The 53,193-nt window shown below is 45.9% G+C and overlaps 1 protein-coding gene and 1 long non-coding RNA gene across 4 annotated transcripts; both read right to left on the minus strand.

Moving 5' to 3' along the window:
- Positions 1-21,942: 21,942 nt before the first annotated feature.
- Positions 21,943-25,516, minus strand: LOC119317400. 3 transcript variants are annotated; one of them, XR_005153598.1, is made up of 5 exons: positions 25,046-25,516; positions 23,983-24,082; positions 23,838-23,897; positions 22,999-23,068; positions 21,943-22,216 (listed from the first exon to the last, which is right to left on the minus strand). It is a non-coding gene; the product is annotated as an uncharacterized LOC119317400 (long non-coding RNA). The 3 variants fall into 3 exon arrangements; XR_005153599.1 differs by lacking the exon at positions 23,983-24,082; XR_005153597.1 differs by lacking the exon at positions 25,046-25,516 and having other exon boundaries at positions 23,983-25,037.
- Positions 25,517-36,470: 10,954 nt separating this feature from the next.
- LOC119317401 lies at positions 36,471-39,388 on the minus strand. Its single transcript, XM_037591844.1, has 7 exons — positions 39,036-39,388; positions 38,322-38,910; positions 38,056-38,184; positions 37,901-37,972; positions 37,627-37,692; positions 37,055-37,093; positions 36,471-36,959 (listed from the first exon to the last, which is right to left on the minus strand). Exons 1-7 carry the CDS (start codon positions 39,341-39,343, stop codon positions 36,777-36,779), a joined length of 1,386 nt encoding a protein of 461 aa, XP_037447741.1. The 5' UTR covers positions 39,344-39,388; the 3' UTR covers positions 36,471-36,776.
- Positions 39,389-53,193: the final 13,805 nt, after the last annotated feature.

The following is a 53,193-nucleotide window of genomic DNA, read 5'->3' on the forward strand; positions in this document are numbered from 1 at the left end:
CACAACCATCATCCCCACCCGAGCCCCTTCCTTCACACCGGCGAACTCCGACGAGCTCTCAAAAATCGACTGACCCAACTTTGGAATTTAGTCTACTGTCATTTAACTAGTGTGGAATATAAAAGGGGAAAACCATAAGCATTGCGAGTATAGCGTTGAGCATGCCATGGCGGATCTGAAGGTGCAAACCGGACAAAGGAAACTTTGCAACAATGTTTTCTTTCAACTAACAAGTAAGTGATGGACAAGAAATCAGAGTAAAGCAATGGCGACCTATTTTATAACTGCGATAAATAAGTTGAGCAGATACGAAAGAGTACCGCCTCTGGTGCGGTGCCGTGTATGCATCTGCTGAGAATTTGATGGTTTTGTGGTAGCGATGGTTGTCAGCAGCGTGGAAGGAGATCTAGGAGGGTACACGGTGGCGGCGGGGCGCGGTGGACGAGACGGTCATAGGAGCGGCGCCGGCAAGGTGGACGACGGCGGGGATGAAGAGAGAGGACGGGATGCAAGGATCCCGGTCCGAAGCTCTGGATGAGAGAGATCAATCTCTTGTAATGGACGACGACATCGGGGTATCAGCTCTGGCATGGTGGAGGAGGATGATGGTGGATGGGGTGGCGGACGGAGGAGGCTGGCGTGGAGAGGGTGTGTTGGCGCTCACAGAGTACGAATGAGGAAATGGAGGGAGAGAGGATGCATCGGCGCTTGCCTGCTGTCGACACAGCGTCGCAGCTAGGTACACGTCCTGTCAGTACCCCCATTCCTCGCCAGGAGTGGGCAGAGGCCCTTAGCGTTGTACTTGCACCAGATGTCGGCCACGCCGTACTTGCACCAAACGTCTGCCGTGCCGTTCGCGTCGGTGCCGCCGTTTGCCTTGTCCGCGGCCCGCTGGATGCCAACGCCCTGGTCCGTAGGCTCGACCGCCTCCTTGGCCCAGGTGTCCACCTGGGCGCAGTAGAGGAACATGGCCGTCGCATCCTCGAGCTGGTGATCTATGATGAAATAGCCAACTCGGAGCTCGAGATCACACTCCAGATGTACCGCGAGCGTGTCGACTACTTGGACGAATGTCTGCACGAGTTCAGGCAGAGCCAAGAGCTACCCTAGGCAAGGGCTACTGGTCATGGTCTCATGGACGCGTTTTATTTTGAAAATTTGTTTCGACGTGGATAGCTTTGTATTCACTGCAATCATAGTATTTCTCTGTTTATTGCTCTGTTTCAATGTGTGTACTCTGTTTTCCATTCTTATAAGTTCTGTTTCATTGTGTGTATATACGCTTTCCGTTCTGTATATGTGGATGATAACAGCTAGATTCAAATTAGTATACAAAAACAGATAGAAAATGGAATTCATAATATATATATTAATTGTTCATTAGATCATCACAGAATATATATATATATATATATATAATATCATCACATATATGTGATGATACTTAACTACTAGGTACAGTGCATAAAATTGAAAACGAACAATACTAAAACTAATAATCCCTCATGGGGCCAGTATTCCGGCAGCCCCTCGCCAGCAGCTCCCCGGTGCGTGGCGTCTTCCTAGTGCGAAGGCAGTACTCCGACTCCTCAGCCTCGCAGTGCTTGACGTACCGATCTGCCTCTTGCTTGCAGACGCGCGCGGCCGATCTTGCCACTTTGTTGGGTGCCCACCGGAGCTCCTCGTCGGTGGCACGTTGGAGCTTATCGGCCCACCTCAACACAACGACGAGTAGCCCAACGCCTATGACCTTCCTCGCGAAGTACCCGTCTTCGTACACCTCCTCGGCACGACGACGCGCCCGCCCCCAAAGCTCCGCCGCCTTCTTTTTCGAGGCGGCATCACGGGCTTCACAGGCCGCCTGGTACCTGGCTTCCTCCTCCACCATCTCCTTCTTGAATGCCACTTGCCTGGCTTTCTCAGTCGGCGGCAGCGACTTCCACAGACAAAGATTGTACTGGCCCCAAAACCAATCCAAAGTTGGGGGGTCCGGCGCAACCTCGTCAGGCGACGCGTAGGGGTCCTTGTCGCTGCTAATCGAGTGAGCATCCTCGGGGGGCGGCGACTCCTCGTCGGCGCGTGGGTAGACCGGCAGCGCCATGGCAGAGATTTGATAGAGAGAGAGGGCGAGCGAGGGGAGGATGTAGATGAGAATGCAAGCGGGACGATGTGAGCAAGGTAGTATTTATTGGCGGCCGGAATCTAGATCGATGGGGACAATGCACACGTCGGTCGCCAGAATTTGCGAGCACTGTAGTTTGAATTATACACAATTCCCGCAGCAAATCCGTGTGTGAACATAATAGCTGACGGTTTCCAATACAGAACCGTGTATGATTAACGATCCCCGCCAATCACCAACCAAACCTCGAGCCGCGAGATACAGTGCCAATCGTGTGGCGGCCGGTAATCTTGCCAGAGCTTTACATTTTGTTTTTTCAACACCAGATATCTACATCGTCTGATGATTTTTTAACTCGCACACAAGTACGCAAAAATATGATTTTTCAAACCGTTTAGGTTAGGGGTTGCATGTAGATGTAGTTCAAATTTGAATTACAGTCATTAAATGGTTAGAAAATCACTTAAATGTCTTTAAAAGGTCAAATGACCCCTGAAAATTCCAAATTTTCACATGACAGTTGTATTAGTGCACGTTAAACATAGGAAAAAATTTGAAGGCCGTAAGAGGAAGCTAATTCCGATCCATCAGCAAACATGCATTGTTCCCTCTCGGAACCACGAACCTTCTAGTGAGTTGCTCCGGTTTGTGAGGGGTGTGTGTCCAAACTTTCGTCAAACAGGCCAATTTTTTATCACATCATACTGGTGGCATGACATTAAATCAAGCAAGGTTTCATGTTTTCTGATCATTTTTTAATTTTTTGGAATGAAAATGCCATGGCATGCACTCCATGCATGTGTCCATGCCTTGACACCAATATGTTTGAAAATTCATTTGAATTTACTACACATGGAATTAACTCGCACACAAGTACACAAAAATATGATTTTTCAAACCGCTTTGGTTAGGCGTTGCATGTAGATGTAGTTCAAATTTGAATTACGGTCATAAAATGGTTAGAAAATCACTTAAATGTCTTTCGAAGGTCAAATGACTCCTGAAATTGACCAAATTTTCACATGACAGTTGTATTAGTGCATGTTAAACGTAGGAAAAAATTTGAAGGCCGTAAGAGGAAGCTATCTCACTACTAGAAAAAGGGCTATAGATGGGATTGACACTAATGGCGCACCAGACAAGCGGTGCGCCATTAGTATATACTAATGGCGCACCACCTTCTGATACGCCATTAGAGTTGAAACTACTAATGGCGCACCTGGCCCAGGTTGCGCCATTAGTATCAAAAAAAAATTTAACTAGTGCGCCTGTCCAAACATACTAATGGCGCATCCAGACACAGTGCGCCATTACTAGTTGTAACTAGTAATGGCGCACCTGCCGGAAAGTGCGCCACTAATGTTGTTTTTTTTATTATATTTTTTATTCCCTTTTTTGCAAAACTACTAATGGCGCACTCTTCCACCGTGTGCCATTACTAGTTTAAACTAGTAATGGCGCACTGTGGGACAGTGCGCCATTAGTATGTTTTTTTTGCAAAACTACTAATGGCGCACCACCAGAAGTTTCGCCATTAGTAACCTGGATTACTAATGGCGCATTTAGAGTTGGTGCGCCATTAGTAAGTGGGCAGCAACAAGATATTTTGGACAGCCTCTCCTACCCACACTCACTTTCTCCCCACTTCATTCTCTCCACCTCCTCCTTGTCTTGGGTGCCTCCTCTTTTTCACCTCATTTCCACCATAGATTCATTCAATTTAAGTGGTTAAATTACCTTGTTTTGATAGGTAAGTAAGGGGGAAGCTATATTTATGTTGTTCTCCCTACAACAATGTGCACATGCACTTTTTATGGCCTAGCTAGATCTATGTATGTTCGTGGTGTTGCATATGTTTGTGGTGTTGCATATGTGTTTGTGTTTGGAGGTGTACCGGTATTTGAAATGCGATAGTTGCCAATATTTTGCCGGAATGTTGATTCATTTCCGTTTCGGCGAGAATTTTGGCATTAAGCATTCTTTTTGGTCCTATTTTTAGGGAAAGTCATGCCAAATTTTTTCTTGGTTCTAAAATATCGTTTTGCTCCACCCTGCAGGCGACCATGGTCCGCATGATGAACGAAGGCATCGTGAATAGGTTTTTGAGGTCCGCGAAGGCCGAGATGCTTCAAAAGAACGAGATGGAGATAAGATGTCTGTGTCGAAGATGCAAGCTGAAGAGCCTTATTGCGGACCCGGAATCTGGGCAGGTGCGGGACCACCTGCTCTTGCGTGGTTTCATGGATGGCTGTTGGTGGCAAGGTGATGAAGATGACTACGAAGTCGTCCATGGGGGCCGGGCACGAAATGAGGAAGGGCAGCAAGACAACCACCGCGGCTCGGGCGGGCGAGAAGACGAAGAATCCCCAGGAGATGATCACGACGGTGATGCTGTACACAGTCATCATGTAGAAGATGCAGGACATGATGATGAGGAAGATGCCGGAGCAGACGACGGGCATGATCATGAAGATGATGATGCCGGCGGAGCAGACGACGCTGGACCATCGATGGGCTGGGTGCAGGACCCTCATATTCAAGAGCTGCTTCTCAAGCAGACGGATAACGCAAGAGCTGCTACCCGAGAGAAAGCCAAGATGGATCAACTTGAGTTAGACGCGGTTACTCCATTGTATGAAGGATGCAGGCCCGAGGATACCCGCCTGAAAGTAACGCTCATGGCTCTGGAGATGAAGGTAAAACACAAAATGACCGACGCATGCTTCAACGAGAACATGTCATTCTGGCACGAACGTCTTCCCAAGGGGAACAAGTGCCCGACCAGTTTGGAGGAGGCGAAGAAAATCGTGTGTCCTCTGGATTTACCGCACGTGAAATACCATGTGTGCATGAACAATTGCATCATTTATCGGGACGAGCACGCGGAGTCTACCATATGTCCAGTGTGCGGCGTCACTCGATACAAGAAGAGGAAGAAAGCTCCTCGAAAAGTGGTGTGGTACTTTCCGATCACTCCTCGTCTGCAGCGGTATTTCACGGACCCTAATGTAGCAAAGCTCCTGCGTTGGCACGCGGATAGGGAGGAGAAGAAGCGAGAAGATGACGCAAATGATCCAGAGATAGATAAAAAAGACAAGATGTGAGTCACCCTAAGGATGCGAGCCAGTGGCAAGCGTTGAACTTCGAAGACCTAGAATTTGGGAACGATCCAAGGAACATCATGCTGGGCGCGAGCACCGATGGAGTCAATCCCTTTGGCAGCCATAGAAGCACACATAGCACCTGGCCTGTGTTTGTGTGGATCTACAACCTTCCCCCCTGGTTGTGCATGAAGAGGAAGTACATTCACATGAGTATGCTAATTGAAGGACCGAAACAACCAGGGAACGACATCAATCTGTATCTGGGGCTGCTGAAAGAGGAGCTTGACACGCTGTGGAAAACGCCAGCCAATACGTGGGACGCAGCAGAGAAAGAATATTTCCCTATGAGAGCCGCGCTGCTCATGACGGTGCACGACTATCTCGGTTACGGATATGTCGCGGGGCAGGTGGTCCACGAATTTTCTGGATGCGTCAGGTGCATGGATGACACAACGTATCGCCAGCTAGATAGAGATCTCGGGTCTTCGAAAACCGTGTTCATGGGACATCGAAGGTGGCTTCGTGACGATGACCTGTGGAGAAAACGCAAGGATCTATTCGATGGTGAAACCGAACCCCGAGGACGCCCGCGTACGAGGAGCGGCGAGGAAACAGACGAGCTATTGAAAAATTGGAAAGACTGCCCACTGCCGGGAAAGAAGCAAAAGGCGCCAGAGCCGGGAAAGAAGCAAAAGGCGCCAGAGCCGCTGCTGAAGGTATGGAAAACGAGGTCTGTTTTCTGGGACTTGTCGTACTGGAAGATCCACCGTGTGCCTCACAGCCTTGATGTCATGCATATCACGAAGAACGTGTGCGAGAGTCTGCTTGGTACCCTGCTCAACATGCCAGAGAGGACCAAAGATGTGCCGAAAGCAAGGGAAGACTTGAAATCAATGGGCATCAGGTAGGAGCTTCACGCTATATATGATGATGATGATGATGATGATGATGATGATGATGATGATGATGATGAGGCGAAGCAGGACACGGAAAGTCGTCGCAAAGGCAAAAAGGCCAAGAAGACCGGAAATGACTACCCTCCCGCGTGCTTCACTCTAAGTCAGGAGGAGATCGAGCAGTTTTTCACCTGCCTCGTAGGAGTAAAACTTCCTTACGGTTACGCAGGGAAGATAAGCAGATACCTAGACCCAGCGAAGCAGAAGTTCAGCGGGATACTTCCAGTTGCAATCTGTGGGATCATGGACGCGCACGTCCGTGAAACCCTATTTGGCCTATGCAACTTTTTTGACGTCATCTCTCGGAAGTCTATTGGCGTGAGGCAACTCAGAAGGCTACAGGAAGAGATCGTGGTGATACTATGAGAGCTTGAGATGTACTTCCTGCCCGCATTCTTCGATGTTATGGTGCATCTGCTGGTCCATATCATGGACGATATCATCCAACTCAGGCCGACGTTCCTGCATAGCATGATGCCGTTCGAAAGGATGAATGGTGTCATCAAAGGATACGTTCGCAACATGTCACGTCCAGAGGGAAGCATAGCCAGGGGCTTTCTGACCGAAGAGTGCATTTCCTACTGCATGAATTATCTAGGCATCGAGAACCCCGTTGGTCTGCCCGTCAACAGGCACCTCGGCAGGCTCGCTGGATGGGGTCACCGTGAGGGTCGCCCCGAAATGCATGTCGACTTCGAGGGTCGACTCGCCGACTTTGAAAGAGCAAACCTAGTCGCGCTACAACACATAGACGTGGTCAATCCTTGGGTGGTAGAGCACAAAACCTTTATTAAGAAGACATACAATGACCGAGGCCAACAGAGGACGGACGGAGATATACTCAAAGAGCACAACTCATGTTTCACGCGTTGGTTCAAGCAGAAGCTTCTGTCGTACCCTTTACATGAGGATTCTTCCACGGAAGAACAACTCATATTCGCCTTGTCACAAGGCGCCGAGCACAACCTGATGACCTATGAGGCGTATGATATCAACGGCTACACATCCTACACCGAGGCCAAGGACATGAAGAGCGATGGTTATCAGAACTCCGGGGTAACGATGGAATCCTACACCGGTAACGACAAGGACAAATACTACGGAAGGATCGAGGAGATCTGGGAGCTGAGCTACGCTGGAGAGAAGGTCTCGATGTTCCGTGTCAGATGGGCGAAGAGCGTCCTAAAAGAAGACCGGTATTTCACCACCATGGTTATACCCGAAGCCAAATCCAAGACCGCGGGCGCAAACGTCACCGCGAAAAATGAGCCATGGGTACTGGCTTCCCAAGTGGACCAATGCTTCTTCATTACCGACCCGTCAAAGCCCACCGTGTTGTCGGGAGGAGAGGCAAAAGGAAGATCATCGAAATGGATGGAGTATCCAATGAGCAACACTTCAACAACTATGGCGACCCGAGGATCGAACATGACGAAGATGATGAAGTAGCAGCATACACCACAAGAAGAAGTAGGACCACCCTACCTAAAGGACGTCCGTTCCACAGAAGAACTCCATTTGCGAAAAAGAAGGGCAAGAAGATTGTGAACAGATAGCTAGCTAAGATCGATTATATTTAAATCGTAGCCTTCATTTCTCGATTGTATTTCATGGGCACTTTTTGAACTATCATGAATATTTTTAAATTTCATGGACACTCGATCTCGATTCCCCTCCATCTCGATCGCTATCCCACCTCCCCAGATCCGGTCCCCCTCGCCGCCGAGCACCCCCCGGTCCACCGGCCGCCGCCGACCCCCCGCACCCTCGATTCCCCTACTCAACCGCCGCCGCCAACCCCCCGCACCCCGCGCACCCTCCCCCGCTCCACCGGCATTACTGTTTGATGATATTTTTTAAAAAATTATTACTGTCTTATAAAAAAATATTACTGTTACTGTCTTATAAAAAAATATTACTGTTATGATTTAAACAAGTTTAAAAAATTATTACTGTCTTATAAAAAAACTACTAATGGCGCACCACAGTGAGGTGCGCCATTAGTATGGATGTACTTATGGCGCACCGAGGGGTGGTGCGCCATTAGTATTGTGCCATTGCTATAAGAAGAAAAACTACTAATGGCGCACCACGGTGAGGTGCGCCATTAGTATGGATGTACTTATGGCGCACCGAGGGGTGGTGCGCCATTAGTATTGTGCCATTGCTATAAGAAGAAAAACTACTAATGGCGCACCACGGTGAGGTGCGCCATTAGTATGGATGTACTTATGGCGCACCGAGGGGTGGTGCGCCATTAGTATTGTGCCCGATCCCCCCTTCCCTCTCCCCCTTCGCCCGATCCCCCCTTCCCTCTCCCCTCGCCAGTTCCCTCTCCCTCTCTCCACCGCGCCGCCGCTGCCGCTGCCCCGACCCACTGCGCCGCAGCCGCCCACGCGCCCCCGCCGCCTCCCTCTCCGCTTCCTCCCCCTCGCCGCCGGCGGCCCGGACGCCGCCCCGTCCACACTGTCCTCGGGCTCCTCCCGCTCGAGCTCGCGCTCCCGCTCCCTCTCATCGTCCTCCTCATCACCGCTCCCCTCCCGCCGCCAAGCGCAGGTGAGCAACCGGCATCTCTCATCTGTTCAGGGACTTGTCAGTTTGCGGCTAATCACACCTGCAAACTTCAACAGCAAGAATGGCCTTTATCTGCAAGTATCGTTCAGCATTGCTTACATATGCACATATGAATCCTAACTCTAGAACAGTTGTGATCTATTTGTTGTTATTGTTACATCATCACTTATCTTCTGATGATGGCTTGTTTGCGTGTTCGGTGCTTATCTATAGTTAGATAGGGGAGGAGGATCACATCCTTGTCTGTTTGTGGGCCTAATCACCTGTAAACTTTTATAACAGAAGCATGAATGGCATTTAGCTGGGATCATTATTCAGCATTGCTTATATATATATATCTGCACATATGAATCCTAGCAGTACAACAGATGTGATCTATTTGTTGTTATTACTACAGCACCATGTATTTTTCTGATGACGGCAGTTTGGTGCTTGTCTATGGTCAATTAGGAGTAAAGGATCACAACTTTTTCTGTTGTAGAGCAATTGCCTGTAAACTTTAACAGTTGCTAAAAATTGTAGTAACCTGGCCACATGACCCAGGGGAGCTCCTGTGGTGTGATGCTTAAAATGAAATCTGGATAGACTGGTCATCTGTAGTGTAATGTTTTGTAACTTACTGTAGATGGCCTTACTTTCCTGCTGCTTTTGCTGGTTTGTTAAGTCTATTCACCTTTTTTGGTTTGTTTGCTCCTTGGATTGCTAATGTGCAGTCTGTAGACAAAATGATTTGATTTCCCCTTATATTTGCTAGTATCTAGTACTGTCTATGGTATTTTTTTCTGTTGTGTATGTGGCAAAGTGATTAAATACATGCTCTATGCTGCAGTTCAAAGGGGTAAAACATCATCATGCTATATGAATGAAGTAATGGTTGTTACACACAAATTTCTAAACTTGTTCAATGCTGATTAACACAATATTAATATACAACTAAAGTGAATGATACTTGGTATTGGACAATCTTTTGTTTCTTTTTAGAGTTTGCTGAAAGCAGTGTTTCATGTTTCCTTTCATCATGAATGCTACTTTAAGTTGAGTCAGGTTTAGCTACATATCTTAGCCAGCTGGCATACTGTGTTTGGGTAGCTCTTGATCTGTACTACCTACTTTGGTTGGTTGGACCAGGGCATGTGAAGCACCCTTTGCCCTTTTGGTTTGTAATCTTAGTCAGCAACTATTTCTGACACCCTCTGCTGGCATAGAAGGTTGCTTGACAAAGCCCTTGATTGTTTCAGCTCAGTCTTGCCTGCAATGAACCAATTCTCCTTTTATCCATTTGATTGGCTCCTATTATAATTGCAGAGGATAAGAAGAACTTGCTCTGTTCTTGCTTGTACACCAATATCTGCTTCAACTGCTGCATTTACTTTCATGTAACAGTCTTGTACCCAATGCTTCAGTGGCAGTGCATCCTAAGAAATGGAGGCCTTTTTTTCACATGCCAATGTATTTTCCATGTTGTGATGGAGGCCTTTTTTGCCTTGTCCACCCGAGAGGCCCTTGAGTTTGCTGGAATGTCGATTAACTTCCGTTCCGGCAAATTCGGGTACTCCATATGTCCTATTTTCAGCAAAGGTCATGCTGAAATTTTCCGTGAATTTTAGCATGACTTTGCTAAAAATAGGACATATGGGGTACTTGTGACTAATGCATGGGCCGGGGTATCTTAGTAGTTAATTAAGTAGGATCAAGTGCCCCGGTGTACTTGTGACTAATGCATGGCTTTTAGGGTGCCTCGGTGTCGATAAAAACCGAAATGATGAAAGCTTAGGCTTTTAGGGTGCCTCAGCGTCAAAAAACCCTCAATGATAAAACCTTAGCTTTTAGGATGCCTCGGTGTCGACAAACCCTAAATGATGAGACCATGATCTTGTTCCTTGACAATAACCAACTTTTTGACCAAACTTTGTTCCTATTTATAGAGAAACATGGCCAACAACGATGAGGCCGGGGGTTCGGGCGGCAAGAAATTCTGGGAGCTGTCCCAGGAGATGGAGGAACAACCTCACTTGTATGAGGACGCCGCCTTCCCCACCGATCCTGAGACCGCTGATGGTACCGCCGAGGATGACCCCACTGATGCCACCACTGATGGTGCCGCCGAGGCTGCCACCACTGATGATGGCGACGCACGCACAGATGGCAGCCAACCGAAGAGGCAACGGAAGGACCGGCGCCCGACCGTGCTCCGCACCCTCAAGGAGGAAGTTACTGAAGTGGACTCCGACGGGAATCCAACGGCGCCCGAACGAATAGTCAAGGGGTACTCGCTTCAGCTCAGGTGCATTCTCCGGAGCACCGTTTCGATCAACACCGAGAACCTAAGGCATCCTGACCGAGGGAATTTGCGCAACCTCCTCTTCACGAAGCTGCACGAACGATACAAGTTCCCCGCTGAATTTGAAAACACAAGCCTCAAACGGAATAAAGTGAACAATGCTGCCCTCACGAAGATGAGCAAGGCCCTGTCTACTTGGAAAAGCAATGTGAAGAGAATGATCGAGAAAGGTGAGAGTTATGAGAAGATCAAGGAGAAAAATCCTTCGATCACCGAAGATGACTACAATGACTTCAAGATCAATTGCTCGAGCACCGCAAACTCCGAATCAAGTAAGTGGGGGAAAGAAATGCGGGAGCTGAACTTAGGGGAACACACACTCGGTCCCGGCGGTTACAGAGTGGCGGAGCCTATATGGGACAAGGAGGAGGCGGACCGTGCCGAGCAAGGCCTACCGCCCCTCTTTGATAAATACGGTGACAAGCAGACCAGGAACTTTGTCAGGGCCCGATACAAGAAGGACCCAAAAACAAAGGAGCTTACCATGGATCCGAAGACCAGGGCGCTTGAGCTTGTTCTGGTAAGGAATACACCCCCGCGTAATTAGCTCCATATGGTTGCATTCTAATTAATGAAGCCAAATTTCTAAATGGTTCACATTCCTTCCGCAGGCAACTGAAAGCAGTAGCGCGGGGTCGACTAAGAGCAACCCTTGGGACACCACTCTAAATAGGGCGTTGAATGTAATGAAGAACAAGGATAAGCTCAGTAAGCCGACGTCAGCTGGTCGTGTGGCCGGCAAAGGCTTGTCGACAAAATGGTCGTCATACTATAACACTGGTGGGCGAAAGGAGAAAAAGACCAGCTCGGAAAGCCAGGCGCGCGAGGTTCAAGAACTCAGGGCACAGGTGGCAAGGATTCCGGAGATTGTCCAAGAGCAAGTGCAACAACAACTCGGAGCGACGATCACCGCCATTGTGCCTACCTTGATCCAGGGGATTAGTGCGTGGATTGCGGGCGGCCAACAGGGGCCGCCCCCGATTCCTAGCTTCACGGCCAGCAACTCGCAGAACGCGATGGTGGGGCCATTGGTGTCTCCGGCGGAGGCGGCATTGGTGTCTCTGATGCCGGCACGGGAGCTTAATGCACCCGGGTGTACGTCGGCCGGCACCTCTGCAGCAAGCAGCCCCTCCGTCAACTGCACGCCCGCCGTTGGCGGTGCCTCGACATTAGCCGAGCTCGACGCCATCATCACGGTAACTAATTAAGCCTCTCTCGGCCAAGGACTTCATCTCCTTGCCTTTGACTGGGCATCCCTGACGCCCTACATGTTTTCGCAGGGCGCCACCGACGTTCCGTGCACTCTCCCGCACTTCGTGAACAACGAGTTGGTCGATGTCGCCAAGGGCAAAATCGTTCAACCGGGCAACCCCTTGTTCCACGGTACCCAGATGCCACCCAACTTGTTTAGGGTTCAACTGGTTCGGGTGCTGCCAGGCTGCGATGAGTTGTTACCTCCGATTCGACCCGTCGGGGCCGACGATGATGACGTGATGACCCTCAGCGCCTGCCTGAGATGGCCCCTGCTTTGGCCGAAGAGCCAGATTCGTTTGGGGGCGGGGGACACCACCCCAAAGACAACATTGCCAGTCGTGCCGGCGCCAAGTCGGCCCCATTGCAAGACCGCCGCAACGGTGCCGGACATCCCTATGCCACTGGATCCAAACATGCATATGGCACAGGATCAGAACGACGACGACGATACATTTGCCAATGTCGATCAGTACTTTGCCGATCATGGGTACGGTGGCGACTTCATGGGGCCTCCTTCTCAAGAACCCAACCCAACAAAAGACGTGCGCGATCTAGCTGGTACCGCGGAGAAGCCAAGTTGCAACAGGCGTCGTCTGCAGCTCAGCTCTCAGGAGACGCCTCCAGCTGCCGACTTCACCGAGCCTCAGATAGGCGAGGTGCGAAATATGATCAGCCCCAACACACTTAAGAAGGCGGTCTGTGAGCAGAACTCGGTCCCATTACAGGAGAAGAAGAAGGCATGCAAAAGAAAGACTAACAAGGGTGCGGGCCAGCCGGCACCGAGTATGATCCGTGCTCAAGACAGGCCACCTTGACCTGAGGATATCTCGAGGAGGGTGCATGTGGCGGGTAGGCCGATGCTACCGAGAAATATGCTCGATGCTGCAACCGGTGCTATGCAGAGTCTGCATGACAGTGTTCTTTCTTTGGAGAAGTGGCGTCTCGGAGAGAAGGATGTGGCATACCCGGTTTTCGCGGCCAAGGTGCCAGAGGGCAAGGGCTTTATGGATAACTCCATCGGGGGTACGATCGTCCTGTGGTTTGATGACATCCACGCTATGTTGAACCTTCATCCGCTGCACTACACCTTCGTTCGGCTATTTTCGCTGAGTATGGAGATGCGGATCATTCGCGACAAGACCCCGGACATCGTGATAGTCGACCCCTTCTACATGCGTGCCAAGATCTTGGGCAGCGCTGGGGACTGGCAAGTCACGAGTTCTTACCTCGAAGGCGTCATTCTGGCAAACCAAGATAAGGATAACTTCCTCGTGCCTTACTTTCCCGAGTAAGTCCTCCCCTCAACCGCCCCGTAACATATGAATTCTTAGATTTCGATCGCTTTTCTTTTAACATTCCGTGTTTTCTGCAGTGACACACATTGCACGCTCATCCTCCTAAGCCCCAAATATTCCATGGCCACATATTTCGAACCGGACCGTCAGTCGAACGTAGACTACACAAATGTCAAGAAGGTTCTTGATGATGTTCTCCCCGGCTACGTCAAATCTGGAGGCACCTTCACCAGGCCTATTCGTAAGTACGACAAGCACGTGTTCTCCCACAATACGACGTTCTGCTGCGTCAAGCAGCCGCCTGGCGGTCAGAAGGGTGCCTACTACACCATCCATCTCATGCGGGCGATCGTACGGGACCATCATCAACTTCTGCTACCGAGTAGACTCAAAGATTGGGCCGCGAGCGTGTCGGCAATCCAGGACATGGACATCAGACAAGAATTCTTTCGCATCTAGTCGGAGTTTGCGGAAATCATCCATCAAGATGTCCTTCGTACCTCGGGGTAGTTCTACCTCAGAAATCAACCGTCCAACAGTGACATCGACACAATCCTACAAATTCAGGCTGACAACGCCCGTTGTTTCATGACTCCCACGATAGACGGCGGCTTCATCCATGCTCCGGTCCCTTGAGTCGAGTCGAAAGCAGTGATGCTGTGTCTAGTTCTGAAACATCGATTGGCTCATGTTGTAATTAAACTTTAATGAACTTGTAGTATGTCTCTTTGGTTTCGAGAGTCGTTCAACTTAGATGTAATCGATGCTATTAATGTCTTGCTTTTCTCTTCCGATCGTTCTGTTGCATACTTATATATTGCTTATGTATTGTCTGTGAATTGGTACTAACGTTTCGTTTGGCTACTACGTAGCGATGCCGTGGTATGTCGTGCACAAGGGTAAGGTTCCCGGAGTCTACGACGACTGGGAGGAGTGTCGGAGACAGGTTCAGCGATTCAGCGGTAACAGTTACAAAGGGTACGCCACTAGGGTCGAGGCCGAATCTAGATACGCCCGCTATCTAGCGGGAGAGGGGAGGGAGCGTTGGAGGAACCGGATGAAGACGAGTTTCATCGTGATGATGCTCATCGTGATGACCGCAGCTCTCTTCTATGTGATGGTAGTTTAGATGATCGATATCGACTTGTAATGTGAAGACAAACTCGCGGTCTCGAGACTTGTAATATAATGTTCTATCTTTGTTCGGTCTTTTCAATCCGGAGACTAATATGATGAATTGTATTCGGAGACTAAAATGATGAATTGTATTTAGAGACTAATCTTCTATTCTATTCGATGAATCTGTTGTTGATGTGTGCTGTCTATATTTTGTCCAATTATACATTTTGTAACCTGTGCAAAAAACAGAAAATAAAAAAATAAAAAAACTTAATATTCATACTAATGGCGCATCACATCATAGTGCGCCATTAGTATGCCAAAGGATACTATTGGCGCATCATTAAACAGTGCGCCATTAGTATGCCGAAGTTACTAATGGCGCATCCTGTTGTCGTGCACCATTAGTATGCCAAAGCATCTGGGTATACATGGCCCCCTGGGAGGCATACTAATGGCGCACTATTGTATATACTAATGGCGCATCTGAGGTGCGCCATTAGTATACCAGATACTAATGGCGCACCAGTGGTGCGCCATTAGTAAAATATACTAATGGCGTGCTACTAATGGCGCACCACTAATGCGCCATTAATGGCCAAATTAGGTGCACCATTAGTAGGCCTTTTCCTAGTAGTGTCTCCCGTTCGTCATCAAACATGCATTGTTCCCTCTCGAAACCACGAACCTTCTAGCGAGTTGCTCCGGTTTGTGAGGGGTGTGTGTCCAAACGATCTTCAAACATGCCAATTTCTTTACCACATCATCTCGGTGGCATGACATTACATCAATCAAGGTTTCATGTGTTTCTAATCATTTTTCTATTTTTTGAATTAAAATGCCATGTCACTCCATTCATACGTATGCATATGTCCATGTCGTGAGACCAATATGTTTGAAAATTCCTTCTAATTTACTGCACATGGAATTAACTCGCACACAAGTACAAAGATATGATTTTCCAAACCGTTTTGGTTAGCCGTTGCATGTAGATGTAGTTCAAAGTTGAATTACGGTCATTAAATGGTTAGAAAATCACTTAAATGTCTTTGAAAGGTCAAATGACCCCTAGAATTTTCCAAAATTTCACATTACAGTTGTAGTAGTGCACGTTAGACGTTGAAAAAGTTTCAAGGCCTAAAGAGGAAGCTATCTCCCGTTCGTCATCAAACATGCATTGTTCCCTCTCAGAACCACGAACCATCTAGCGAGTTGCTCCGGTTTGGGAGGGGTGTGTGTCCAAACTTTTGTCAAACATGCCAATTTCTTTACTACATCATCTTGGTGGCATGACATTAAATCAAGCAAGGTTTCATGTTTTTTTGATCATTTTTTAATTTTTTGGAATTAAAATGCCATGGCATGAACTCCATGCATGTGCCCATGCCTTGACACCAATATGTTTGAAAATTCCTTCGAATTCATTGCACATGGAATTAACTCGCACACAAGTACACAAATATATGATATTTCAAACCGTTGTGGTTAGGCGTTGCATGTAGATGTAGTCCAAATTTGAATTACGGTCATTAAATGGTTAGAAAATCACTTAAATGTCTTTGAAAGGTCAAATGACCCCTGAAATTTACCAAATTTTCACATGACAGTTGTATTAGTGCACGTTAAACGTAGGAAAAAAATTTGAAGGCCGTAAGGGGAAGCTATCTCCCATTCGTCATCAAACATGCATTGTTCCCTCTCGGAACCATGAACCTTCTAGAGAGTTGCTCCGGATTGTGAGGGGTGCGTGTCCAAACGTTTGTCAAACATGCCAATTTCATTACCACATCATCTTGGTGGCATGACATTACATCAACCATGGTTTCATGTGTTTCTCATCATTTTTCTATTTTTTGAATTAAAATGATATGTCACTCTATGCATACGTATGCATGTGTCCATGTTGTGAGACCAATATGTTTTAAAATTCCTTCTAATTTACTGCACATGGAATTAACTCACACACAAGTACACATATATGATTTTTCAAAACGTTTTGGTTAGGCGTTGCAGGTAAATGTAGTTCAAATTTGAATTACGGTCACTAAATAGTTAGAAAATCACTTAAATGTCTTTAAAAGGTCAAATGACCCCTAGAATTTTCCAAAATTTCACATTACAATTGTAGTAGTGCACATTAGACGTAGAAATTTTTTGAAGGCCGTAAGAGGAAGCTACCTCCCGTTCGTCATCAGACATGCATTGTTCCCTCTCGGAATGACGAACGTTCTAACGAGTTGCTCCGGTTTGTGAGGGGTGTGTGTCCAAACTTTCATCAAACATGCCGATTTCTTTACCACGTCATCTTGGTGGCATGACATTACATCAAGCAAGGTTTCATGTGTTTCTGATTTTTTTTGGAATTAAAATGTCATGCCACTCCATGCATACACGTTCATGCATATGTGTCCATGTCGTGATACAAATATGTTTGAAAATTCCTTCTAGTTTACTGCACATGGAATTAACTCGCACATAAGTACACATATGATTTTTCAAACCGTTTCGGTTACGCGTTGCATGTAGATGTAGTTCGAATTTGAATTACGGTCATTAAATGGCTAGAAAATCACTTAAATGTCTTTAAAAGGTCAAATGACCCCTAGAGTTTTCAAATATTTCACATTACAGTTGTAGTAGTGCATGTTAGACGTAGAAAAAAATTTGAAGGCCGTAAGAGGAAGCTATCTCCCGTTCGTTATCAAACATGCATTGTTCCCTCTCGGAACCACGAGCCTTCTAGTGAGTTGCTCCGGTTTGTGAGGGGTGTGTGTCCAAACTTTGGTCAAACATGCCAATTTTTTACCACATCATCTTGGTGGTATGACATTACATTAACCAAGGTGTTTCTGCTTTTTTTAATTTTTTGGAATTAAAATGCCATGTCACTCCATGCTTAATATTGTCATAGCCGTTAGACCAATATGTTTGAAAATTCCTTGCAATTTACTGCACATGGAATTAAATCACACACAAGTACATGAAATATGAGTTTTCCAAACCGTTATGGTTAGCTGTTGCATGTACATGTAGTTCAAATATCAATTACGGTCATTAAATGGCTAGAAAATCACTTAAATGTCTAAGAAGGTCAAATGACCCCTCAAATTTTCCAAAATTTGAGATGACAGTTGTATTAGTACTACAAAATTTCTCATTCATTTAAAACACCATCCATTGGCACTTTATTCCAAATTCATCTTTCACAGCTGATATAAATTATCTACAACATCACACACACTTGTTTTCTAGGAACCGTTTGCGATGAAAATATCTGGGTCTATTTAAGGGCGTGTTCTGAGCTCCTCTCACTCCATGCTTCATAAATTCTTGGAGCAGATCTGAGCTAAACGAAATATCTTCGAGAAGCTAGCTTCAGGAAGCTCCGACTGATTGCAGTGCAAAAACGGGAAGCAGCGTCGGCCCAGCTCCACGGATTGGAGAATCGGAAGTTTGCTCAATTTACAAGGTGTTGCCACCGCCAAAGAAAACGGTTCGCTGCCCCCTCGCTTGAAGAAAAGAATGTAGCGATCTGCAGCGAATCTCTACACCTCTTCCCACGTGAATCGATGCACTGGGCCTAAATTAGCTGCCTCTAGCCGGCCCAGTCGGTGCCAAATGGGCCACAACACTCCCAGCTGGGCTCCAGCGCTACAAGAAGTTGTTGATTCAAGCAGAACGCTTTCTGGATCGCCAGGTGAAGCTAGAAGCCATAAAAAGAAGCTAGATTTGAGAAGTTTTGTGAAGCTGGAGGAGATCCGAACACACCCTAAGTCTCCCTCCTTAAGCTTCGCCGGCTCGTCTGCTCTAGTGCTGGCAACCCCCGAATCCACGAATCCCGATCCCCATTCCCGCACCCCGTTCTTGCAAAGATGACACTGTGGAAACACTTCGTGAAGGCCCGTACGATGGCCACGTGCCCCCCCCCCCGAGCGTCGCCGCCTGCGCCGAGAGCGCGACCGCCTACGCCAAGAGTGCCGCCGCATCCGCATTGAGCGCGACCACTTCCACCGAGAGGGCGTCTGCGGCAGCCGACATGGCAACTGCAGTAGTCGAGACGGCTGCAGCGGCTGCTGCGATGGCGGCTGCAAATGCCGAGAGCGCTCGAGCTGCCGTCTGTGCCGCTAATGTCGCCCTGGCCTGGGTTGAGGCCATCCACACCAAGATCAAGGATGCACACGCCGAGATATTCTAGGTCACCTCAGACTCCAGCATGCAACCCACGTATGAAAAGGCGTCGGTGGCCATGGAGCACTTGCTTCCTCATGAGTCGCCGAGCGGGAGTTGGAGATGCAGGAGGCGGCGGAGATCGAGGAGCGCCGGGAGGAGGAGTTGTGCATGGCTGAGGTCGAGGTAGAGAAGAGTCTGTCCGTTGAAGAATCGACGGTGGAGTACCAATGCAAGCTCTAGCGCAGCCACTACTACGAGTACTACAACCTTGAGGGCGGCACCGAGGATGAGGACGAGGACGAGGACGCGGTCGAGTTCAGCAGGGGGGACGAGGAGTCCACCAACGGCGGCATGTCACAAGTACAAGTCATCGACGTCTCATCTCACACCGGCGATGCATAGGGTGGCGCAACGGCGGATTTTTAATTATGCGTACTTAGGCTTTGTTTTTAATGTTGGTCTTTTGTTAGAGCAATGTTTAGGTCAACTGGCTCTGTGTAATTACTGAAATTGCTCGATTCAGTAAGTGTGGTCTGTCTGCTGTACGCTCTTTTCTATGCCCAAATTAGCAAGCGATGTTAAATTATGCAATGATGTCCCGGGGAAATTTCCACCAAAAATTGAATTATCAAACTCATCCCATACGCGTAAAGCAGAAGAATCATTTGCGATGCACACAATCATTCAAAGTGAATGGTCCGGCGGCACCACGCACGTTCAAAGTGAATGTGACCATGCCTTCAGAGCAAAATTTGAATTATCAAACTCATCCCATGCGCGTAAAGCAGAAGAATCGTTTGCGATGCACACAATCGTACAAAGTGAATGGTCCGGCGGCACCGTGCGCAAAGTTTCCCTCCACATTTCCAAAATTCTGGCCTACCGCCAAAATATCTACCCCCGCCCCCTTCCCCCCTTCCACATCCCCTTTTCTTCCCAACCACAAGTCACATTTCCCCTTGTTTCCTCCTTCCTTGCTTCCTTGCTAAGCTATAGCCACTTCCTCGCTCTCGCCGTCTCCCATCCTAGCGCCGGGGTTGCCATGGTCTTCTTCAAAGACATCTCCAGTGGTTCCTCCTCCGGCGACTACTCCTTCACCACCTAGGTATGCCTCTCTTCTCTCTCTCAGGCTATTACTTGGAATGAAGGATTTTACCGGAGGTCGATTTGAGTCGTTTCTTCCTCTTGTAGCTCCCTAAGACCATCGGTGGCAATGAGTGGAGCGGGGTGGCTGAAGATCTATATGCTCGTTGTCACCATCAATCTTCATGCGTGAAGCTACTTGCATTTGATTCTGTGCACACTAGGAGGATGTTTCTGGCATGTGCAGAGAAGGTTAGACCCTCTTCTGTTGTTACAAATCATTTGTTAGATGTGATTCAGACACTGTCACGGTCCCAACCCATTCATACCACACCTTCAACCAAACGCATCCTAAGACAGTGTCACAGTTTGTACCTAGTATCTTAAATTGTTGCCATCTCATCAGCGGTGCCATTAGAAAATTATTTGCCACCGCTTCAGCAGTTTGTGCAGCCAACTTTGGTCCACACATCCGCGCAGCCAAGCAGTAAAATACTAAATCTTTATGGCACGAAGGAACTGGGCATCAGAGCAACTACGTGCTCTGGTGTCCGGGTTCCTGATGTTTTTTCTGCTGCATCGGCTCACCAGTTCAGGGCACCGGTGCGAGATGTAGCAACACTTGTCTTTACACCAGTTTTGGCATACATAGTGGACGACCTTAGTGCTATTAGTTCTATGTTACAAAATTTGTGCATGTACACACATGTTAGTATCAATTTGTTGTCATCCAAACACTGTCGCTATGCTGTTGCAGTTATATTTACCTTCCTCATAAAGTGTTCAATTTGTTATTTATTGTACATGAGTAAGAACTTGTAGCGTCGTTGTAGTTAATTATAGCTTCCGATGTTCCAGAATTTGGTTGTTGTCTCAGTATCAATTATTTCATTTGCACATTGATATGTTTGAGAAGATATGTCATAATTAACATGTTTCTTTAGTTTTTCAAAATAAACATTGGTGATTTTCTATGTTGCTATAAACCCATTTCCCCTACAATTGTTACTGATCTAGTTTTAAATATTATAGGATGAACGGAAGTGTTCTTACTTGGAGTGGGTTGATCAAGAGTGGCCACAGTCTTTGAAGATGTGTCTAACGAAGCTCTGGAGCATGTATGAGGAAGTGAACACAGCTAGGCTTAGAGAAAGTCTTATCAACGCTGAAGCATATTTCAAGATGTGGGATAAAAAGTTGAAGGTGGAGAATGAGCTCAGATTTAAAAAAGACTTTGCTAGGATGGTATTGGCGAAGGAGGAGGCACTTTCCTAGTTGGCCCATGCAAAACGGGTTCTTACTAAACTGAAAGCAGAGGTGGATAAGACGAGCCTGGATGATCTCAATTAGGGAAATTAATATTGTTCTTATGAAGTTGAACTAGCTATATGTTGTACTGTGTTGTTTTCATGTAGCTACCGTACTATGATGTTATAATATCTTTATCTGCCTGATATGAAATTTGGCAAACAGTTGTTCGATATGAAATGTGAATTTGCGTAATACTGGAATTATAAATTGTAAACTACTAAACCACTACAAGAAACTTGTTAATACATGACAGTCCATTTGAAATCCGTCATGTATATCGCGTCATAATTTGACATCGTACCTTCCATGACGGTTCTCGGCCGTCATGGATCTGCCCCAGGCCCGCCCAGCCCAAACTAGGATGTGATGGAACAAACCGTCACCGATTTACATGACGTGGAAGAGACGTGGACATCCACATGGATCTGGCGTGCAGGCCAACATGGCCCATGTAGTGACAAATCCAATTAGGGTTTTGGCCCAATAATTTTGTTCCGGTCTGCTGTTTGTCTTTGTCCTGCCCATTATAGCCTACCCAATGTTTTAGTCCAACACATTAGCCCCTTTCTAGTCCTGCCGATTTTCTTGATGCAGCCCAATTTACAAAGGCAACCAAATTATATTCATTCAAATAATAGCATTTGTCCATAAGACAATACAGTTTTCCAACAATCTAGTCTGATGTCCAAAACCAAAGCTTAATATCGAAACATCACAAGCATATTTAGAACACACTATAAGCATTTTTTTAAGAATTCAAGTAACACGACTACAATGCACTACTAGCTGATTTGAACTCCAACACTACAGCACCACTTCCAGGCAGCTGACCCAAGTAATTCCTGCCAAAAACATCAATCTCCAATAACACAGACTAAGTGTCAAACCTGCACAATTCAAAACACATACAACATTATAATAAGTTATAACAGCTAGCTCCCAAATGAATAGAGTAATAATATTAGTTGATTTTCCAAGCAATCATCCGATGGACACACCACTACTATATTAAGGTACCATGAAAATGGGGTAACACACGCTAAAAAAAGCATACTAGTTACAAGTTAAAAAATTTGTTCTATAAATGTGTCATTTTATCATCCAAACATAGAAATCATTTTGAAACAAAGGATGAATAGATAATTTCATATTCATCAAGTGCAACAAAAAATCAAGTTTATATGCACATGACAAGGCTTGTATATATAAAAATGGATGTTTCCATACAATGCAATGTAGTTTATAGTTAATAATACATGAAAATAATAATAGTGGAGGCACACTTTCTTATCAATTAAAACTAATTTCTATGAAAAACTTGCTTTTTGCATGTAATGTAAAGCAAAACCACTCAAAGGCAAGAACCTTTTAGCCAATCAAATGATCCACTTATTGATCTTATTATGCTAGCAGTAGACTTTATGAATACCAAATATTCATGAGCATCAGAAAACTTCAGATAAGCACTTTAGAACAAAGATGAACCTACTAGTTAAGATTTAGTCTGATTCTTTCAGACCATAACCTTCACAACTAGATTAACCACACCTGGGAATTGTGAAGAACAGTACAAATGCACTATGTAACAGATTGAACACTCCTAAATCTGAAGCAAAATAATATACCATCCATTTGTAATCTTACAGAAAAGCGCTCAATCTTCACTTACATTGCTCCTTCGGATTGCAATTCTGTGTACACGCATTTTCAGAAATACAGTAGTACAAAATCCATCATCTCTGTTGTAATAAGGGAAAAAACTCAACATCAATAAAACTGTTGTTTGCAAACCCAAAGAAGAACGGAAAACAGAAGGATTATTTATACAACTATAGAAAGAAGTAAGATAATAATTGAATGAGACATCAAGGCAATAATGAAGCGTTGATGTTCCCTTGACAAGGTTTTGATATATACCATATTATTTTGGTACAATTTCAGTAAATACCATATAAACAATAGGTGTCGCGAATATAAAACGACACAGTGACTTCACATAAAAAAGCGCATATACATGATAAATTTAGTAGGTGAAAATATCTTTACTAAAAACTAAAATGACCACCACTCATTCACGAGTTCTATAGTACAGTAGTAGCACACTAGCACTAGTTCTGTAGTACAAACAGTAAGGTATTTAACCAAACTGGACCATTCTAAGCTAGCACAAACACTTGCATGCATTAATGTTCATTTTGTAGTAGCACGCTAGCTTGTGGCACAGGGCCACCAAGCTTTCACGTAGTGGCACTGTATAAGCACAAAACTTGCATGCACAAAAGATTCCTATGCAGTAGACTAGTAGTAGCACACTTGGTCTTGGCAACAAACTTTAATTTTCTCACCGTTGGTCTGACACGTACATGCCTAGGGGAGATGCATGCATGCTGATGAGCCAGTCAGTATATATTGCAAACAAACACATCATCCCAAGATGATTGGGGTCGTATAATTTTTGTATGATAAGCATCAACAGCAAATGGAAGTTAGTTTTTACCGACTTCTTACTTATTCCTAGTTGTGCCCACGTGATGACTTCAAGCAACTCCTCCAAGGTTCCATAGCTGCCTGTCAAATTAATTGAATGTCAAAACACTTGTGGAAGAATTGTATTCAGAAATTTCTTTCACTTGTGGAAGAATTCTATTGGTACCTAGTATAGCAATAAAAGCATCAGCAAACCGAGCCATTTCGCCCTTCCCCTCGTGCATGCCAGAAACAACTCTAACTTAACCTACATGATCGCCTAGTACCTATATGAGTGTGGATTAGGAACAGTAAGAAACTAAGCAACCAGCCACAACATACTGACAGCACGGCAGCGGCCGACGTCCTTGGGCGGCAATCCCTTGAGTACCACAGAGCCAATTATACAGGAACAGAATATGGAAGCAGAAACTGAATCATTACAAAGCAAGGTTACACGAGAATAGAATACAGAAGCAGATTATACGGAAGCAAGAACTTAATCCTTACATAGAAGATTACACACACCACAAATTATGAATATAAGCAAGAACTGAATCATTACAATAGAAAATTATACGCAAGCAAGAACTGAATGTAGAAGCAACAAGAGCAGATTATGCAAGAAAAAACCACAAACAAGCATTTAACAAATCATTAGGAGGGTTCATTTGATAACACACATAAATCACACTGTGGTTCAATTCCATGGTAACATCTATATATGTTCGGCCATTTCACAACATCACTCTCGGCCATGAAATGCTAAAAAACAGTATAAACCTGACAAGTGGCGATAATGTACTACTAAACAGTAGTGCTCCCCCAGCCAGCTTCTTGCAGCTGGGTAGAGTGAGGCCCCAACACTCCCCAACCCCCCAAGACCCAGAGCAAGCAAACTAACAGCAGGGTGACATTGATATCTATCAAGCCTCTACAAATTTGGTAAATAAAACAGAAAAAATTAAGTTTTTGGTGCAGCACAAGTTAAATAGAAAATTTGGCAGATTGGTTCATAGGAATTGAATGCCCAAGCAATTTCATTTTAAGTTTTAGGAATGCACATACAAATTGAAGTAAACCAAATCCCCCAATCCATATGTGTCAAATGCTGTCCAAACTGAAGCTCAACTGTAGGTGTCCCTCTCCTATGTTACAGCCAAACTACGTGGCTGGAATGGATTGGATTGGACCAACCCAAATCAATACAGCTAGCTAGCAAGGAAGGGAAGGGGACGTCCTTCTCTTACCACCACCGTGGTCGTACAGCTGCAGCTTCTGATCTTCACTACCCTGTGAATTTGTACGTGCTGAAGAAGTGACATACATCTAGCCAAGGACGTCGTGGAACGCGAGCTGTGCGGCACACCAAAAGGAACACCTCTTCCCAGCCTCGCTCATCACAAATCAGCTACAATAGGGCGACCCACGCCATGGATCCCACGGGAGGAGCCTGGTCTGGTCGATCTGAGAGCGAGGGGGAGTAGGTGAGGCGAGGTTGCGACGGATCCCGGAAAAGATGAGCGTGCAGGAGGGACCAATCTAATGGAGGAAAAAACCCTAGCCATGGGTTGGAGAGGGATGGATGGGTGGGGGATTCAGCGGATCTGGCAGCTACCGGTGCTACGAGGTGAGAGCAGGGGAGGTGGAGGGCCGGCGGCGAGCTATTGGAGGGAGGCGAGAAGGGGAAGGGTGGCAGCGATGTGAGACGATGGGGAATGGGAGGGGGCTGCGGAGGGAGGGAGGAGGGTGTTAGGGTTAGGTTTTTATACACGAAACGGTTAGCCGGGCTTTAGCGGGCATCGGCGGGCTTGCGGGGCTGTACCAGCCCATCCATGACAGTTTTTGAAAATGTCACCGGCAATCCGTCATGGATTAACAGGTTTCTTGTAGTGAACCTGCTAAATGTGTCATGGACCTTTGCAAACGGTTCTAGCAGTAAAAGCGGTTGCGATGGATAGCCCAATGCCACACAATTTTCTTCATTAAATTGTGTGTGATATAGTTGATAAAAGCAAACAGTTAACCAAGGAAGACCGTGTGTGATAGTTACACCTTTCACACACGAGCCTACACATAAAAGTGTGTGGGATTTACGTCCGAACGAAAATGCTTTCCCTGGATTGACTGTGTGGGATGTACATAAGAACAGAAACATATTCCTTGGATTAACTGTGTGTGATATACATACGAACAGAATTGTTTTTCTGGGATTCAACGTGTGGGATGTACATATCTACGGAAATGATTTTCTCGGATTACCGTGTGGGATGTACATACCTACGGAAATGATTGGGTTTCGATGCCTCGCCTGATCGCACATGGCCCCAGCCTGGGTCCCAAGAGGGCCTATCCCCGACGATTTCTGGGTCATGTAGGAAGGACACCCTATATCACACACTCACTTGGTGACGGTTCCAAATGCCATCGTGGAAAGGGGTAAAAAAAACCATTTTCTTAGGACCAACGCGCACCAGTGGACTAGAGAACTTTGTCAATTACTATCTTAGCTAGAAGATTAACTCCCACTTGATTCAAGCAATTGTAGTACCCAGGCAATCTGAGAACATGCTCACTGGTTGAGCTATTCTCCTCCACGGGCATGAGTATGAGATACCAATTTCAACTCTTAGGACATCTTATATGCTCCGTGGCATTCAAAACGTTTTTGAAGTCCCAGTTCTAAGCTGTAAAGCATGGTGCACTAAACTATTAAGTAGTCAACATACCGAACTTTGTCAAACGTTCATAACGTGTGCATCTGCTCGTGCAATAGGTCTGTCACCTAGCGGTGCATCAAGGACATAATTCTTCTGTATAGCAATGAGGATAATCCTCAGATCACGGACCAAGTTTGCATCATTTCTACTATCATCTTTCAACTTATTTTTCTCTAGGACCATATCAAAAAAATAAACTGGAAGCTACATCGCAAGCTATTGATATACAACATAGATATGCAAATACCATCAGGTACTAAGTTCATGATAAATTAAAGTTCAATTAATCATATTACTTAAGAACTCCCACTTAGATAGACATCCTTCTAATCATCTAAGTGATCACGTGATCCATATCAACTAAACCATGTCCGATCATCACGTGAGATGGAGTAGTTTTCAATGGTGAACATCACTATGTTGATCATATCTACTATATGATTCACGCTCGACCTTTCGGTCTTAGTGTTTCGAGGCCATATCTGCATATGCTAGGCCCGTCATGTTTAACCCGAGTATTCTGCATGTGCAAAACTGGCTTGCACCCATTGTATGTGAACGTAGATCTTATCACACCCGATCATCACGTGGTGTCTCGGCACGATGAACTGTCGCAACGGTTCATACTCAGGGAGAACACTTGTACCTTGAAATTTAATGAGAGATCATCTTATAATGCTACCGCTGTATTAAGAAAAATAAGATGCACAAAAGATAAACATCACATGCAATCAAAATATGTGACATGATATGGCCATCATTATCTTGTTCCTTTGATCTCCATTTCCAAAGTACCATCATGATCTCCATCGTCACCGGCATGACACCATGATCTCGATCATCTTGATCTCTATCAACGTGTCGTCACATTGTCTTCTTGCCAACTATTGCTTTTTCAACTATTGTTATCGCATAGCGATAAAGTAAAGCAATTATATGGCGCTTGCATCTTATACAATAAAGAGGCAACCATAAGGATCCTGCCAGTTGCCGATAACTTTAACAAAACATGATCATCTCATACAACAACTTATATCTCATCATGTCTTGACCATATCACATCACAACATGCCCTACAAAAATAAGTTTGACGTCCTCTACTTTGTTGTTGCAAGTTTTACGTGGCTGCTACGGGCTTCTAGCAAGAACCATTCTTAGCACAACAATTTTTCGTCAAGTGTGTTGTTTTAATCTTCAACAAGGACCGGGCGTAGTCAAACTCGATTCAACTAAAGATGGAGAAACAGACACACACTAGCCACCTGTGTGCGAAGCATGTCGATAGAACCAGTCTCATGACCATGGTCATGTAATGTCAGTCTGGGCCGCTTCATCCAACAATACCGCTGAATCAAAGTATGACATGCTGGTAAGTAGTATGACTATTATCGCCCACAACTCTTTGTGTTCTACTCATGCATATAACATCTACGCATAGACCTGGATCGGATGCCACTGTTGGGGAACGCAATATTTCAATTTTTTTTACCTATGATCACGCCAAATCTATCTAGGAGATGCATAGCAATGAGAGGGGAGAGTGTTTCTACGTACCCTCGTAGTCCAAAAGCGGAAGTGTTTAGTAACGCGGTTGATGTAGTCGAACGTCTTCGCGATCCAACCGATCAAGTACCGAACGCACGGCACCTTCGCGATCTGCACACGTTCAGCTCGGTGATGTCCCTCAAACTCTAGATCCAGCTGAGGCCAAGGGAGAGTTTCATCAGCACGACGGTGTGGTGACGGTGATGATGAAGTTACTGACGCAGGGCTTCGCCTAAGCACTACAACAATATGACCGAGGTGGAAAACTATGGAGGGGGCACCACACACGGCTAAAAGATCAACTTGTGTGTCTATGGGGTGCTCCCCTCCCCCGTATATAAAGGAGGGGAGGAGGGGGCTGGCCGGCCTCATGGGGCGCGCCCTAAGGGGAGAATCCTACTCCTACTAGGAGTAGGTCCCCCCCTTTCCTAGTCCAACTAGGAGGGGAAGGAAGGAGGAAGGGGAGAGAAGGAAGGAGGGGGGCACCGCCCCCACCCCTTGTCCAATTCGGACTAGGGGGGCGCACGCCACCTCCTGGACGGTCGTCTCTCCTCTAAGGCCCACGGTGGCCCATTAACTTCCGGGGGGGTTCCGGTAACCCTCTAGCACTCCGATTTCATTCGAAACTCTCCGGAACACTTCTGGTGTCCGAACAACATGGTCCAATATATCAATCTTTATGTCTCGACCATTTCGAGACTCCTCGTCATGTCCGTGATCACATCCAGGACTCCGAACAACCTTCGGTACATCAAATCACATAACTCATAATACATATCGTCATCGAACGTTAAGCGCGCGGACCCTACGGGTTCGAGAACTATGTAGACATGACCGAGACATAGCTCCGGTCAATAACCAATAGCGGAACCTGGATGCTCATATTGGTTCCTACATATTCTACGAAGATCTTTATTGGTCAAACCGCACAACAACATATGTTGTTCCCTTTGTCATCGGTATGTTACTTGCCCGAGATTCAATCATCGGTATCATCATACCTAGTTCAATTTCGTTACCGACAAGTCTCTTTACTCGTTTCGTGATGCATCATCCCGTAACTAACTCATTAGTCACATTGCTTGCAAGGCTTATAGTGATGTGCATTACTAAGAGGGCCCAGAGATACCTCTCCGACAATCGGAGTGACAAATCCTAATTTGATCTATGCCAACTCAACAAACACCATCGGAGACACCTGTAGAGCATCTTTATAATAACACAGTTACGTTGTGATGTTTGATAGCACACAAGGTGTTCCTCCGGTATTCGGGAGTTGCATAATCTCATAGTTAGAGGAACATGTATAAGTCATGAAGAAAGCAATAGCAATAAAACTCAACGATCATAATGCTAAGCTAACAGATGGGTCTTGTCCATCACATCATTCTCTAATGATGTGATCGCATTCATCCAATGACAACACATGTCTATGGTTAGGAAACATAACCATATTTGATTAAATAGCTAGTCAAGTAGAGGCATACTAGGGACACTTTGTTTGTCTATGTATTCACACATGTACTAAGTTTTCGGTTAATACAATTCTAGCATGTATAATAAACATTTATCATGATATAAGGAAATATAAATAACAACTTCATTATTGCCTCTAGGGCATATTTCCTTCACAAGACGATGGCCATTGTGGACTAGGATGCACCCCCACATGGTTCCATCAGGATGACAATGACCACGAGTTGGTTCTTGCCACCTCACCTACACCACATGAGTGGAATTTGAAAGGTAACATAGGTAAAGGTGATGCTCTTGTCCCACTAGTGTAAATTCTTAACACTGATTGCTTGCATGATGTTGATCCACCTATTACCATGCTTCATGCTAGTATGATTTCCCCATGCGACGATTTACCCATTTATGATGAGTTTGATGATTGTCATGTGGAGTCTATTAGTTGTGATGACATGTTACATAGCATTTCTTGGGATAATTCTCTCGGTCACATCATGTTTGATACTCTACTTGACTTGTCATATGCTATGCATAAGATTAACCATATGTCATATTTGCAATATCTTCATAGTAATTATGCATATGCCATTAAATAAACCCAATTTGCACATATGGCATAGATGACAAGCCCATCATTATTGGCATTTGTTTTTCTTTTGATGATATTGAATGCCCCTTTGCATCATTTATCTCATATGACATGCCATGACCACCTAGCTTAGGACATGCATTGATTGTCATGTTGTAAATTTTCTCCATCTTATGCTTCCGTATTGCTCATGAGGAGACCCCCATAGTTTCCTCATACCCATTAGGAGATTTTGCTACATCTTATGAATTACATGATCCCCATGATTGTTTGCACCATATGCATCCCATGAATAAACATGCTATTGATGTGCCATACAATTGCTATAATTTGTGTCCCCATCATGTTATACATAACAACCATTCTTTCATGATGGATGATGTTTCTCTACCGTGCCTCAAATTTCTTTGAGCATTGTTTATCTTGTGCTAATTCTCACATGCACATACACAACATGATGGATGATGTGTACATTACCATGCACACCCTTTCTTTGGTTTGTGTCTCTTTTGTGTAGGTACACATGCTTCCTCATCAACCTCACAATCCCACGAGTTGATGAAACGAGCTCTAGAGAGCAATGATGACTTGGGATTCCATGGATTTTCATTCCCACCACTCCTTTCACGCAAATACTTCACGCATTTCTTCTACATGGCCCTCACATGGTTATGGGTTATATACCACTGCCCACTTTATGCCCATATTGCCATGTTCACTTTGCATGATATGCCCATTCCTATGCCTTTGCAATACATTTGTGACCCATGCTTTGCATCACACATGTTCCTTGATTCTCATACTTGTATGTTTATTTGCAAGTTTGGTGGAGATATCTCTTGCAATTGCCATGTTCCATTTGTGCCCCATGCCTATGATGATGCTTTGATCTCGCTTTATGTCTGTGCTTGCCTATGCCTATTATTTTCTCACATGACATGGTTACCATGATATCCTCTAGTGTGTTGCATCTTCGCTCCACTAGTTTGCACGACATGATTGATATGCTTGCTTCGCGTAGTGCATCACCCATGATTCATACTTTCCCATTTCATGCGGTTGATAGCCCCTATTGCCATGCTTTGCACATGCTTGCTATTGCTTCTTGTCATACATCTCTATATGTTGCCTCTCTCATGCTATATGACTCTAATTGTATTGAGTGCAACAATGCTTTTAGTCTTGCTAATGAGATTTCCCCCATAGCATTCTCACATATATTTGGAGATGTTGACATATTTCTTGTGAAGCATGCTTATCTTCCTTCTTTGCACCTTATGCCTAGTACCATGAGTATATCCATTGCATCATATTACTCATGCACTTTTGCTTCTAATGGTTATGTGCAAGAGACGAGAACCATCATGACAAAGATGTGTTTATCTACCATGCACATACGTTCTTTGTTTTGTTGTGTGTGATTGTCACATTATTGACTTGATTGCCTCACACATGATGAACAATTGTTCTTTCTATTGTGTTGAGTGCCACTCGATTTTCACTACACCATATGCACATTATGCTTGGATTGTCTTGCACTTGCCCCATGCGTTTAGACATCTCATTATATTTGGTGTTGTGAATGATTCCTATGCATACCATAGACCATTTGTTGAGCACTTTATGTATGCTTGCTATGAACTAGAGGTTGATTCTTATTCTCTTGCCACACATATTTGCATCGCAACCTCACATTTACATGCTTGTTTCCATGATGTCCTTGATTGTTCTCAATTTATATGCTTAAATGCCATGCCACACTTCTTTGTCAAACCACATGCTATGCTTGACGATGACACTTGTTGGGTGAATCACCTCTTGAATGCTTGATTTTGCACTAACGCTAACCACATTTGTTTTTCCAAGCGTCTGTTGTCTTTGCTTCTTTTGAAGAAATTACGAGATGGTGCGACAATGGAGAGTGCCCATTTCGAGCTTCAAGATGAAGAACGCTTGGTGATCGTCCACTTCAACACGGGGCGCCATCTCTTTCCCATAGTGATTTGGTTCTTGATCCGAGGATGGATCTTTCCTAAGGGGGAGGGGATGATGCGGAGCATCCTACGGGCATCACCATGTAAAGAGTCCATTTGGCAAGTGACACGTGCCACATCTACTTCACATACATAAAGGTGAATCATCTCCTTTACACATGTTCGCTTGTGCCCTTCGAGGATGGTATACTACTTGACCCCTCTCTCGTATGCATATATAGGTGTGAGTGGAGCCACACATTTATCGAGGAGGAGTCCAAGCGCAAGAGAACTACTACACCATCCAAGACGACAGCATGAAAGCAGAGAAGGAACCGGTTAAGAAGAAGGCAAAAGCTCCCAGGCCACCCCGTGCGCACGGGCCTCCTCAACCCCATGCCCACAGGCATCCCAAGTTGGACGGTCCTAAAGACCCCATGCGCACGGGTGTGTATCGTGCCCATGGGACCCCTGTGTCCACGGGCCTCACAGAGACCGTGCGCACGAGCTCCACTTACCCCATGCACACGGGCCCCCCTGTGTGAAGCTGCGGGCTTTTCCCATGTAATTCCCATGATGCCCTTGCTTACCCCTTCACCCCCCTAGGGCTATAGATACTCCTCCATCTCCTAGGGACGAATCCAAGGGGGGTCGAGGCCCCTCCTAACGATCACGTTTTCCCTTGATAGCGATTAGGCAGATCCTAATTATGCACCCATTTTGACTCAATTCGCCCCCCCCCTGTGACGCATCGTCAAGCTCCTCAGGACTCCTCCCCATGCCCCAGCCCATGTACAATAGTTACAGACTAAAACCTAGCGTAGGAAAAAAGCCCAACATCAAACGCGAAGCCCAGCAGGCAGCAGAAGCGCATGCAGGCCCTTTGTTTCCTGGCAGTTCGATCGACATATTTGACCGCAGATCGTGGCTTCGTGTGACCTTCCTACCCATCGTCCGCTAGAGTCTCCGCCTACCGCCGCCAGGATGAATTTTCTCCAGCCTTCACGCAAAAGACCACCAGAAGGGGACCGATCAAGGTCTAGCACGGCTGCATAGGTGCAGGTTAACCATAACTCCTTGCTTGTCTCTTGATTTTTATTTTGTTAAAACCTGCGCTGTTGTGCCATTAAAAAATCTATGAACATTAGAAGTTAATTAGGAAATGCTTGATTGTCTAATTCTATTTCTATAGATAAGAAGAGGAAGAGAACAATGAGAAAAAGTTTTCTATGGGCATTTACGTCCAACCAATGTTGGGGATATCGCTTATCGGAAACTTATCGGTCGACCCATGATAAGTGGTAAATCGGCCAATTTATCGGCATATCGGCTGATTTATCGCCATATCGGCTGAATTATCGGCCGATTTATCTTATCGGTTAGACAACGGTACGCGATAAATCGGCCGATTTATAGGAATATCGAAAGATATCTTGAACAGTGCGTCCAACCATTAAAGCTTCAATCCCCAATCGATCATATCATCGTCAACCAGCATAAAGAGGATCGTGGTAAGCACCATCCACCAATAGAAACCACAGATCTGACAGCATACCACATCCAATAATATGCCTATATGGCAAATCCACTCTGACAATTAGCCTCGGTTTCAAATCTCAGTTTTTTGTTGTCTATATGAATGATTGATTGACTCGAAAACTAGATTCAGAATCAACTTGTTCTAGTACCATGCACTAAAATTTTCTATATAGCAAATTCAAAAACTATTTTTTTTTGTAAAAAGTCAATAATTTGGTAGTATTTTTTAGTGTTTACATCAGTGAAAGCCTGATTTCAGGCCTATGCTTTTTTGCATACTTTAAACCGTTTTTCCACTCGACCAGTGCTCATTAGTCCGTAAGAGAGCGTGAGTGTGGAACTCGCCCCCCCCCCACCCCATACAAAATTCCTGGCTCCGTCCCTGCCATCTCCTTTATTTAGACTTAGCTAAGAATAGATCTAGACATTAGAGCTTAGCTCATGTATCTCCCCTTGTGGGATTCCTCTTGAGAGAGACACACTCGATTGGAGTTCAAGGCCTCTATTGGAGAAGATCCCTAGGGATTCAAGGCCCCCTTGAGGGAAGGATCAGATCACCAAGACCTCATCTCCTTTGGATTTGAGATGAACTTTACCATGTACCCATGTTCCTCTTGTTTTTTATGTACCTTTGTGGATCTTGTGTGGATTTGAGTTTAGTGGGCGTGTGATTTGAGCTTGTTCTTGAGTGTTCCTCTTGTGTTTTCCCTTGGTGTTCTTCTTGTTCTTGGAGATTTTCCCTCCAATTCGTGAAAGATCTCCACTTAGGGTTCCACCCTACAACAAAGGGGGAACATGCTGAAATGTCCGTGGCATCAAGATTGGGTTGATTGATGAAGGGAGTGCTATATCGTCTCACCCAGCCCCAAATATGAATGCTTGCGGGCTTGATTTAGTGCACCCTAAAAAAACATAGCGACTGAGTGGGGGATGGAAATTCTGCTAGACAAACTTTTTTTGGGGCCAAAATCAACATATACGAACGGTTATTACGACGATCGGACCCATAATGATACTCCGCAAGAGTTGCTCTACACATAATGAGAGGTGCACGGTGCTACCCTAGCCGCACACACGCTGTTCAGGCCTCCTTTGGTTTGGAGCAATTTTGTAGGATTTCCTAGGGATAGGATTTTTATAGGAAAAATTCCTTTAAAGTTATTTGGTTTGTAGGAATGAAATTATATTTCTATTGAGGAATTCTTTCTATCCTCCATAATTCATAGGAAAATAAATATTAGCCTAGACTCAACGAAAAAAATCCTATGGTATAAATCAAAGAACATCTCCTTTTCTATTCGTATGCATAGGATTTAAGATACATGTCATCTCATTTTCTATAACTTTTCTGTTTCTATAATTTTCCAATCCTATGAACCAAAGGAGGCCATGTCATCTCATGCCAACTGTAAAGGAATGCCGTGTTAAGAGACACAACCATGTGGTTCGAAGATGAAATGAGGAATGCCGTGTTGAGAGACACAACCACGTGGTCCGAAGATGAAATGTGTTTTGAGGGAGACTGAATTATTTCATCTTTTTGGAAAGACAACGCTAGTAAAGCCTAATTAGGAGAAATTATACCCATCTCCCTGTCTCGTGTCGTTGGACGTGGCCCCTAGCAAAGCTTTGGCAGCCTCGTCTCCCTCCCATCGATCGGAAAGAGAGGAATAGACAGCTGACGCACGAGCGGTTTGACGCGCACCGGTCCGATACGCTTGTCGCTGGACGCCTGCGCGGCAGCGGAGGACCGCGCGATGTGGACGGACGGCTGATGGCGAGAGGAATTCCACGGCTGCCGCGACGCGTTGCGGGTCCTAATCCACCCTATGGCTCGTGCGCCGGCCCCCGCGTGATGCGCCGTGTCCTCGCTTTCAGTCGGGTGGGACTGCCCCACGCACTTCGGTCGAACCCATTAATTCCGACGGCTGGTTCTCCTCCGTTCCGCCGCCCACCTGCCCACGCCTCAAACGTAGGACGCGTCGCGGACACCCACGCCGACCGCGGCAAGAGTAACTAACCGTCTCTGTACTTAGGGTTGGCCTAGTGCTTCCTCGGGGCGCTGTTTTCGTGGGGGAGGTGACGCCGCGTCGGAATAAGTTGTCTCTACTCTTCCTTCATCTTGGCGTTGCTGCAACCGGTGGGGTCGGGGGGCAGGTGGCCTCGTCGTCTCGCCGATCTTTGGATCTGGTGAAGTTCGTGTCTGGTGGTCGGTTGACGGCGCTCTCGCGGGTGGCGGTCGTGCCGGCTGTTGTAGTCATGTTTATTGTCTTATAATTGGGTGCGTGGATGACGGCAGGCGGCGACGTTCCTCTTCTTCGACTACATCGGATGAAGTTGATGGTGTCGAGATCTGTTGACAACGGGGAAGATATGTGCCACAAAGACTCGATCTCATCGCTTGCGGCGACCCACTTCATCAGATCAAAAGCACCTTTGTATGCGGTGGTGCTCTCTTAGATCTTGATATGGCAACTGTTTTCATCTTTTTCCGGCGTTGCCATGGTGACGGCGGAGGTTTGTGGACTACAACGTTACGGTGAGGTACGGGTTTCTGCAAGGGTAGAATAGTAGTTTTACTTCTTGTGAAATTCTTTATGCAAAGTTCCTTGACAAGCATTTGTGTCTCGTATGGTGACCATATGTGTAATCTCATTGCCTAATGAATATATGGTTGCTTCCAAAGAAAAAACAGTCTCTGTAAATGGAGTACACTGCTCTCCTGTGCACAACCTATCTCGTCTTCCCCGCCGAGACGCCGGCCTCCTGCGGCGAGACATCATCTGACTTGCGGATCATCAAAGAGGCTCGGATGTAGTACATTACTTAACAGATCTTGAGACATATCTACTGATGATTTTATATCATGCGCAATATTACTGTATTAGTAGCTACAAATGTCAGCAACGTACTCATACCATGTCTGTAAGAGAGCAGTGGTTACTCGTTACAGATCAACAAACTTAATTAGAAACGCAAAGAGAGGAACGAATTATAACCTAGGCAATACAGGCACCACAAGCAGGCCGGTCATCAGCTGCCTACATAACTTGGAACGATCAATCTGCGTCGATCGGGCAGGCGCGGCGCAGAGCTACTGAGACAAAGGAGTTTTGCAGCGCAGTCAGTGAGGCAGGCTCCATCACCGGTAGAGGCAGCCCCTGTACGCCGGCGTCCAGTAGTCCATGGCGTTGCCGTCCCGGTACACCTCAGGGGTCCACGAGACAGGGACCAAGCAAAGCCCTCTCTCCCTCAGGTCATGCTCCCCCTCCCCCTTGCTCGCCTCCGCGCGCTCTCCCCATGGAAGAAGGTTGCTGCAGTTACCCTGAAACCCACCGACGACGACGATTAATTACGTGCTCGTAGCCCGGATCTTATTTTGCAAAAAGAATGGATTTTGCAGCATCAGTTTGTCTGTACCTTGTTCCTGCTCGCGTTCGTGTACGGCTCGCTCAGCAGCTGCGCAAACAAAGCAGGAGAGGCGGGCTAATCAGCATAGCTGGGACTCGGAAAGCTCCACTACTCTCTCTGTGATGGGATGGCGACATGTGTGTGTGCGTGCACTGTCCTTATCTCATGTTTCTGGTGGAGTGTGAGGCAGGACAAGTTGGGACATTCTTTATGTGGTCTCTCGGGTATATTTATGCATGACTAGGAAGTGCACTGATAAAGGGACGCGCAACAAGTCAATATCATATGTGAAGTGGAACCAGCTAAACAGTCATTGCAACGATTCATTGCATCTCGGAAGATACCACGGATCGTGTTTCGTGTGTGGTGTGCGTATACGTTTCTCGTCTGGACTACACTTTCTTTTTACTAGGAATGTCGGGGTGGGGGTGCAGGAATCTTATGCTTTCCCGGAAGCTTTTGTGGCTCTAGCTAGGTCAAATTATACACGGAGAGCATATGCATGCATGAATTGAGGGATTTTTGAAAGAATGGCATGTAGAGAATTAATTCGATCTGCAATATGGTTTTAGTATTTATACCTGTACTTGCTCGTGCAGAAACTTGATATACTTGATCGTTTCAAACAGCACCGATGCTGTGTCTGTCTGCTCATATGTGAAGTTGGAAAGGAAGAGTTAGACTAGAATGTTACCCTCCCTCCTATCCATAATAATTGTCACTGAAATGGGTGTATCTAGACCTATTCCAGCGCTACATACATCCATTAGCGACAACTGATATGGATCGAAGGGAATAGCAGTTTCAGAATTGGTGACATCTGAAATAAAATACTTTGTTTATGTGTGTACCTACCTTCCCAAACGGCGAAACGATTTGCTGCAGTGCTGTGATCTTCTCCCCCAGCTTCACTTTAGGAACTGGTTGCTGCATTCGGTAGCCCAATGAGCACCTCACAGATGCTAACTGAATAGTCTGCTATCAAACATTTAACTTGTTTTCGCTGTTACCTTAGGAGGTGATGCTGTGGATGCCTCCTGCTTGGACTTCTTGACAGTGATTTCTCGCCTTTCCTCAGATGTTCGCTTCTTACGATCAGTCGCCGCCGGCGGTCCACTGCCGCTGCTACTACTCCTAGCCTGAACCCACAGTACACATCCATCCAAGTACCAAATTACGTATGGTTCATGAACAGCTGTCACTGATTAGTGTACTAGCTAATTGTACCATTGGCAAGTCACTGTATCAAATGCTATGGATGTGCAAGCATACTTACGGGCAGGATCTCTTGCTCTTGTCTGCTTCTGTCTGGCCTGTCGGCGGATCTCATGTACGGTGGCACCAACGTCGATTCCTTGGTTGGTTTGTAGCCGCCGATAGAGCCGAAATCCGGCAGACTCCTCAAGCTAAAAGGGCTCGCCGCCTCCATTGCTCGGCCGTCCTGGCAAATCTTGTCAAGCGCTCCCAAGCCTGAATAATCCAGGCTAGCGTGCATGGCGGCACTAGTGCGAGTACTTATGTGCTGCAGAAAGGAAGCCATGGGGTTCCCATGTTCTTGCTGCGGGTGGTTGATGCCTTCCTTCCTCTGATGGTGGTGGTGGTCGTCGGCGTAGGATGGCATGCCGCTCATCATGTTCATCCCCTGGGCCTCGAGCGCAGCATTAGAACCGCTCCCCATGAACAACGGCGAGGCGACAACCTCGTACTTGATCGGAGAAACGTCGGAGCCTGCCTCGAACCGTGGCGCGAGGGCGGGTGCGGCGGCATAACGGCCGGCCGGGACGTCCTCGAACATCTCCTGTGTCACGTTCTTCGATGCGAGCAGGTCCAGGAAGTTCTCCCTGTAGCCGGTGTTGTCGTTGCTTCTGAAAACAGAAAATATATTTGACTTGCGATGACATGGATCCACTATCTACATCAAGCATTCAATCGAATTACCGGGAGTTATTACTAGGACTTAGGGCATGCATGCATATAATTAAGTACTCACAGTTCGTCGTGGCTCCAGGCCTGGCCGTGGACGTGCTCGCCGACCGGCAGCCTCATGTCGGCCGCGCCTGCCACCGAGTCGGCGGCGAAGGTCGAGCCATCGAGGAGAGCCGCGGTGGACGGCCCGGTGTAGGGGCTCCAGGAGGGGGAAGGCTGCAAGGCCGCATGCGCTTGGTGATACTCCCACATGGTGGCGGCCGGCGAAGCTGCGGAGGAGGTGCTGGCTGCCAGGTCCGGAAGGTCGGTTGCGTCCTGCTGCTGGCGGGGCATGAAATACTGGAGGTGCACCTCGCCTGCGTGCAGATGCATAGCATGCGTGGATCGAACAAGGCGCAGTGGACCAAGTGGAGTGGACCAAAGTTGCCGTGGGGGCCTATTTGTAGCCGCAAGCGCCTGGAAGTTTTCCCGGCGAGGTTTTTGAGGAGGATATGCTCACGTTGCCATGACGAAAGCATGCGGGAAGACATCATTGAGAATTTTGTCTCCTTTCTTTTTCTTAAATATTACTACTGTGTATGCATGCGGATCGGAGTAGCCATGCTTTAAAAGTTTCAGTAAGAAGACTGTCATCAGACAGACAGCTAGTAGTATGATTCTGAGCCTTTTAAGAACTGTTTATGCAAATCTTGGTGAAGCAAGGGCTAGCTACGTGTAGCTAGGCGTTAGATAATCCTACGGAACTTTGAAGTTTCTTGCAGTTTAGCTTCTTCAAAAAGGTGAAGTACCTACCAGTATCAAGTGCTGCATTTCATTCATTTTAAAACTCGCTAGAGCCTAGAGGTTTCTCACTTTATCGTCTCACCAACCCATTTAAGTGCTCGACGGCTATCAAATTCGTTTATTTATGGAAAAGATGCTTTTTAGGTAAACCGTAGGTAAATTATCCATTGCAAAATTTATCTATCAATTATATATATACTAAAAGCATAATAGAAAAGAAACAGAGATGTGCTACAAATTGACCTCCGCTCCCACCCGTCCACACTCGCCCAAAGAGAAAACTACCCATTTTTGTTTGAGAGAATTTTGACACGTTATTGACTAATGAACATCACATTACTGGAATTTTCACATACATCAGGTGGCATGCTCTTCGCCGAGCGCTAAAACACGGACACTCGGCAAAAATAACAACGCCGAGAGTCACTCTCGGCAAACCCAGCTTCACGGCAAACTGCCTTCTTTGCGGTCACTGCCTCATGGCAAAGAGGCACCGCACGCAAACCCTGCAGACGCCGAGAGCCGCTCACGGCAAAGAGGAGCTACGTGGCATGCCCGTCCGCAACAGACGACTCCGTCAGTTACTGCGTACATTACCGAGAGCCGCCAAACGACACTCGGCAAAGTATATGCCACATCCTATATTCTTTTTTGTGTGTGTTCTTTCTAACTGACATGTGGTCCAACTAATCACATTTATCAGTAAAAGTTTCAAATAACTTGCTAAATATTTTTGAAAAAAATGACGATATCTTTGCCGAGAGCTGCTCTCGGCAATTCTCCTGACCAGTAGGACAGTGTGGCCCACATGGCAGCTGACAGTTTACATATCGTTGCCGAGAGCTTGTCTCGGCAATGCTCGCCTTCTTTTCCGAGAGCAGCTCTTGGAAAAGGTGTGGGCACAATAGTAGTGTCTCCCAGACGACCAATTTTCCGAGAGGTGCTCTCGGAAAAGGTGTGGGCACAATAGTAGTGTCTCCCAGACGACCAGTTTTCCGAGAGGTGCTCTGGTAGTATATCGTTTTCCGAGTGCTGCTCTCGGAAATCTTTCCCATCCATTCTGCTGTTAAGCTATTTCTTTTTTGATCCCTGCAGATAAAAACAACTACAGTGCAATTTGGAGTAGTCCACACATATATAGGCATAATTTGATCATATATATGCATAATTTGATCTAGTCCACATATGTATGCATAATTAGGGATAATCCACAAGTCGAATGTATTATCCTAGTAGACGTCACACACAAGTCGCAAATTTATACATATTGTCACTAATTGCAAAACACGTGCACGTCACAATAGAAGTACACTTGTTCATATATAGATCATCTTGAGGAGGAGAGGCCATCGGGTTAACATTCCGGAGGAGGAGGGGCATCACTTGCACTGCTTCGAGATTATATAAGAACCTATAAGAGTAGAGTCACGTGAGGGTGGTTCGTCCCTATGTAATGAATCTTCTACTGTAGTTTAGATAATGTTCTACCTGTAGTTGATGCTATTTCGAGACATGGACATAAATGAAAGGTTAGGATGCTAACCTTGATGCGCGTTATCTCACGTGATGCGGCGGTTGGGCGACTCCGTATGGACGGAGTTGAGCTGGTGCTTGAAGCACGTATCTCGTGCAGTTTGAGATGTGAGGAGGTGGCGATCGCCTCATTGCAAAGGAGGTGGCGGCTATGGCCCTTCCCCTGGCCAACAATGATGAGAAGCTCAGGATCAACGGGCTTGGACGTAGGTTCGGCTTCCTGCCCGTGCACCTCCTGGAAGACCTCTTTGAAGGTCCCCCACTTCTCCTCCCCCGACTCACTGCAGAACTCGGCGCCATCCTTCCCCTTGTGACCTTCTCTCCAGGCTTCCAGGATGTGGACCGGGCGACCAACCTTCGCTTCCTGCAAAATTAACCATAAAGTTTAATGAACCAAGATGCACCGTGCGAAAAAGTTAACATCTTAATCCACATACCATGTGTTGCTTGAGAGCGGTTAGGTTCCGGCTCCCGTGGACATGAGCCGGGCCTGACATTTTGGCTTGATCGTTTCCCTTCTCCACATGTTGCGCTTGCCATGCTGGGTCACACCACATGTCAACCAGGGCCTCCCAACAATCGTCCTTCATCCAGGGTTCCTTCGACTAGTCAGACAAAATCGAATAATTGGGAACAAGAGGGATGAATCAAAGTACTAGCAACCGATGTAGTCACTTACCACTGACATGTATTCTTCTCGCGACAAGTTGGTCTGGCAAGCAGTCTTCCTTGTCATCTTCTCTCCCTTGTCATCGAGCGGCCGACACTGCATCACGGCTTTGTACCGCAGCGTGTGCTTGGTGTCAGAGAGTATCTTTCGGGCAGATTTCATGACGCCTTTGATCACCTTCTACTGCTCACCATCCACGCAAGCAAATGTTTGCTACAAGAAAGCATATTGCATCTTCTCACCATCCACACAAGTAAGGATTTGGATATGGAAAAATGCAATGGTCGGAGCGAAGATACTTACAAAAAAGCATTGATGACCCGGGTGGCCATGGTGACATTGTGCTCGTCCTTGTTGTGTTTGTAATGCTCCCAGGTTAAACCCGGTGACGGCGGCTCGTCATCACCTGGCTTGGACAATCCAGGGAAGTGCTTCCTCAAGAGGGAGCCGATGATGTGGTTCGGCGGGCATGCCCCCTTAGGTTGTGTCGGGATAAATTTCCACTGACTGCATGATATAAAAGACAAGCATATGTGAGTGTCAAAGTTGAGGCATCCAAAATATGATGGACGGTCGCTGGCAGCAGTTGGTTCCGGGACCTTCCCCGGACCACGCCCAGATTTCTTCCTCTTGGAAGTGTTGCTCGAGGTAGACCCCGAGCCATCCGAGGTCTCCATGTCGCCCGACTCGGTAGCGAGCGGATCTGGTCCATCTAAGTCCACTTCGACATCGCCATACAATGATGACTCATCGTCGGGAGTGGACTGATGGGAGGCGGACGACTCGGTCCTACCAATTGGGACTCTCCGATACTTACAGTGCCCCCATCAGAATCTGAAAAACAAAATAAATATGGTGAATATTAACCATACCACTTCAATAGGCATCAGACTTTTTTTTATCAAAGAAGGGTTTTCCCCTTCCGATTTTCATTAAAGAAAACCAAGCCAACAGGTATTCACATTGTTGATTAGTTCACATATCAATGTTAGGGACGATGACTAGTTGGATGCTTGGTTTCATTTCAATATAAAAGTGGAGCCGGCCTATATGTCCAAACGAAAAAAATCGTAAGTTATGTGAAAGAAGAGTATAAGCACAACCAAAATGGTCAATAAAAAGTATTGAAGCATACTCCATGGTTTATGCAAGCTTCATTTTAACTGGATATAATATATGTCAACAAGCATAATTCATATATGATTCCCACTCTTTAGACCTTATCAAATCTGACTTGGATATACAGTTCGCAACAGGCTCCTCTAAATCCCGACACAATAACAACATGTATTTCATTGTTCTTGATGATAGGCGGAGATTAAAGTTCACTCAACATATGTGGATTATGGCACCATGGACTTTCAAGTACTCTTAGAAGGACCCCAAGATTTGGATAGATGGTCGAAAGGTACAATGCTTAATCGTTGCGGTCTATTCCAAACTTCGTTACACAAGCAAGCAATTTATCCATGGTTCGACTTTGAAACCAAATAATGTATGATTCCTTGCAGGTGCATTCATTCCTACTTATATAAGGAGGCTAATTTAACTCATGATGCAAGATTTTCGCACATCCAAAACTACAAACTTGCAAAACAAATGAATGTGGCAAATGACATTGAAAATCTATTTCATCATTGCAGATTGCATGTAACATTTATTCACCAACTAGTGATCATGGCATGACAATACAAACACCTATGCCTGCTCCACCGGTGGCAGTGCCTGAGAAAGAGGATGCCCCTGCCACCATGACTCTCAACGACGGAGGAGGGCAAGAGGAAGAGACGAGAGAGGGAGGAGGGGCCGGTTTTCTACTAACCTGAGGGCATCTCCAGCTGCCGCACTACCTAGGAGCTCCGCTGCAACGGCCGTCCTCGGGCAGCATCGAAGAACCGCCGCACCGACCGCCAGCCATGAAGCTTGGTGGCGGTGACAGTTGGGCGCGGCGGAGGAGGGGGCCGGCAGGAACGAGCCGGAGCAGGCGACGATGCGGCGTGCCGCGTCGTTGCATGCGGAGGTGAGTCCGTCACATCTGTGACCCCACTATCTATCTTAGGGTTTTTAGGGTTTAGGGTGCGTACGGTGGGGTGGAAACTGTTGGAAATATGCCCTAGAGGCAATAATAAATTGGTTATTATTATATTTCCTTGTTCATGATAATCGTTTATTGTCCATGCTAGAATTGTATTGATAGGAAACTCAGATACATGTGTGGATACATAGACAACACCATGTCCCTAGTAAGCCTCTAGTTGACTAGCTCGTTGATCAATAGATGGTTATGGTTTCCTGACCATGGACATTGAATGTCATTGATAACGGGATCACAACATTAGAAGAATGATGTGATGGACAAGACCCAATCCTAAGCCTAGCACAAAGATCATGTAGTTCGTATGCTAAAGCTTTTCTAATGTCAAGTATCATTTCCTTAGACCATGAGATTGTGCAACTCCCGGATCCCGTAAGAGTGCTTTGGGTGTGCCAAACGTCACAACGTAACTGGGTAACTATAAAGGTGCACTACGGGTATCTCCGAAAGTGTCTGTTGGGTTGGCACGAATCGAGACTGGAATTTGTCACTCCGTGTAAACGGAGAGGTATCTCTGGGCCCACTCGGTAGGACATCATCATAATGTGCACAATGTGATCAAGGAGTTGATCACGGGATGATGTGTTACGGAACGAGTAAAGAGACTTGCCGGTAACGAGATTGAACAAGGTATCGGGATACCGACGATCAAATCTCGGGCAAGTAACACACCGATAGACAAAGGGAATTGTATGCGGGATTGATTGAATCCTCGACATCGTGGTTCATCCGATGAGATCATCGAGGAGCATGTGGGAGCCAACATGGGTATCCAGATCCCTCTGTTGGTTATTGGCCGGAGAGTCGTCTCGGTCATGTCTACGTGTCTCCCGAACCTGTAGGGTCTACACACTTAAGGTTCGGTGACGCTAGGGTTATAGAGATATTAGTATGCGGTAACCCGAAAGTTGTTCGGAGTCCTGGATGAGATCCCAGACGTCACGAGGAGTTCCGAAATGGTCCGGAGGTAAAGATTTATATATGGGAAGTCTTGTTTTGGTCGCCGGAAAAGTTTCGCGCATTATCGGTATTGTACCGGGAGTGCCGAAAGGGGTTCGGGGGTCCACCAAAGGGGTCCACCTACCCCGGGGGGGCACATGGGCTGTAGGGGTGTGCGCCTTGGCCTATATGGGCCAAGGGCACCAGCCCCAAGAGGCCCATGCGCCAAGAGATAAGGGAAAGGAAGAGTCCTAAAGGGGGAAGGCACCTCCTAGGTGCCTTGGGGAGGATGGACTCCTCCCTGGCCGCACCCTTCCTTGGAGGAAGGGCCAAGGCTGCGCCCCCCTCTCCCTTGGCCCTATATATAGTGGGGGGAAGGGAGGGAAGCCGCACCTAAGCCCTGGCGCCTCCCTCTCCCTCCCATGACACATCTCCCTCCTCCCGCAGCGCTTGGCGAAGCCCTGTTGGAATCCCGCTACTTCCACCACCACGCCGTCGTGCTGCTGGATCTCCATCAACCTCTCCTTCCCCCTTGCTGGATCAAGAAGGAGGAGACATCGCTGCTCCGTACGTGTGTTGAACGCGGAGGTGCCGTCCGTTCGGCGCTAGGATCATCGGTGATTTGGATCATGACGAGTACGACTCCATCTACCCCGTTCTCTTGAACGCTTCCGCGCGCGATCTACAAGGGTATGTAGATCCACTCCTCCCTCGTTGCTAGATGACTCCATAGATTGATCTTGGTGACACGTAGGAAATTTTTGAATTATTGCTACGTTCCCCAACAGTGGTATCAGAGCTAGGTCTATTGCGTAGATTCTATGCACGAGTAGAACACAAAGTAGTTGTCGGCGTTGATTTTGTTCAATATGCTTACCGTTACTAGTCCAATCTTGATTCGGCGGCATTGTGGGATGAAGCGGCCCAGACCAACCTTACACGTACTCTTACGTGAGACTGGTTCCACCGACTGACATGCACTAGTTGCATAAGGTGGCTAGCGGGTGTCTGTCTCTCCCACTTTAGTCGGATCAGATTCGATGAAAAGGGTCCTTATGAAGGATAAATAGCAATTGGCATATCACGTTGTGGTTTTTGCGTAGGTAAGAAACGTTCTTGCTAGAAACCCATAGCAGCCACGTAAAACATGCAAACAACAATTAGAGGACGTCTAACTTGTTTTTGCAGGGTATGCTATGTGATGTGATATGGCCAAAAGGAATGTGATGAATGATATGTGATGTATGAGATTGATCATGTTCTTGTAATAGGAATCACGACTTGCATGTCGATGAGTATGACAACCGGCAGGAGCCATAGGAGTTGTCTTTATTTATTGTATGACCTGCGTGTCATTGAACAACGCCATGTAATTACTTTACTTTATTGCTAACTGGTAGCCATAGTAGTAGAAGTAATAGTTGGCGAGCAACTTCATGGAGACACGATGATGGAGATCATGATGATGGAGATCATGGTGTCATGCCGGTGACAAGATGATCATGGAGCCCCAAGATGGAGATCAAAGGAGCTATATGATATTGGCCATATCATGTCACTGTTATTTGATTGCATGTGATGTTTATCATGTTTTTGCATCTTGTTTACTTAGAACGATGGTAGTAAATAAGATGATCCCTCATAATAATTTCAAGAAAGTGTTCCCCCTAACTATGCACCGTTGTGACAGTTCGTCGTTTCGAAGCACCACGTGATGATCGGGTGTGATAGATTCTTACGTTCGAATACAATGGGTGTTGACCAGCCTAGCATGTACATACATGGCCTCGGAACACATGCAAAACACTTAGGTTGACTTAACGAGCCTAGCATGTACAGACATGGCCTCGGAACACAAGAGACCGAAAGGTCGAGCATGAGTCGTATGGTAGATACGATCAACATGAAGATGTTCACCGATGTTGACTAGTCCGTCTCACGTGATGATCGGACACGGCCTAGTTGACTCGGATCATGTAATCACTTAGATGACTAGAGGGATGTCTATCTGAGTGGGAGTTCATGAACTTAATTATCCTGAACATAGTCAAAAGGATTTTGCAAATTATGTCGTAGCTCGCGCTTTAGTTCTACTGTTTAGATATGTTCCTAGAGAAAAATTAGTTGAAAGTTGATAGTAGCAATTATGCAGACAGTAAAAGGCTTATGTCCTTAATGCACCGCTCAGTGTGCTGAACCTCGAACGTCGTCTGTGGATGTTGCGAACATCTGACATACACATTTTGATAACTACGTGATAGTTCAGTTAAATGGTTTAGAGTTGAGGCACCGAAGACGTTTTAAAACATCGCGAAACATATGAGATGTTTCGGGGGCTGAAATTGGGATTTCAGGTTCGTGCCCACGTCAAGAGGTATAAGACCTCCGACGATTTTCTTAGCCTGCAAACTAAGGGAGAAAAGCTCAATTGTTGAGCTTGTGCTCAGATTGTCTGAGTACAACAATCATTTGAATCGAGTGGGAGTTGATCTTCCATATGAGATAGTGATGTTTCTCCGAAGTCATTACCACCAAGCTGCTAGAGCTTCATGATGAACTATAATATATCAGGGACATATATGATGAACCTTGAGATATTCGCGATGTTTGACACCACAAAAGTAGAAATCAAGGAGCATCAATTGTTGATGGTTGGTGAAACCACTAGTTTCAAGAAGGGCAAGGGGAAGAAAGGGATACTTCATGAAACGACAAGTCAGTTGCTGCTCAAGTGAAGAAACCCAAAGTTGAACCCAAGCCCAAGACTAAGTGCTTCTGTAATAAAGAGGAACAGCCACTTGAGCAGAATTACCCTAGATACTTGGTAGATGAGAAGACTGTCGATAGAAGTATATTGGATATACATTATGTTAATGTGTACGTTACTAGTACTCCTAGTAGCACCAGGGTATTAGATACCGGTTCGGTTGCTAAGTGTTAGTAACTCAAAATAAAAGCTACGGAATAAACGGAGACTAGCTAAAGGTGAGCTGACGATATGTGTTGGAAGTGTTTCCAAGGTTGATATGATCAAGCATCGCACGCTCCCTCTACCATCGAGATTGGTATTAAAACCTAAATAATTGTTATTTGGTGTTTGCGTTGAGCATAGACATGATTGGATTATGTCTATCGTGATACGGTTATTCATTTAAGGAGAATAATGGTTACTCTGTTTATTTGAATAATACCTTCAATGGTCTTACGCCTAAAATGAATGGTTTATTGAATCTCGATCGTAGTGATACACATGTTCATGCCAAAAGATATAGGATAGTAATGATAGAACCACCTACTTGTGGCACTGCCACTTAAGTCATATCGGTATAAAACGCATGAAGAAGCTCCATGTTGATGGATCTTTGGACTCACTCATTTTTGAAAGGATTGAGACATGCGAACCATGTTTGTTGGTAGATATGCATGAAGAAACTCTATTCAAATGGATCGTTTGGACTCACTTGATTTCGAATCACTTGAGACATGCAAATCATACCACATGGGCAAGATGACTGAAAGCCTCATTTTCAGTAAAATGGAACAAGAAAGCAACTTCTTGGAAGTAATACATCTTGATGTGCGCAGTCCAATGAGTGCTGAGGCGTGTAGTGGATATCGTTATGTTCTTACTTCACAGATGATTTGAGTAGATGTTGAGTATATTTACTTGATGAATCCCGAGTCTGAATTATTGAAAGGTTCAAGTAATTTCAGGGTGAAGTTGAAAGATCGTCGTGACAAGAGGATAAAATATCTATGATATGATTATAGAGATGAATATCTGAATTACGAGTTTGGCACAGAATTAAGACATTGTGGAAATTGTTTCACAACTAATACAGCCTGGAACACCATAGTGTGATGGTGTGTCCAAACATCATAACTGCACCCTATTGGATATGACGCATACCATGATGTCTCTTATCGAATTACCATGATAGTTTATGGGTTAGGCATTAGAGACAACCACATTCACTTTAAATAGGGCACCACGTAATTCCGATGAGATGACACCGTATGAACTATGGTTTAGAGAAACCTAAGATGTCATTTCTTAAAAGTTTGGGGCTGCGACGCTTATGTGGAAAAGTTTCAGGCTGGTAAGCTCGAACCCTAAGCGGATAAATGCATCTTCATAGGACACCCAAAAAAGTTGGGTATACCTCCTGTCTCAGATCCGAAAGCAATAAGGGATTGTTTCTAGAATCGGGTCCTTTCTCGAGGAAAAGTTTCTCTCGAAAGAATTGAGTGGGAGGATGGTGGAGACTTGATAAGGTTGTTGAACCGTCTCTTCAACTAGTGTGTGGCAGGGCACGGGAGTTGTTCTTGTGGCACCTACACCAATTGAAGTGGAAGCTTATGATAGTGATCATGAAACTTCAGATCAAGTCACTACCAAACCTCGTGGGATGACAAGGATGCGTACTACTTCAGAGTGGTACGTAATCCTGTCTTGGAAGTCATGTTGCTAGACAACAATGAACCTACGAACTATGGAGAAACGATGGTGGGCCTAGATTCCAAAATGGCTCGAGGCCATATAATCCGAGAGAGGATCCATATATGAAAACAAAGTGTAGACTTTGGGAGAACTACTTGATGGTCGTAAAGCTGTTAGGTACATATGGATTTTAAAAGGAAGACGGACAATGATGGTAGGTATCACCATTAAGAAAGCTCAACTTGTCATTAAGATGTTTTCCGACAAGTTCAAGGAGTTGACTACGATGAGACTTTCTCACTCGTAGCGATGCTAAGAGTATGTTGGAATTATATTAGCGATTACTGCATTGTTTGTGAAATCTTGCAGATAGGATGTCAAAAAAAACATTGTTTTCTCAACGATTTTCTTGAGGAAAGGTTGTATGTGATACAACCGGAAGGTTTTGTCAATCCTGAAAGATGCTAATAAGTATGCAAAGCTCCAGCAATCCTTCTAAGGACTGGAGTAAGCATCTCGGAGTTGGAATGTATGCTTTGATAAGATGATCAAAGTTTTGGGTGTATACAAAGTTTATGAGAAACTTGTATTTCCAAAGAAGTGAGTGGGAGCACTATAGAATTTCTGATAAATATATGTTGTTGACCAGAAATGACGTAGAATTTCTGGAAAGCATATAGGGTTATTTGGAAAGTGTTTTTCAATGGATAGCCTGGATTAAGCTACTTGAACATTGAGCATCAAGATCTATAAGGATAGATCAAAATTCTTAATGGTACTTTCAAATGAGCACATACCTTGACATGATCTTGAAGGTGTTCAAGATGGATCAGTCAAAGAAGGAGTTCTTGCCTGAGTTGTAAGGTATGAAGTTAAGACTTAAAGCTCGACCACGGCAGAAGAAAGAGGAAGGACGAAGGCCGTCCCCTATGCTTTTATCATAGGCTCTCTACAGTATGCTATGATGTGTACCACACCTGAAGTGTGCCTTGCCATGAGTCAGTCAAGGGGTACAAGAGTGATCCAAGAATGGATCACAGGACAACGGTCAAAGTTATCCTTAGTAACTAGTGGACTAAGGAATTTTCTCGATTACGGAGGTGGTAAAAGAGTTCGTCGTAAAGGGTTACGCCGATGCAAACTTTGACACTAATCCAGATTATTCTGAGTAGTAAACTGGATTCGTATAGTAGAACAATTGTTTGGAATAGCTCCAAATAGAACGTGGTAGCTGCATCTAGGAGATGACATAGAGATTTGTAATGCACACACGGATCTAAAAGGTTCAGATCCGTTGACTATAACATCTCTCACAAGCATAACATGATCAAACCCAGAACTCATCGAGTGTTAATCACATGGTAATGTGAACTAGATTATTGACTCTAGTAGACTCTTTGGGTGTTAGTCACATGGGGATGTGACCTTGAGTGTTAATCACATATCGATGTGAACTGGATTATTGACTCTAGTGCAAGTGGGAGACTGTTGAAAATATGCCCTAGAGGCAATAATAAATTGGTTATTATTATATTTCCTTGTTCATGATAATCTTTTATTGTCCATGCTAGAATTGTATTGATAGGAAACTCAGATACATGTGTGGATACATAGACAACACCATGTCCCTAGTAAGCCTCTAGTTGACTAGCTCGTTGATCAATAGATGGTTATGGTTTCCTGACCATGGACATTGAATGTCATTGATAACGGGATCACATCATTAGAAGAATGATGTCATGGACAAGACCCAATCCTAAGCCTAGCACAAAGATCATGTAGTTCGTATGCTAAAGCTTTTCTAATGTCAAGTATCATTTCCTTAGACCATGAGATTGTGCAACTCCTGGATCCCGTAGGAGTGCTTTGGGTGTGCCAAACGTCACAACGTAACTGGGTGACTATAAAGGTGCACTACGGGTATCTCCGAAAGTGTCTGTTGGGTTGGCACGAATCGAGACTGGGATTTGTCACTCCGTGTAAACGGAGAGGTATCTCTGGGCCCACTCTGTAGGACATCATCATAATGTGCACAATGTGATCAAGGAGTTGATCACAGGATGATGTGTTACGGAACGAGTAAAGAGACTTGCCGGTAACGAGATTGAACAAGGTATCAGGATACCGACGATCGAATCTCGGGCAAGTAACATACCGATAGACAAAGGGAATTGTATGCGGGATTGATTGAATCCTCGACATCGTGGTTCATCCGATGAGATCATCGAGCATGTGGGAGCCAACATGGGTATCCAGATCCCGCTGTTGGTTATTGGCCGGAGAGTCATCTCGGTCATGTCTACGTGTCTCCCGAAGCCTTAGGGTCTACACACTTAAGGTTCGGTGACGCTAGGGTTATAGAGATATTAGTATGCGGTAACCCGAAAGTTGTTCGGAGTCCCGGATGAGATCCCGGACGTCACGAGGAGTTCCGGAATGGTCCGGAGGTAAAGATTTATATATGGGAAGTCTTGTTTTGGTCGCCGGAAAAGTTTCGCGCATTATCGGTATTGTACCGGGAGTGCCGAAAGGGGTCCGGGGGTCCACCAAGGGGGTCCACCTACCCCGGGGGGGCCACATGGGCTGTAGGGGTGTGCTCCTTGGCCTATATGGGCCAAGGGCACCAGCCCCAAGAGGCCCATGCGCCAAGATATAAGGGAAAGGAAGAGTCCTAAAGGGGGAAGGCACCTCCTAGGTGCCTTGGGGAGGATGGACTCCTCCCTGGCCGCACCCTTCCTTGGAGGAAGGGCCAAGGCTGCGCCCCCCCCCCCTCTCCCTTGGCCCTATATATAGTGGGGGGAAGGGAGGGCAGCCGCACCTAAGCCCTGGCGCCTCCCTCTCCCTCCCATGACACATCTCCCTCCTCCCGCAGCGCTTGGCGAAGCCCTGTTGGAATCCCGCTACTTCCACCACCACGCCGTCGTGCTGCTGGATCTCCATCAACCTCTCCTTCCCCCTTTCTGGATCAAGAAAGAGGAGACGTCGCTGCTCCGTACATGTGTTGAACGCGGAGGTGCCGTCCGTTCGGCGCTAGGATCATCGGTGATTTGGATCACGACGAGTACGACTCCATCTACCCCGTTCTCTTGAACACTTCCGCAAGCGATCTTCAAGGGTATGTAGATCCACTCCTCCCTCGTTGCTAGATGACTCCATAGATTGATCTTGGTGACACGTAGGAAAATTTTGAATTATTTCTACGTTCCCCGATAGAAACAGAATAACCGCATTGCATCCTGTCAAATCCTAGTGCGCAACAATGCGGTAGCGCGAGGCCGAGCAGGAGGGGAGGGGGGGTCGGGACCCCCCTCCCCTCCCCCTGCGAGACCGAGTCAGGAACGAGCCGGAGCAGGCGTCGACGCAGCGTACCGCATCGTCGCATGCGGAGGCGAGTCCGTCACATCCGTGACCCCACTATCTATCTCAGGGTTTTTAGGGTTTAGGGTGCGTGTTTTAGTTAGATATGAATTTCATATGTTTTTGTACTTGAACTTCTTCTTTTTGTTTCTTTGGGTTTATTTATTCTTATTTCTTTACTTCTTTTATTAGAGTACTTGAATTTATGTTCTTTATTTTTTGAACTTCTTTCTCTTGTTTTTTAGGTGCATATTTATGTATGTATTTTTCTTCCTTTTGGTAGTGTATCTGCCATCTATTTTTGGTTTTAAGGATATCAGCAGTGCTGTTGTGTGATCTTATCTCATTATAATAGATGCATTCAAATGGTGCATTCATTTTATCTATAGATGTATTTACTTTTT

The sequence above is a fragment of the Triticum dicoccoides genome, chromosome 6A (genome assembly GCF_002162155.2).
Source record: "Triticum dicoccoides isolate Atlit2015 ecotype Zavitan chromosome 6A, WEW_v2.0, whole genome shotgun sequence".
NCBI classification, from domain to species: domain Eukaryota; kingdom Viridiplantae; phylum Streptophyta; class Magnoliopsida; order Poales; family Poaceae; genus Triticum; species Triticum dicoccoides.

Coding starts and splice junctions, on each gene's coding strand:
- LOC119317401 (XM_037591844.1), bottom strand. CDS start 39,343: ATGCATCTGCACGCAGGCGAGGTGCACCTCCAGTATTTCATGCCCCGC. Junction 37,693..37,900: donor TCGTTTCGCCGTTTGGGAAG/GTAGGTACACAC, acceptor ACATATGAGCAG/ACAGACACAGCATCGGTGCT. Junction 37,094..37,626: donor TTCTGCACGAGCAAGTACAG/GTATAAATACTA, acceptor TTGTTTGCGCAG/CTGCTGAGCGAGCCGTACAC.